Source organism: Haemaphysalis longicornis, unplaced genomic scaffold (assembly GCF_048455015.1).
Source record: "Haemaphysalis longicornis isolate Haplotype H1 unplaced genomic scaffold, Haemaphysalis longicornis Haplotype H1 scaffold_5, whole genome shotgun sequence".
NCBI classification, from domain to species: Eukaryota; Metazoa; Arthropoda; class Arachnida; order Ixodida; family Ixodidae; genus Haemaphysalis; species Haemaphysalis longicornis.
Window position 1 is genome coordinate 211,062,531 of NW_027526385.1, and position 72,089 is coordinate 211,134,619.

Genomic DNA, 72,089 nt, shown 5'->3' on the forward strand with positions numbered 1-72,089 from the left:
TAAAAGCCAGAAACATAAAATAAAAGGTATACAAAAATTGCACAGTGAAAACATTACGGTGCGTAATGATCAGATAAATGGCGTCGAAAGGTTTCGTGGCATGAAACAGATGCGATAACGTCAGGGAGATCGTTCCAAAGGCGTATTGCACGTGGGAGGGCAGATGAATTAAAGGCATGCGTGGAACCATAAATGCGTGAGAAGCTGAACTGGTTGTGCAGTCTATGTGACATGGTAATTGGGTGGTGAAGATTAAACTCAGATGATCTCGAGGAATAAATATATTTATGAAATAGGCATAAAAGTGCTAAGGAGCGACGTGTGTGTAACGGTTGAAGGGAGCATTCATGTTTAATCTGGGTGATGCTAGCGTATCGGTCGTAATTAGATGATATGAAACGAGCAGCTCGATTCTAAATAGACTCAATCATGTCAATTAGATAATTTTGATGAGGAGACCAAATAGAAGAAGCAAATTCTAGCTGTGGAAGGACGAATGTAAGAAAAGCAAGTTTACGAACACTAGACGGGGAATTGCGTAAGTTGCGTCGTAGGTAACCAAGTGATCGAGAAGCTTTTGCGCATATGCTAGAGATGTGGTCCGACCAATACAAATTGGGAGTGAGAATGATGCCAAGATATTTATACGACGACGTCCGTGTTAGCAAGTTACTGTTTATGCAATACGGAAAATCAGAGTTAATACGTTTACGGCTAAAAATCATTACTTTGCATTTATTTAAATTTAGTGACATCAGCCAGGTGTCACACCAGCTTGAAATCAGATTAAGGTCATTTTGAAGGGCTAGATGATCATCAGAATTATTTTTTTTACGGTATATAATGCAATCATCAACAAAGAGCCGAACGCATGATGTTAAATTTGAACCCAAGTCGTTGATGTAAATTAAAAAGAGTAAAGGGCCTAAAACGCTGCCCTGCGGTACACCCGAAGTTACGTCCGAAAGAGTGGAAGAAAAATTGTTGACTACAGTGAACTGCTGACGGAATGTAATAAAGTTGCGAAGCCATGACAATGTTAGTGAATCTAGCCGAAGAGCTGATAATTTTGCTATGAGACGACAATGGGCTACACGGTCGAATGCTTTCGAGAAGTCCAGAAAGACACAATCAGTTTGTAAGCCACTGTCCATGTTAAGGTGCAGATCGGTAGTGAATTCGAATAGCTGGGTGTCACACGACAAACCTTTTCGGAAGCCATGCTGATTTCCTACGAAAAACTGATTAGATTCAAGATGGCTGAAAATGTGTGACGCAATGATGTGTTCGAGCATTTTGCAGCATACGCACGTTAAGGAAATGGGGCGATGGTTGTTGGGTAAGCCTTTGTCGCCAGTTTTATGAACTGGTCAATCTTACCTATTTTCCAATCAGATGGTAACTGACCCGATGCTAATGACTGGCGGAAGATGTGGTATAAGAATTTGCTCGAACTAGTAACGGTGCTTTTTAGTATTTTTGAGTTGATATTATCAATACCTGCGGAAGTTGAAATTTTAAGGTTGTCTATAAGGCGTTCAATGCCAGCGATAGTTATTTCAATGGATTCCATATATGCCCAATTGTACTCACGAAATTCTGGGATGCTACCAGGGCTTTCCAGGGTGAATACGGAGGTGAAAAATCGGTTAATTACAGTGGGGCACTCTGAATCGGGAACCGAAGCTAGGTCGATATTTTTCAGCAATATCTTGTTCGTATCGCGTGACGGGGATATTTCTTTCCAGAATTTTTTTGGGTGTGACTTTAGTAAAGAACGAAGGTCATGCGAGTAGTATTTACTTTTAGCGGCATCTATTTCTGCGCAGTATGTATCCAGGAAACATTTGTATTTCTGCCACGCCTCGCCAGTACCAATACGCTTCGTTCGCTTGTAAAGGCGTTTTTTCTTGCTGCGTTGCTGCCGAAGGGACTTCGTGAACCAAGGGTTTGATTTGTCATTTTTAATCGTAATTAATGGAATATGCTCGTCTACTAAATCCGTTATTTTATTTTTGAAGATTAGCCAGTTTTCCTCAATATTTGGAGAATCAAAAGATGGTAGAAATGTTTGATCGAAGAATAATTCGAGTTCTGCATTGATGAGGTCGAAATTCGCTCTATTGTAATCCCGAATTTGTTTTGTGGAAAGACCAGTAAACGATGACGTCATTTTTAATTCAAATTGGAGTATGTTGTGGTCAGAGAGACCTTCTAGGTTAGATATTGGGTTAATGGTTTCCGGGGCCGACGTAAAAACTAAATCTAAAATGTTTGGTCCACGGGTAGGTTCGTTGACTATTTGTGAGAAGTTGAAATCTAAAGAAAGGTTAATGAATTCGACGGAGGTTTGGCAGGAGGACGAGAGCGTAGCCCAATCAATGTTCGGAAAATTGAAATCGCCAAGAATTTAAATGTAATCAGAAGGACACAGCATGACGGCTTCAGAAATGCTATCTCTCAAGTTCTCTACGAATGAATTTTTACAATCAGGGGGACGTTAGCAAACTCCAATCAGTATGTTACCAGAACGTGTACGACACGTGGCCCAAAGGATTTCAATTGATGATTCAACTGGGATGGCCTTGGACGAAAGGCTGTTCTTAATTGCCAGCAGCACACCCCCTCCTTTACGGTTGATTGGATCTTTGCGATAAATGGTATACGTATTGTTATCTATTTGAGTTTCAGCGTCAAGAACATCCGGGCAAAGCCAAGTTTCTGTGAGTGCGAGAATGTCAGTATTACTATCTTCTAAAAAAGAGCTAATATGGCTGCGTTTTGCTAGTAGGCTACGAATATTAGTGTAAGCTAGCGAGATAAAAGGTGCTGTGCGACAATGCGCATCAGTGTGCTGCGGATGCCATGACGCGGCACTATTTAGCTATGCATGGGGTGAGGTGATGGATGACGTAGCAGGAGGAACGACAGAAGGGCCCGTGGATGTGACAGACGGAATAACAGGGGAAGCAACTAAAGCAACAACCGAATCTGTGGCTTTGTCGTAAACGTATGTATCGTTGTCTACTCGAAGCTTGTCGAATGACAATTTCCATGATTTTGTAAGAGATTTGCTAAAGTCAAGCAACTTTTTCCTTGCTTACCTTGTCGGTAATGAAAAGTCTTCGGTGATAGAAAACGTTGTTCCTTTTAGTTTGCGAGCGGAAGAAAGGATGGTTTGTTTATCTTTGAAAAAAGTCATTTTAGCAATGATGGGTCTATTTTTATCTGCGTTAAACCGACCTAATCGGTGTACTCGCTCAAACTTTGCTTCAGTCATTGCAATTTTTAGTTTTTCTTTGCAGAAACCAATATTCTTCTGTTCGGACGCCGCCCAGTCTTCTTTATCGTCATCCTTAAGTCCGAAAAAAAGCAAGTTACACCGCCTTAGCCTATTTTCTGCATCTTCACACCGGGAAGTGATTTTTTGTAGTTGGTCTGCGACATCAAGAATGGTTGTGTTTTCTGGTGGGACAGAGCAACTACCTAAAGAAGAGCAGTTTGACTCCAATTTTGCGACCCTTTCAGATATGCACTTGACATCACTGTTAATCGTTTCCTGGCTTTCTTTGAGCGTCACAGTGTCGGCCAAAACAGAAATCAGACCTCTTTCCAATTTTTGGATTGCTTCCAAAGCACAATCGAATGCTTCTGATTCAGCTTTGCTCATCTGACCAGGGTTCGCTTCAACGTCACCGCAAAGCAACAACAAAATGCTTAACAATCGGGAGCCAAGGCTAGATGAGACAAACATCAGTGTTTTTTTCGCCGCAACCAATTCGCGAGGGCACGACACCGCTAGAAGGAAGTAATTGCTACTGCGAACGCATGTAGCACCGACCTTGTAACTAACCTGTAAAAACAGCCTCTTAGAGTCGTCCATTCGCGTAGTGGTGGCGTGCCCAACGTGGACGCTTGCTGGCCGATGTTTATATGCCGCGACGGTCCTGTCAAGGGTGGTAGTGCATGATCCACGTTGCCAGACGAACGTGGCGGAATCCTCCAATGTTGGCGAAAGTGGCTGCGGAATATGCCACGGCCGAAAGCTGCCCACGGTGACGGGCAGCCAGAAGCCGGGCTCCCAGAAACTGGCCGCCAACAGCAGGGTAGCCTGTAAAAACAGCCTCTTAGAGTCGTCAATTCGCGTAGCGGTGGCGTGCCCAACGTGGACGCTTGCTGGCCGATGTTTATATGCCGCGCCGGTCCTGTCAAGGGTGGTAGTGCACGATCCACGTTGCCAGACGAACGTGGCGGAATCCTCCATTGTTGGCGAAAGTGGCTGCGGAATATGCCACGGCCGAAAGCTGCCCACGGTGACGGGCAGCCAGAAGCCGGGCTCCCAGAAACTGGCCGCCGACAGCAGGGTACCCTGTAAAAACAGCCTCTTAGAGTCGTCCATTCGCGTAGCGGTGTCGTGCCCAACCTGCAGGTAGCTGATCCCATGGGAGCGCAAGCGAGCCCTGATAAAATTGATTTCGTTGGCTGAGCCTCAGCCGTCACGTCCAAATAGAAAAGCTAGCTGATGATTTTATTCAGCGCAACTGCCTCATGAACGAAGTTCAAAAATTCACAGATATTGCTCTAATGAGAGTGCCTGAAAAATTATTGCGCTTTTGCGCGTCCGCTGGCCTGGTGTGAGAACTTCAGCCGTTATTTTCTTTGCTTTCTAGATTTGATTCATGCGACAAAATCACAACGTGTTGTACTTTTGGGGTTTTAATTTCTTTTTTTCAGCATGCAGTGAATAGTCCACCTTTGCGTTACAGTTGTGGTCACGTGGCAGTCCAGTAAATACCACACGAATATGTAACGAGGAATACACATGCTAAAAGCGCATTCTTCAGCTTAGAAAACTAAACGCTAGATGTACTAAAAGAATAATGCCACCTCGGATCCATATTTAGTGCTGCCTCAACCACGAGACAGATATCTTGCGTAGAATAGTTATGGGCTGGGGAGCTTTCAGCCGGCACTTCCAAATGATGAAATCTGAGCTACTGCTATCATTCAAAAGAAAGCTATTTAAGCAGTGCGTAATGTCGGTGATGAGATAAGGCGCCCAAGCACGGGGATGTATTGAACCCCTGGAAAGTAATGTAGAAGGTCACAGCAGGCCACGGAAGAAATAATGAAAGAACTAACACTCGTAACAGGAAACGAGCTTCCTGTTCCTGAAATAAAAAGCTATCGTAGATGATATATTCTAATCACACAAAAACTGACTTGGGCTGGCCATCGATTCAGACGAACGGACAACCAGGGGATAATTATGGTAAAAGACCGGATACAAAGACGTGTGTCTGAAAGAAAAGGAAGGTCCTTAGCATGGTGGAAGGATGAAAAAGGGAACTTCGGTTGCCAACAACATACGCGAGCAGTGGAGGACAGGAGGGCTTCGGAAGTCCACTTGAGAGGTCTTTGCCCTGCCGCTGACTGCTACAGGCTGTGAGGGGTGATGATGATGACAATTATGATGACGGTGATAGACCCCTGTGATAAATGAATCATGAAGCTAAACATTAACATGTACAAACAATATGGGTAACTTGAAGCACCAAAGAACGAATTTCAAGCCTGTACTATCTTTAAAAGTCAGCTTTGTGTCACGTTAACGTACATGCACCTCAGATTAGAATATATCAAAGTTCTACGCGCCGCAATGTTGCCAAAGCTCAATTGTTCACCTTAAAAAACTTTGTAAGAAACACTAGTTCATTCAATGCTCGAATGCGTGTCGACCGTAAGGGACGCATATCGACCCTCCCTCATCATTAGCTTGGGATAAGTGCAAAAGCAATGAGGCAACATATACCCCCAAATTAGTCTCGAGAAGTCAGCATCTTTTATCTCCACAGTGCTGCTATGTGATTGCGCTGGAAATGTTGTCACCTCTGTTTAAATTGTAAAATGTTCTACCATAACCATATATGGAAGAAGTACCTTTCACTCGTTCATTGTACGTATCTCGTCAATATGACAACGTGGAAAACGAAGGCATACCGTCAAGCCGTGCCTACAGGTATCATGATTATTTTATTTTCGCTACCTGCAGTGAGTAGAACTATGTTTCTGCCGGCATCGTTTATACACCTAATCTTGCTTCATTTATGATTGATGTACAAAATTTTTTCAATTGACAACATGGTCTTTTTCCTTACATTTTGTGTCCGCAACACTGTTTTCTCTTAACCCTCCTTGCCTTGACAGGAATTTACATGAGCAAAGAAACAAACAAACAAACAAACAAACAAACAAATAAATAAATAAATAAAATGTGGTGACGTTTATTGACACCTGGGAACGGTTACGTCGTCAAGCCAGGCAGAGTTCGAGCGGACGTAGGAAACCGGGGCTGGGGTTCGAGCTGTGCGAGGACACACTTCGTCTCCTTCCAAAAAGCGCTGCATGGCACATAACCTTATCAGAAGATTGTCCACCAACAGGACCTGACAGGACATAGCCACTGGAAAAGTGTCCATCTGCTAATGTTCAGGTTCTTCGCTACAATCACCCCCGGCGGGAAGAGGGAGCCATCCTGGCGACTCATGGTGACGACGGAACCAGCGGATCATAGTAGGGCTTGAGTCGCTGAACATGCACAGTCTCACGGCCGCGGCGCCGAAGATCCGATGAGGGTATAGCTGGTTCGACGATATAATTCACCGGCGAAATGCTTTTGATAACACGGGAAGGACCGTGGTATTTCGATGTAAGCTTCGGAGAGAGACCTGGAGTGGAACATGGCACCCAAAGCCAAACAAGAGAGCCGGGAGAGAAATCGCGTGGTGCACTGGACGCGTCATGGCGAGATTTCTGTAGCTGCTGGTGTTCAGAAGTGAATGAACGAGCGACCTGGCGGAATTCCTCAGCAAACTGCGAAATCTGGGAAATCGGTGTACACTCGGAGGGATCAGGGTGGTATGGAAGTACCGTGTCCAGCGTGCAGGTCGGCTCCCGTCCGTAGAGGAGGAAGAACGGTGAAAATCCGGTAGTCGACTGCGTCGCGGTATTGTACGCGTACGTGATGAACGGAAGGACCTGATCCCAGTTTGAATGGTCTGATGAAATATACATAGACAGCATGTCTCCCAGAGTGCGGTTGAATCGTTCGGTTAGGCCGTTGGTTTGCGGATGGTACGCTGTGGTAGTGCGGTGAACGATGTTACACTCGGCCAAGAGCGCTTTGATAACTTCCGATAAAAATACGCGACCTCTGTCACTCAGCAGCTCTCGGGGCGCTCCGTGTCGAATGATGAAACGACGGAGGAGGAAGGACGCCACGTCCCGGGCTGTGGCTGCGGAAAGTGCTGCTGTCTCAGCATATCGCGTGAGATGATCTACCGCAACGATAATCCAGCGGTGCTCTCTGGAGATGCACGGCAACGGCCCGTAGAGGTCGATACCCACTCTATCGAAGGGGCGGGCAGGGCACGGCAGAGGCTGGAGTTCGCTCGCTGTTGATCGCGGGGGAGACTTACGGCGCTGGCAGTCTGTGCAGGAACGAACATATTTTGTGACGAAGGTGTACATGCCTCGCCAGTAAAAGCGGAGGCGAAGTCTTCGGTATGTCCTCAGGACACCTCCGTGGGCACACTGCGCGTCACCGTGGAACGAAGAACAGATGTGCACGCGTAAATGACGAGGGATGATCAGGAGGCATTTGCGACCTTCGGACGAATAGTTTCGGCGGTAAAGGAGTTGGTCACGGACAGAGAAATGGGCAGCTTGGCGACGGAGAGAGCGAGGTGCGGCTGCTGGCGATGGACGGGACAAAAATTCCACAATGGAAGCGATCCACGGATCCTTTCGCTGTTCAGCAGCCATGTCGGTGATATCAAGGGGGCCCAGAGTGCACTCCACAGAAGATAAATCTTCAGCGTCGGATGGTAGAGGAGACCTAGAAAGGGCATCTGCGTCTGTGTGCTTGCGGCCGGACCGGTATACCACTCGTATGTCATGCTCTTGCAGCCGGAGGGCCCATCGACCGAGGCGGCCAGACGGATCCTTTAGCGACGAGAGCCCACAAAGGGCGTGGTGGTCGGTCACCACGTCGAATGGGCGCCCGTAGAGGTACGGGCGAAATTTCGTAATAGCCCAAACGATCGCTAAGCATTCCTTTTCAGTCACGGAGTAGTTGACTTCGGCTTTTGTAAGGGTACGGCTGGCGTAAGCGACGACGTAGTCCTCGAATCCGGTCTTGCGTTGTGCGAGTACTGCGCCCAGGCCCACACCGCTGGCATCGGTATGGATTTCCGTGGGAGCGCTGGGGTCAAAATGTCGCAGTACCGGTGGGGAAACAAGAAGGCGGCGCAACATATTGAAGGCGTCCTCGCAGACGGGTGACCAATCGCCGATCTCGTTGTTACCACCAAGGAGCTTCGTCAAAGGCGCAATGATGGTGGCGAAATTGCGAACAAAGCGCCGGAAGTAGGAGCAAAGTCCTATAAAGCTGCGAAGTTGTTTCATTGTCGTCGGTTTGGGAAATGCCGCCACGGCGCGAAGTTTTGCTGGGTCAGGAAGGACACCATCTTTTGACACCACGTGGCCTATAATAGTAAGTTTTCGAGCTGCAAAGGGGCATTTCTTCAAGTTTAACTGCAGGCCGGCTGTGGCAAGGCAGGTTAACACTTGTTCCAGGCGGGTAAGATGCGTCGCAAAATCAGGGGAAAACACGACTATGTCATCTAAGTAACACAAGCATGTTTTCCACTTCAGGCCGCGCAATATGTTGTCCATCATCCTTTCAAAGGTTGCTGGCGCATTGCAAAGCCCGAAGGGCATGACGTTGAATTCGTACAGCCCGTCAGGTGTGACAAAGGCTGTTTTGTGACGATCCGCTTCTGCCATAGGAATTTGCCAATAGCCGGACCGTAAATCCAGAGAAGAGAAGAACTCGGCTCCTTGCAAGCAATCCAGGGCGTCCTCTATGCGAGGAAGCGGATAGACGTCTTTCCGCGTGATCTTGTTTAGGCGCCGGTAGTCCACGCAGAAGCGAATTGAGCTATCTTTTTTCGTTACAGGTACTACGGGAGAGGCCCAGGGGCTTGTCGAAGGGCGTACAACGTCGCGCTTGAGCATGTCCGCGACGTGCTCATCAATGACTTGGCGCTCAGTGGGCGACACACGGTATGGCCGCTGTCTGAGGGGTGCGTGGGAACCGGTGTCAATATGGTGCGAAACACTGGATGCCCGGTCCAATTCGACGCGTTGGGCATCGAAAGAGTCTCGGAAACGATGCAGAAGAGCCAGAAGCTCGTCTCGTTGTACAGGAGCTAAAGCGTCGTCGAGGGAACGTAAAAAGACATCGGAGTCACAATTCACACTAGGCCCAAGCGCAGCGAGGTGCAGTGATGCAGCGTTCTCGGATGCGTCGACGATGAGATGATCGTCAACTGGCTCGACGTGGCCAAGACATTCACTGCGAACCAATGTGGTGGGGCATGACGACGGGCTTGAAACGAGGATTGTACCGAGACCAGAGCGAATTTCAAGGACCGCGAAAGGTAGCGGCAAACAGCCTCAGCGCGAGCACACCGAATGATCGCATGATGTCGTGACAAAAAGTCCCAACCGAGGATGATATCGTGCGAACAGGAGGCCAAAACGATGAACTGGATGATATAGACATTTTGCTGGATTGTAACTCGGGCGGTGCACGTGGCCAATGGTTTCACGTCTTGAGCATTCGCGGTCCGGAGGGTGAGGCCAGAAAGCGGAGTGGTGACTTTCCTCAAGGAACGACAAAGACTTTCACGTATCAGAGACACAGCGGCACCAGTATCGATAAGAGCGCAAGCGAAAACACCTTCTACGGTAATGTCAATCACATTGTTAGGCGAAAACGGAGGACTTGAGTAGTTCGACGTGGGCGCAGTTGTTGCCTCCGGAACTGCGGCCGCTAGTTTCCCTCAGCTGCGGGGTTGGCACGTGGGCGCATCGGGGAAACGGAGCGGCGACGCGGAGAAAAGGAACGGCTGCTTGAAGGCGTCGAGGTCGACTGGTCAGCTGAGTACGAAGGTGGGGTTGCGCTAGAAGTAGCGGGAGCGAAAAGTGGTGGAAATTCATAGGCTGGGAACTGGTAGGCGTCAACGAGAGATTGGGGTCGACGGCGACATAAACGTGCCACATGTCCCGGAAGTCGACAAGCGAAACAGATTGGGCGGTTGTCTGGGGTGCGCCATGGATTCGGGGTCCGAGGCGCCATTCGAGGAAGCGGCGCTACTGACTGCTCCGCGGGACATACACACTAAACTTTTTAACACCCTTAAAGGTGCTAAAAGGGTGCACTCAACATTTTGCACCCTTCTTGCACCTTTTAAGGACTAAAACATTGCTCCGGCACCCAATCATGAGGGTGCCACATATTAAGGGGTGTAAATCTTAACATTTTTACACCCTTTAAGGTGCAAGGAGGGTGTACTGAACATTTTGCACCCTTTTTGCACCTTTCAAGCACCCAAATATTGCTCGGGCACCCCACCTCGAGGGTGCCAAAATTCAGGGGTGTAATCAACAGTTTCATAGGGTGCTACGACCGTTAAAGGGGTGCTAAAAAGTATTTCTTCTCGATTGGGGTGTTACCACGGCACCTTATCGTTAGGGTGCCTAAAAGAACGGTGTGTGAATGCAAGCATGCAAAATTGCACAAAAACAGGCTGAATGTTTAAACCGCACATTGCACTATTTCACCGCCCGTTGAGAGAATAAATATGAACTCTCCACATAGACCAGGGGAAAGGCTCTAAAATTGCTGTTCGTAAATTGAACAAAACGTGCTGAATGTTTAAATTCCACTCTGCACTAATCTACTGCTTCGAGTGTATCACAAGGTTCGTTTCGATGTCTGGGTGCACGGGAAGGAAAGGCTACAAAATGCCTCTTGTAGTCCTATAAATAAAACTTTTACGCGAGGCATCGGTGTCCTCAACGAAATCGAATTTACCTAAGAATTTGTTCCCGTATTATTATGCCCCGGGCAAAAATTCCAACAAGACTTTCTTGTTGGGCTCACAGCACGCCTGTGGGGCCAATACGAAGCTCTGTCGGCACTCTATCGTCCCAACAGCGTAGTCTTCCAACAGGGAGTTTAACCGTGATGGCGTTTACCGGCTCGCCAACACGATAAGTCAACGCCAACAGACGCCTCGTTCGTAATCAGCGGCGCGAGCGCGCCATCAGACAGAACCGACAGACGCCCTGAAGGTGGTTTTTAGGACCTAAACAGCAGCGTCTATGTCTGGCATAGACGCTAGACGTCAACGTTTGTGTTCTGAATTGTCCCTTCAGTAAGTAACAGTCAGACGGACGATAACATAACTATGTGAAGATATGCTTTGGCTCATACCACGGCAAGCGCAATCGTTTGTGGCTGCAGCCTCGGTTGCTCTTCGTCCACAACAAACTGAATCGGCTGTACAGCTTTCTTCGAGGGCGTGTATGCAGGGGTTCTATCTTCCTTTTTTGCGCAGGCCGACGGGGGCGGTCGTGTAAAATCATTTTCGCTCGTCTCTGCCGTAGGGTTGCCACCTTCCTGGTTTTGGACCGGCCCGACCGATTTTTTAAACAGCGGGCCGGTTGCCGGTCCATATCTAAAACCAGCCGTCATCAGCCGGTTTTTTGGCTTTTGTGCCGTGATTATGCCCGTTTTGGCGTTTTATAAGCGTCAATTCAACAACTAAGACGATAAATACGTGTCGACAAGCATAGGCGTGCGCACAGGGGGGGCAGGGGGGGCGGCCGCCCCCCCTAATCATCTGAAGGGGGCGCCAAATTTGCCCCATGCCTTGCCGATGTAACACATGAAAGTAAAATTTCTGCTCAGAAATATTTTGTGTGTGTTGCAATTCCATCACATTGAAATAAAAATTTTATAGCCATCCCTCTTTACACTGCGTTCGCACCGCAAGGCCTTCAGTGAGAAGAGGTCGGGAGTTGCTCGGGGGGGGGGGGGGGGGGGGGGGGGGGCGCAGCGGTAAGACTTTGCCCCCCCAAATTGAGAACTCTGCGCACGCCTATGTCGACAAGCTGCGCAAAGACACGCGAGCAGAGAAAATACGCGGCGAGCGCGCTGCCTCAGATGGAGGGGGACCTAATGGAAGAACAAAATAACGTAATTCTACCGCCGCGGTCAGCAATTGCGGTTACTTTTCAGTGAAGCACATGCAGAGCGATTAACCAAGCTCTCAATCACTTTCAGTACAAATGTTATAAAACACTACAATAAATGGCACTGCATGTTAAAAAACATGGCGTCTTTTTTCAACACAATCCCCCCTCCCCCCCCCCCCCCCCCCGGAAGGCCCGTTTTTTTTTTCGGGGAAAGGTTGTAACCCTACGCTGCTGTTCTGCCTACCTGCTTGCTGCACCTATTACGTCGCCGCCACCGCAAATCCCCACTTGTTGCAAACTCAGAGGTTTTCGCACTGTTAGCAGTCGTTTTACACGATGGGTTTGATGCGCCTGCCATGCCAGGAGTGACATCGCTTGTAGTATTAGAGCGACGTTGCTTGTCTGCAAGACGGTGCCGGTCAAACAAGCGTTATCAACGCCATAATTCTAACGGCACATTCCATTTATTTCGTAGCTGCCGTGGCTTGCGCAGAAAAGGTCGGGTTGACTGCGATAGCTTTTCTTGAGTCAAATAATGGAGCTTTGGCTCAATCGCTTGCAGCGCTAGCAATGCGGCCTCGTCTGCAAGACCGGTGCGTGAGAAACAAGTGTTAGGACAGCCAAAATTTCAAAAATGCAGCATAAACTAGACCATCGTTAAAGGAGGCGATGACTAGACACAAGCGACTATATTCGTTGACAACTTACGTAAGTATAGAGTTATTTTAGGCGCCACGAACACCGCCCGCCGGCATAGCTGTTTGTTAACGCGTCCGTTTACTGTTTGTAGGTCGATGGTTCGATTCCGCGTCGAACGTGTTTTTTTTTTTTTTTACGTGAGGGTTTCATTAGCTCCTTTTTTAACGACCAGGGTAAGCACCTGTTCCTTGCTTTCTATCACGCCGACATTTACCGCTCTCTTCCGAAACCCAAAGTAGCTCGTTTTCTCGCACGTTCTCTCTTAAGAAGCCAGCCGTGAAAACAAAACCAAAACAAACGTCAAACCTCTTTACAATATCAGTATATATGTCAATTACTTTATGTGTATTCACTTTTTGTGTTTAAAAACCTTAAATGTAAGTTATAAACACATTTCAGACTTTGAAAGCAGAAAGATAATTACCAACATTACAGTAGTAACACAATTTTCGTCAAACATAGAGGTGCTGCATTTGAAGTCTGGCAACTATCTCTCACTTTTGTGTGTGTTTTTTTATGGCGTTTTGTGCCGAGTGGTTGGTGGCGTGATTTAATCTGCTTTATCTATTTCAAGCTTAAATCATAGTTATAGAAGCTTTATGGGTGATGTCTACCCTTCCAACCTACGCGTGTGTTGTACATGGGGACCCCGGAAGAACGATCATCGCCGGATAAAATACTGCGCGTCAAAAGTGGATGACATTGCATCAGAACAAAGCGTGTTCGTGTGTCCGCGAGATGAAGACGACAGTGAAGGAGAATTGTACGTTGGAAACATCGTTTCTGCTCGGGTAAGTACGCATTTTTTATTATTCTGTATTTGGTTGGAACGAGTTCTGGTGTTTATGGGTCAGTAATTCGCTAGACCCCCATCTCGTTTGCTCTGAGAGCCTACGTGAGTTAGTATACTTGTTTGGCGCCCAGTCCACCGTTTCCGCAGAAGTCAGCATCAATTTACGCTGAAGCTAGACCTTGGCTACGATGCTCGCGCTATGGTACACGGCTCCTAATAATTTCACATCACGCAAGGCTCTTAAACACCGGGGCGTTTGTTTGTGTCTCTCAAACAGTGCCTTTGCGGTTGCAGATCGCAGTCGCAATTTCGCGTGAGTGGCACAACGCTGTGATTAGTCCTCCCTCGTGAATACCCGCGGTATACCAAGAAATAACATGAACAGGAGGTTCCCTGGAAGTGCATGTGAAAACGCGTACACGTGATTCCATGGCTGGCGTCTCGTAGGTGTTGTGAAATCTCTCCCCCCACGAATTCCGTGCAGTGCGCTTCGCAGCTATTGCGCTCGCGAGACCGGCGACCGTACGCCTCGCGGTCTTCGGGCCGCGATATGTGTGCTGTTCTCGTGAAGCTCGACAACAGCGAAATTGCCGTACTCGCTCGCCAACGCGCCCCGACAGCGTACGCGTCGACCGGGTGCTGACGGAGTTGTGCTGGAAGAAAAGCAGGCAAGAGATGAGGGCGCACGAGGTGTAGTTAAACATGAGAATTTACAAAGTGCAAGGTGGAGAAAATAGTATGCAAGGGCCGGAAACGGTGAGAGAGTTCGGGCCGCGCGCCAGCGAGCGAGTGCGATAATTTACGTTGCTGAGCTTCACGAGTCCGGCACGAATATGACGACGCCCGTCTGAGAGTTCATAGAGGTATAGAATTCACATACGTGCAAATTGAAGGTGAAATGCGCGCATGTGGCCTCGCAGGGAGTTAGCATAGTCTCGGGGTAGTGGGGGAAATTTCACAACGCCTACGAGGCGCCTGCCGATTATGTCAGAGTAGCTCTCGGGAAGTCTGGGGCTTGATATCAGAGTCATATGTATTGTTTAAATTAGTGCAGAAAATTGAGCCAATTCGCAAGTTCTCATTTTCGCAAAACCGCAGGCCATACAGAGACTAACAAGAAAGCTGTAGGCACTCACTCAACTCGATTTATATTGGAGAATTGAACGTGCAGATACAAGTCAGACATTGAAATGGAGGAGCCTCAACTATCACACACCAGTTCCGATTGAAAGCAAGGGATACAGATGAGCTGCTAGCATGCGTTCCATGCAAATTAGCTCAGTAGCTAGCTTTGCATATATCATGCATACCCCACTCACAGTACCTGCGGGTCTAATGAATACATTCTTACTGTGACCTAAATTTCACTTGGGGTGTTCCGGGAATGTTCTTATTAGTGCCTTGGAGGTTACTGTCTTTAAACGATTAAAAATCTACTTGATGTAAGCATTCGTGCTTTGTGTGTGCTCTTCTTGTATTTCAACAAGTGTCAGCACACTCACAGATTATGCACCTGCAGGTGCTGCTGCTGGCTGTCCTGGGTCAGCTGCCTTCCAGTCCAGTTTCAAAGGCTTTGCCAGGGCCTCCCTTGGCCAACCGACACTGCACCTGCTGTACCCAAGTACTGCCTGGCCTTTCGTTGGTGCTCCGTACGCTTTGCCGCCAGGAATGGTCATTCATCCATCATCTGGCCGCTTGGACCACCCGTTCAGAAGTCAGCGCATTTGCTCGACACATCGGTCCAGGCACTGCTGCCATATCGGTGCACCCACCGATTATGTACTTTCAGGTTAGTTATTGCATGTTGTGGAACTTGCCATGATGTATACCTGTTAGCAGTGCTGTGGCCTCTGATTATTTGAAACATTTTCATGAAGCAGTGCTGTGCGTATGGAGCGTGTCATTGCTTAGCAGAGATATTGAAGAGAATCTGGGGCTGACGACTAAAGGGCAAGAAGAGAAATTGAACTGACTTTGAAGCAAGTATTCGTATGTAATCAAGCCAAGCAAACATTTAGGATCTTTCGATATGGTTTTAAACTTGCAATACAAACTGGTCTACTTCAGATCATACTGGTAATAATCATACTATACCGAAAAGTACATCCCGCAGTCTGTAGAATTCTGACAGCGCTTTTTTCGCAGTCTCTCATGACAGGCACTAATCTCAATGGTTGGAAGATAGTCGAGGTAGCACCAGTCTTTAAATCAGGAGACGGTACTTCACCATTAAATTTCCTTAACAAGCACCATATGCAAGGTCAGGAAACATTTCATCCACTCTCAGGTCGCTAATTATTTATAAAATCACAATATTACATTCGAGTATCACCACGGTTTTCACAAGGGTTACTTGAGAAACACAACTTTCAGGATTTGTTCACGATCTACATTGATCCATTGACACAGGCTTACAAACTGCGGTAGTTTTTCTCGATTTTTCTAAAGCATTCAATCGCATTGCACACCACAGACTACTTCTCAAACTTCACCCCTAATGTCCTCACTTGAGCAAAAGATTTTCATTCTTCTCAAATGCAGTTTACTTCTAATAACTATATACTTCTTTTGCTCGTGCCACTTTGTTGTCCCCCCAGGCAGGTTGCTTGGTCTACCATGTTGCATATCCTCCCATGTAGGTCTATTTGCAGATGATGTTGTAATTTATCACACAATTTCTTTCAACTACTACCGCCAATGCTTTCAATCTGATCTTAACACAATTAACTCCTGGTGCTGCAAATGGCTAATGTCGCTTATCTCTAAAACAAAGTGCATGACTTTAACGGTGGCAAGTCTCGGATTGTAAATACTTACTTCATTAACAACAGCCTGATTACCTCTTGAGACAAAGGTGTTTTGGTAGGCCGGTAGGGGAGGGGGGATTGCATGGTGGATTTCAAAAGGTACATCGATTGGGAAAATAAGACGTGTGATTAATATTTTCATTTGCACTCCAAAACTCGCTTTATATGTTTAACCCACTGCCGTGGCTAGGGTGGTGTGCTGTGGAGGCGAATGTCGGTTAGATACCGCTTGGTGTAGCCGCTTTTCAGATGGAGGCAACACGTAAAGACGCCCGTGTTTGGAAATTTCGATGCGCACAAAAAATACCCAGATGGTCAAAATTAATGCGAAGCCTTCCCCTACAGTGCTCCCCATATCCCAAGTGTAGCTTTGGCGTGTTAAACCACCGTTTTTTTTTTCATGTTTTTGGTATAGTACCAGCTGCTGTAGCAGGTGCAACTTAAAGGTAAAATTATACATAATGTTTCCAAGAGCTAAATATAAAGGCCATATTGAAGTGCGTTTATGGGTCTATCTCATAGCAGTAGTGAAAGGTTATATACTCTGGTGCAGGTTAAGAACGCCAATGGCTCATGTGGTGTAGTCCAGTGTTTGACGGAATGCCGTGTAGGCAGGTAAAAGCATTATTGCAGTGATGAAACGTAGGTCACTGACCAAGTCAAGAAAGCCATTTAACGGTTTGTTGCTTGTTCACGGTGAGCATGTGTCGTGGAAAACGAAGCTATATATTGGGCATTACGCGGCGCAATGAGTTTGCATAGATATGGTGCAGATTGCCATCCATTATGTTGATAATGTTGGGCGTCGTCTGAACAATGAGGGACTCGAGCAGTAATCGAGTAGATTGCACTCAGTTGTCAGTAATTTTGTCTTGTTCCAGTCGACCACGTGTCCCGTCCTCTCACGGTGCTCTGCCAGTGGACTTGTTTATGCATGGCCCTTGTTCACTTCGTTCCAGTGCTGCATTAATCTTCTGTGCAGATTGCCCGTTTCGCCAATGTACACTGATTTGCATTCAGCGCATGGAATCTAATAAACAATACCCGGAAGCTTGGAGCGTGAGAGGGGGTCTCTCACGCTGACAATGTCAGAACGCAGCTTGCTAGTGGGCACATGCACAATGTATGCACTGCGTGTCTTGAAAATGTGTGCGAGAGTTTCACCGATGTGTGGGACGTAGGTAATTGCTGCACGTTTTGATGCAGTCGTTGTCCTGAATATAATGCCTAAAGCATTATATTCAGAAAGAAGCGAAGAGGGCGACTAGCAAGAATCCACATTGACATTAGCAGGCAGAAGCGTCCACAAGGCCTGTGTCAAAACGTGCTGCAATTCTCGTCCTACACATCAATCAAACTTTCGCACGCATTTTCAAGAAACACATTGTGCACATCGTGCAGGTGCCCACTAGCAAGCTATATTCTGACATTGTCAGCGTGAAAGACCCCCTCTCACGCTTCAAGCTTCCAGGTGTTGCTTATGTTTTGAACAAAAAAAGTGCCATTTAAACGTGACACCTCCTTCCTTGCCGATTTCTGATGCCTGATTGTTCAGTTTGTGGGGATACGTTTTGCAGATTGCTCACATGTCTAACCTGTATTTGTGCTTGAGCAGTCAAACGCTGATGTTAGCAGTGAAGTAGGTGAAAATTGTAGTTTGATTGTAGTTGTGTGCAGATTACCTACATTGTGTTAATTCGTAGAAAAGCAAAATTGAGGTAACCCTGCTAACTGTTCCGCATTGCAGCATTTTATTATGCGAACGTTAAGGAGTTCAGCTGCTTGTTAAAGGTGAAATAAACAGTGGTACAAAAAAAAGAGCATCTACTAAACAGAAATATCTTCACAATCGCAGGATGCCAACGGTCCGCCTACCAACTTGTGTCCTGCATCGTTTCTGCTGGCTGGAGCGGTTCATGGAGCATTTTCCAGCTTCTCAAAGTTTGTGGTCAAGCGCTCCTCCAAGTGAAAGATGCCGCAGAGGGATCTTTTGTTTTAATGCCACAATTTCACGTGCTCAGCAGCAAATTTACTCGTAAGGCTTTTTAAATATTCATCACCCAAGAGGGCATGTTACCTTCGTCTTCGGTGGAATGTGTCTGCACTCAGGTTATTTGTGACAGAAACAAGTGGACCACGTCATGAGAGTCATTGAGGCCTTGTTGATTGTGCATGCTTCTGAAATGACATTTTCATTAAGCTGAATACTTTCCACATATTACGATTTGTGAACAAATTATGGTAAAAGTCATGATTAGTTGTACTACACGGCAGGAAGGAAATGCCAACATACGTTTTAAGCGCCTCTGATATTTCAGATCGTTGGCTGGTGAGCAATAAAACAAAACTGAAATTTTTTAAAAGTAAAATCAAATATTCGTTGTCACCAGTGCATGACCATAGTAAAAGCTATCTAGTCACCAAATTTAGAATTAGACACGAAATGCCAAGAAAAATAGGGAAATAAACTAGACAGCTGGCTACAATAAACCAATTCGTAAAATTCCTCAATGTCTGTCAAGTGATGATTCAGGCGGGTTAGTTAAGATGTCAGTGGGTTTACACACCCAACTTGCAGGGAAGCACATGAGCTCCCAATATTAACATGTTTTTAGTGAAGTCCGTCTTCCTTCATTAAGCTGCTTTGCACATTGATGCCAGTCTGATAAATGTCCTGAATTTTTGTTATGACCAATCTTTGTATGGGAACCATATATTTTTATATGATGTCGCTGTGTATTTCTGAAACTGTATCTAGTCACTAATTCCAATTTGTCGTGGTCAGGTTTTTTCAACTAATTCGTAGCTTTTTTAACAATTATGGTATATTTTGTGTGCCTAAAGGAATGCCTCATTGCATGTTTAGCCTATGTAGTGTTGAAAGCGGACATTTTGCTTCAAAGTGGAATGTCGGGCTAGCAACAAGGTACTTCGCGTGCTGCTCACTTTCATTCATGCCATTATTTTTTATATTATCATTTAAAATTAAAAGCCAACCAATTTGCTGTCGTTTTAATTTTGTCACCTACTTTATACTTTCTTTTTTTTTCAACTTTGTGTAAGGATTGACTATCCATATTTTTATGATACCAAGGCGTTGGACTGGGCTAGCTGGTACATGTTTGAATGGATGAAAAACCATAGGAAAACCCAGGACACAGAACAGAACGACGGGACAAACTTGTGCCGTCATTCTGTTTTAACTGTTTCCTGTGTTTACCACTGGTTTTTTATGCATTCAAACATTTTTTATGAGTTTGTTAAACAGTGATTAGTTTAGGTGTGTTCAAACAATTGTTGGCTGCGAAGGCTCCCTGTAGCATTTGTATAAGTGCTCTCTGCTTTTTTTTTTGAGCCAATACCCCACCACCAGTCTTCATGAGGTGGTCTTTTGTAGAAATAAGTTGAAATAAATATTTGTTTGCATTGCTTTACATGTTTTGAAAAAATTTCTTGTTCATTCTTGTTTCATTGAACCCCGTTTCAGAATCCTGCTTAAGGCATTTCCTCTGTTATTTTTTTTCAGAACCAGGAAGGGTGCTCATCCTCGGTTCTTGCTGAAGCAGCAGTATCCATACTTCACACGTGAGCTCTGAACACACAGTAATTATGGTATGAAACATTCTACCAGTATAAGCCTGCTTTGTAGACGTCATTGTAGATGTCAAAGCTCTTGACAGTGTAGTCCAATGTCTGGTGTAACGGGCAATGTCTACAACTTGTAAAAATTAATTTTGTGGCTATAATGTTTGTGATTATGTTAAAATGCACGTCAACTACTATTTAGAATCGCTGTCTAAATTGGCAGCCATTTTCCTGGTGGATACAGAAAGTGAAAAAGCACATGTGTAGAGATTTCAGTGCACCTTAAATGTCCCAAATTTGCTAAAGCTAATCCAAAGCCCTCCTTGTGGTGCACTTCATATCCCATGTACAGTTTTGCGTAAAAACAGGTAAAAATTTATGATCAATTTAAACTTATTTTAATGTTTTTAAATGCAAATATTCTCAGTTTAAGCTGCCATATTTAGAGTAAAATATTTTGTAACAATTATATAGCTACCAAAGGTTTACAGAAAAGCTTTTTGCTTTTGGTTGTGCACCTTCTTATCAAAAGAAAAATGTTGTTAAGAAAGGCAGAAGAAACCCAACTATGGAAATTAGCAAACCCTAAAGCTGCGGATAGAATGAATGTTTTGTAGAGAATCTTTTGCTGATTTCCGTTCTAGTCAACTCTAAAAAAGTCTATCGACGTAGAATGCTTGCCGTGAGGCACCTCGTAATACTAGCCAAAACTAATGGGCCCTGGCTGTTGGCTTTTCATTTGCAACAGTGACAAATGACCCCACATCCACCGGCAGGGACATAATGATAGGCACCATGTACAAGCTAGCCTCATGATAAAATAATGTTTTCTGAACAATGGCATTACATTTCAACCATGGGCTTCACCAGGGAACTTGTATGCATTGTTCTGTGATGTTTGCAGTTCTTGTTATTGCTATGTGGGGTCATTTAGTCTAAAGGTATGTTTATAAAACTCCAAATACCACCAAACCTTGCAAGTGCAGTACCATATGAATATTTTTCCGTAAAGCAAAAAGAATAATGCAAAGGAAAATAAATGGCTTGGGTACCCAACTTTTATAAGTAGATTATGAGCCGCAGTACGGAGGGAACTATATTAGCCGCATTACGGAGGAAACTATACATTTTGCATTTGGTCTTCCTTGATATTGAACCTTCCTGCTCAGCTCAAGAATAAGGCACTAAACATTGCAGGTAGCTACCTTGGTTGGAAGTTTGATGCAATACTAAGAAGCCAAGGGTTTTAAGGTTCAAGGAAGTTTTGTGTGGTTGAAGTGTTGCACACCTAATTGCTTTCACTGCACAGCATGGTTAGGCTCTGCAGTGAATCTCGAAGGATGTGTACTGCAGTTCGGCAAAGTGAACATATAATTGGTTTTTTGCGAAGTTTTGGGTAATCAACTACCTCTAAAGTTATAACTGTACTGAGATGTGGCTCCTGACTTTTTAAATTGATGTTTTAACAATCGGTGACACAAGTTCAAGGAAATTATCAGGTGATGTTGAGCTTCAATGGAATGTCTCACAGAACCGAGCTTGGAAAGCACGAATGTTTCATACCATAATCGTGTGTGATATTGTGCAATATGTGGTCTCACACCTGCTGCACCTGTGAACCGAGGATGACGCACCCGTTTTGTACCCCTTTAGGTGGGTGCTTTTGCAGAAGATGCTCCTACAGATTGGGGTGCTAAGTAGCACCCTAGGATACTTTTAGGCGGAAAAGGGTGTTATAAGGCACCTGTCTTCTGGGGTGCTTCACAGAGGGTGCTCCTGCGGCGACAAAATCCAAGCACCCTAAAGGGCGTAAAATATTCAGTTTTTAGGGTGCTCCTGCGGCGACAAGCTGAAGCACCCTTTTGGGCGTAAAAATTTTTAGTGTGTACAAAGGAAGGGAATGGTGCCAGCGGCGGTCTTGTGGCGACGGAAGCGTAGGTGAGCGGGGCTTCGACGTATTGTTCAATAGGCGACACGACAGGAGGTGCGACCGACGCGGCCACTGGTGAAAGGGTGGATGCCGGTGCAACTGACGGCTGGCGTACGGAAGGGATCGTCTCGGCAACACGCTCTCGGATCACCCGTTGGACCGAGTGAGGCAACGTGGAAGGAGGCTGTGGAGCGCAGGGAAGCAGAGACAGCTGACGCGAAACCTCTTCTCGCACGAACTGCTCGATATGTGGTAGAAGAGCCGAGAGGTCAGGAGAAGCAGCCAATGCCGACAGCGACCCACGTTGCGGTTCTTCCCGCGAAGGGCGTTGGCGGGTGAAAATGCGCTGCTTGCGGAGCTCGTCATAGCTCTGGCACCACTTCACGACGTCGCTAATAGTCTGCGGGTTTTTATTCAGCAGCATTTGAAACGCATCGTCCTCAATGCCCTTGAGAATGTGTTTGATCTTATCGCTTTCGGCCATAGCTGGATTTGCACGCCTGCAGAGGTCGACGACGTCCTCTATGTAGCTCGTAAATGTTTCACCGGCCTGCTGCGCTCGCTCACGCAGCTGCTGCTCGGCCTGGAGTTGGCGAAGTGCCGGTCGGCCGAAAACTTTCGTAAATTCAGCTTTGAAGTCTGGCCAAGTAGTGAAGGTAGATCCGTTGTTGTTAAACCATGTCTCAGCCAGCACCGTAAAATAGAATCCGACGTTATTGAGCTTCATCGTGTCATCCCATTTATTATAGGTGCTCACCCGTTCGAAGATTGAAAGCCAGTCTTCCGCATCACGGTCATCGGTGCCGTTAAAGAAATGCGGGTCTCGTTGCCGGAGCGTACCGGAGCAGACGATGGGCTGCTGGGGTGTAGGCGGCACGTCGTCGCTGACCGGGAGCGGACGTAGGAAACCGGGGCTGAGGTTCGAGCTGTGCGAGGACACACTTCGTCTCCTTCCAAAAAGCGCTGCATGGCACATAACCTTATCGGAAGATTGTCCACCAACAGGACCTGACAGGACATAGCCTCTGGAAAAGTGTCCATCTGCTAATGTTCAGGTTCTTCGCTACAAAACAAATAAATAAATAAATAAATAAATAAATAAATAAATAAATAAATAAATAAATAAATAAATAAATAAATAAATAAATACACAAACAAATAAATAAATAAATAAATAAATAAATAAATAAATAAATAATAAACAAATAAAAAATAAATAAAAAAAATAATAAAAGGGGTGCTTGGGGAGGAAGATATCACATGAATCCCGGTTATGTCGCATAGACACACACGCTGTGCCATTCGGTAAAACCCATGGTCTGAAAATCGATTCCTCATCAATTTCATAGGGAGACGTATGCCCAAAGCACAGTTTTGCCTTGAAGTCACAGTGGCATTCGCGGAAATCCGTGTAAACCGGACCAGCTGTAGCTAGCGCGAGAAAGTTTAGAACTCAAATTCTTTTCGAAATAGAGACGTATCGCGGAGCCTATGCGAATATTATGTTCCTGAAGCCTCCTAGCTGGTAGACCAGCAGAGAACTGACAAGCCAGATCTTGACCGTGGCTCTGGCCGTTAATGTTTATACTTCATTTCTTTCACTCCACAATCAACTCCTTGCCACAATTGGTACCAGTGTGGATGTGGTGTATTACGATCTGTGATGATGCAGCTCACCGTCATGAAACCACGTGCAATGGTTTAATTCCCGTAGTCTTAGTCTGCGGGGTCATGCTTCGCTGTGTCCAATTTACTTAAAATATAAGCTCTTCTTTGTTGGAACAGTGCCTGCAGTAACCGCTGCTGGAAAAAGAACTACTAATAAACTGTAACGCCATTGTGAAGGAAGTTGGCATAGTTCCGTTGTATAAGTAAATATTCAACCAAAACGCTTGCTTACTGTGAGTGATACGGCGCGCACAGAAAAAAATGGCCGGACTTTTTTATCGGGAGATAACATATTTTAAGGATCACCTACATCAGGAAAGTTCTGTGATTTCAAATTTAGAAAAATACTTGCCGCCATTGCCTTAAATATAAATAAACGGCATACCGTGATAGTTTGCGTATTGCGGTAGAAATAGCATATCCCTAATCATGAATGTTGAGATAGGCATCTCACCTGCAGTAGTTACACAGCGAAAGGATAGACTTTGCTGTAGAAAACGTTGGGGCAGACCATAAAATCGACCGCGCATTACAAATAAAATGGCACTTATAAGGCAGTATCAGAATACAATGACAATATAAAAATACAAATATTTATGTAAAACATATTTTTGTGGTAAACAGCGTTTGCTGCTATGACTATAAATACCGACTATCCAATGTTATCGTTAGGCACAACTTCGAATGCATTTAAGGGGCATTATTACAAATGACAGAAGGGGGCATCCAACTGTAGATTTGTTAGTGATTGCTTTTGTCGGCGGCCACCGATTCCGCTCTGTTATGCCAGCGGTCATACAGGTTGGACAAAAAAGTACCGTGGGATCACCAAAAAACCACCCCGTTTGCTTTGTTATCCTTATTGAGTAGCCCACTTCGCCAGACGGGACACCTTATATATACAGGTGACGTTAGTGGCTACACCAGGAACCCCGAGGAACCCACTCACACTGCTACCAACTGTGCCATGATAATTGCTGTGTAGGTGTAGAAGCCTGCAAGTGTGGCCACCCGAGCTCTCTTCATGGTCTGACAGATGGGGTCCCTGTAAGTCAACTAGGAAAGGAGCACTGGGCCTTATTGGTCACCAGGGTGAAATCAACGAAAATGCCCCGGGTCTCCACTTTCGTTTTATGCAATGGTAAGCAACCCCCCCCCCACTAAAAATAGGATCGAGCCCGGAAAGGGCCCGCACGTTAGTGTCTCTACCATGCAGATAACAATCACTCTCAATACCTGACATCGCAATCATCATGAGCACCATCATCATCAGCCTGTGTACGCTCACTGCAGGGAAAAAAGGTCACCCATAAATCCTCAATCACTCCAGTCCTGTGCTAACTACGACCAATTTATCCCAGAAATGTCCTTAATCTCATCTGCCGGCGTTGACTGTCAACATGTGAGGTAGGGTTTCATACGTACGATATGTAACACCAGCGTTGAGAAACGATTGCGCCGTAAACAACCTCGCAGGTAACCTTGCTAAGGTAGCGCAAGACTCTATAAGGAAGAATGTAGCATTTGAGGAGCTTTTCCGAGAGTCTTCGACGTCGAAAAGGAGGACATACCAAGACTCGTTCGACGGGTTTGAAAACTACTCTCCTTTGACGGAGGTTGCAACGATGCTTGTCATAGTGCAGCTGCTGCATTGTTCGTAAGTGCGTCAGCTGACGCTCCTCTTACGCTCGTTCCGTACACTCATTTACTGCATGTTGTCGTTGCTTGTGTCGTGCGGCATCATTGCGCCACCATAGTGGTCCGGGATCAGCTGTAAATGAAGGAAAAACTGCGTCATCCGTGTAGTGTCGTCTTGAGCCGTATATTGAGCGTATTAGACGTATGCCAATACGGCGTTCCAGGTCTAATGCTGGGCATCGAAGTAGATACTCAGCATGTCCACCATTGTCTTGTAAAACGTTCAGTGAACCCGTTTGTCGGCGGGTGGTACGCTGTTGAGGTATGATGTGAATTGCCACTGACTTGCATCACTGCGTCGACAAGCCCAGCAGTAAACGCTATGTCTCTGGGCGTAATACGAATGACCGGTAGAACGTGGCCGAGAACAGTGTCAATAAAAAGCTTGGGTACCTCGAATGCAGTTGCTCTTTGGAGAGCTTTTGTTTCTGCATACCGGGTGATGTAGTCGGTGACGACTGCAATCCACTTGTATCCCACGGACGACGACAAAAATGGTCCCAAGAGGTTCATCCGGACCTCTTCCCGGCTTCCCGGTGATTTGGACAGGCGCTTTCCGTCGTTGACCTTCCGGCACCTGCGTACGTAATGCCGCTCGGCTGCAGAAAATTTCGACCAGTAGTATCACTGCTTGATCATAATCATGGTACGGCTGAAGCCGAGGTTTCCCGCCGTAGGCTCATCGTGGCAAGGCAGCACGACCTCATCACAAATTACCGGGGGAATAGCAAGCATGTAGCTTTGGCCACGCAGAGAAAAGTTCGCTTTACAGAAGACGCCACCGCGGAGACTGAAGGATGACAGCGCTCTTGAAAACACCAGCTGCACAGGGGGGGAACGTCCCTCCTGCAAAAAATAAATCAGCGGCCGTAGCTCGAAGGAGTCTGCCCATTGCTGCTCCGACACGGAGGACGTGTCCAGCACGCCAAGAAAAGCATCGTCATCGGTGTAGTCATTCGCCGACGCAGGGAAAGCTGGTGCTCACGAGAGACAACGGCGTCGGCATGCTCTTGGCCGGACTTTTAACGATTCTAGGCGGAGTCTCCACCTAGGAGATCGTCAAGACGGGTCTTTTAGGCGCATCACCCAGCAGAGTCAGTTATGGACACTGACCATTGTAATTGAACAGCCTTACAGGTATGGTCGAAATTTAAGTATAGCCCAAACAACGGTAGGCCACTCATTTTCGGTGGCCTAGTAGGCTTCTGAAGAGCACAACGTTCGGCTGGCGTTCGCTATAACCCTTTCGGCTTCATCTGGGCACTGCAGAAGAACCGCTCCGAGTCCATTGTTACTGCTGTCGGTATGAAGCATGGGAGTGCCCTTTTCGTCGAAATGGGCTAGAACCGGAGGTGTCTGCCACCGTTGGCGCAGATCGCCCAACGCCCTCTTTTGCTCGTCGTTCAAAAACAAAACGCGACAATATATTCCCCTGGATTACTTCACTGAACGCAGCCTAAGAGAAGAATTTATCATCAGGGAAAGAAAAAGCAGCGTCTAATAAAATAAGAGCAACTTGCCTTGATTCTGTCCTGAAATCAACAGCAGGTCTGTCTGTAATAGGCATAAAACAGGCAAAACATTATCTTCACAATAACAGCGAGAAGCAACTAGCTTTCAAACGGAAACCAGGGGCACCATGGACAAACAAATGCAAAGTGCCACGCTATGGTGTTCTGTTTCGCCTTTTTACCGGTGTCGTTTAGCTCTTACGAAACACGCGCGTAATATATTTCGAGGTAGAGCTCATGTAAAGCGTATTCTGGACGCAAGACATTTGTGGAAATCTTATTGTTAATAAAGCAAGCGTAACGCACGCTCATTGTGGTCACCAAAATTTCACGTAATTATAAAAGTGGAAATTGAGTTTGCCAACATAGGTTAGAAGCAACCACAAATTAACAAAAAACTCTTCCGACGTACCGACCTAGCACCACAAGATATACAATAATTCTGGAAAACTTAAAGCTCTGGAATTAATTTACTTTTAAGAGAGCGCATGAATGCAACAAAACCAAACAAAACGGATGTAGAGCCTAATGTAGCTGTTGAAATACCAAAAACACCAATAAAGCGCACAAAAAGATTGACAAAGCACAACATTATTTATTCAGTGGGACCATTGGTAGAAAAAATTGGCCATAATTACAGACTTCTGGTGATATAAAATAAAATTATCCGCATTTTCTTCGATTTCAGAGATTTTTTTATTAGAACAAATTGTACTGCCGCGAGCAATATAAGGGTGCAGATTTTTTTTCTCCGGGTATAATCCTTATAAATTACCCTGTAGCACCGCAGGGGTCTGTTATTTAGGGTTAGTTGCCGTGTGGGCGGAGTTGCCGTGTGGGCGGCAGCTATGAGGTTTCACCACAATATTTGCAGCGGACGCCACACTGGGCAAAGTGCGAAAGGTAATACTGCGGTATGCGTCTCAATTGCAATGCGATGTTATATTATTGCTCGGAAGAAACGTCAGTTTTTTGCAGATTCCGGTACAGATTAGGCATAACGACATAGCTGTCTGCTTTCACCCATCTTCCTTGTGTCATTGTGTTTTAGAGCACGAAATATTTTTTTTAATGTGTTGTACCTACACCACGTGTTATAATGCATATGTGACAGATGCTTATGAAGAGAAGCGCAGGACTCACTGACTGACTACCTTACGGATTCTTTAACGTCCTGGCAAAACTGCTACACCTAGACACTTACAAGCCAAGGAGTACGTTTGTGTGATGACGTGGGGGTTTACTAGGAAGAGATTCTCTGAAAGTGTGCTCTTAAGCCAAAAAAAATCTGAAAGTGTGTTTTCGTAACCTAATGTACCTCCGTCACCCTTGGACGTATCCAAGGGCTTTTTAAGAATATGGGTGGCCCATACTAACATCTAAGAAGCAGTGTAATCGTTTTCCCTAGAGGCAAATCTTGGACAAATTCTTCGGCCATTGAAGGGTTTTCTCTTTTTGGATGTAATGCGACTTTACCACCAGTGATTGCTGTTGCTTCTAGTGTCCCATACGTGGGCTTCGCGATCTGCCACGCATGAAGTCAGAACTGCTGTGGCGACTCAGAGATCCGAATGGGTAAGGCGATAACAAACGATTGAAATGCGTGGGACCACGGTTTGTGTGAAACATGTATCCATTTTTTTTCAGACGTGCGTTGTCCTGGCTATGGTCGTGGAGTTTAAACAGGAAAATCTCTCAGTCCGAGTGGCTTGTATGGGCGTCGTGGATAGCTGTGACCCGCATCCCCTCAGGGATACCACAACACACTCCGTTCAGGCGGTGGCCCAACGTTGGTCATCACCGGAGTGGTGTGTGGAACCGCAGGCGGTCGGGCCGGTGGCATTTGCACCGGTGCGGCAAGCCCCCGGGCAGCGAACACCATGACAGATGGCATGGCGAAAGGCTGTAGCCTGAGTCATAGGTTGGTGCTCATGAATTTTCGATGACATAGAAACGCCTAGTGCATGTTGCACTTCCTCTCGAGTCATGTCAGTGAGAGAATATGCACGAGGGCGCGTCATCGGTAGAAAGATTGCTCAGCTCTTTCTGACCTACTATGAATTGTGTCGCGGAGGCTATCAGATGCACTTGCCAATCTGTTGATGCCATTGGTCACAACTGAGCTGAGATTACCCGCATACTTTCGCTAGTGCATGTCAAAGAGCCTTTTCATATTAGCTGCATAAGGCAGGACTTTCATAACAGTATAAGTTGGTCTGGCAAACGAGGCCAGCCAAAAACCTTTGCCTAGCTCAGCACATCAGAAACTTCAAAGCCTTGTCTTCGCTCATCTCCGGTTTAACACCGCGAAAACTCCCATCATCCCTTCAAAAAAATAGCGACACCTTGTTTGTTGTGTTGGGTAGACGTTTTCTGCAAAAATTTGGCCCGACCCTTCCGCGTCACCGTAGTGACGGCTTACAGGAACTACTGTTTAAAGAGTTCAGGACAACAGTCAGCTCTTATGGTTGTCTGATTACATTCCAGCCGGATGAACCTAATAGAAAGATAAAAATTGAGAGTTTCTTGTAATCGTACCTGCTACAAACATGAATGGCCTCCACCTTGTTCATACAGCCCTCAGGGTGTTCACCTTAAGATATACAGGACGATAGTGCTTCCCAGGCTGTGGCGAGACGATGGGATGAGTAGGTTGTTGCCCTGTGTTCTTGAATGCGGCGGTGGGAGGAGACCAAACTTGAGTGCCAAACATTTCAATCGTCTGCTGGCTTGGTTTGGGATGGCTTGTCCGCTTCCAGAGGGCTAAGTTTGTATAAAGAGTGCGTGCCCAGCAGCTGCAGTAGATGTCAGATTGCTAAAGACGTGGCAATTATTTTTTCGCGCAAACGTCCATTGGAGTGAACTTGCACCCCGCAAAAAATCGGAAACATTTCAAGCTGCTTAGAAGCAGTGAAACAATTGGCGTGTGGAGACTGGCGTCAGCGAATGAAATGCGGCCGTGTCTGCCCTGCGTGCATATATCATTTGTAGGGATTACTCCTCGAACCATCGATTGACATTGCACTCATTGCAGAAAAAGGAAGACTATTCTTCTTTTGTGATGGCAATCGAAAAGCTTTCTTTATCAAAAGTATTATAACGTACGGCAAAAAAAAGATCTTGAAACTGTAATCTGTCTTGGAAAACAAAACCAGCCTGTAGCGATATGATGGTAAGAACAAAACACGTAAGCAAACAAACGGAATCATGGTTTTTGTCAATATGGGAGTTACGTGTGTTAGAATGTGCCGCTTTTTGCATGTGTGGAAGATCCTTAAAGCTGCGGCCGCCCTACGGTAAATTAGAAAATGTTACATTCGATAACGCTGCAAAAAGCTATCATTCGTTATTAGCGCATAGCTTCCTGCGCTACAGAAAACTGTGCGACCAGTGATCAATGTTGGTTTAGTCGATGTTTAATAAAAACCGTATCACCGGCGTAAAACGACACTCAGCAAGACAAAAGCTGACAGCAGAATTTTTTCTTGGTCCTGTCTTATGCGATCAATTTTAAAAAGTTCGCGTAAAGTACGGTTTTAAAATTAGGTTGGGCATTTTTAAACTGCCGTATCGGTAGCTTTTGATAAAATTTTTAGTGGTCGTGAGAAAATTACTGGGGAGTGATGTATTCAAGCCGCCGCAACTACCTGTTTGTTTGTTAGGACGAAGAGACGATTACTATTTACCGCGATGTCAACTACATAAGGTATAAAGTATAACGTTCTTTTCTGCTTAAGCAAGCTGCCCCCCAGTATTTTTGAAGAAAAAATGCATAGCATATACACGACGTGTCAGAATATCAATTTCTTTCTAGCTTGTAACGTTCTTAAAATTTTGTTCATTGTTTAGTTCTTCTTTAGTGTACCAAGCACTGCCGTGTATTTTCGGTCCGCACAGTTTGTATTTACATTGGAAAAACTAGTTTTCGTCAACTGTGAGCTCTACACTCTTATTCAAAACATTTCGTGTGGTGAGTGTAGAGTGTTTCAGAATCGTGTCGCGATTGGAAGTCCATGTGTCTGGTATGCTTGATTTCTTCTGGGAGAGCAAAGATGTACTAATCCCAGTTACAAATTTCGCCGTTTCGGTGGCTTTGACCTTCGTCTGAACTTAGTTACGCCGTATTCTGACAACCTATCATGTTATGTGTCAGTCTGCGCTCCACCGACGAGTGCGTTGGCTCGCCACGGTCACCGCTGCTAACGTCTTCCCGCGTACGCTCTGTGCAAACGTATTATGCCGGCCACGTGGCTTGCCCACTCTATGCGAGTTTGGCTATGGGCCAGAGCGAGGCTGCGATATCTTCCATCACCATTGCGGCGCAGATGGAGGCTTTGAACCGTATACGGACCGCAACGTTTTACTACCCCGCGGTTATATCCCGGCAAACCGTCTGCCTTGGAAAGTGCCTGAAGCAAAGGCACAACCATTTACCTAGGACGGTTTTGGACTTAAAGTGTAATGCATACACCAAAAATCGAAGCCCATCTAATTCTAACAAAGACCTGCCGGCCTAGCCGAAGGTCTTGCTTTGCATATCCAGGGTTAGCTGAGCTTAAGGGCAGCCGTTTTTTGTGTACCTAGACGTTCCGCAGTGAGTGTCTTTTTTCTCGACAGTGTTTTTCACCTCGGAAATTATACTTGTCTGCTTGTCGCTTTTCTTCAAGCGCATTCCAGCTGCGGCAGGTCTGCATGCATGTATCGACTTAGCTTTTTATCAAGTAAGGGGTTATTGTTATTATTCATAAAAATACCAGAAACACATCGTCAACGATGAAACATTGTACCACAGGTGCAGGAATCGAGAACCGGAAACTGAAATACATAAAGGATGCATTTATTTGGGGCGCTACCTCCCTGAGATGTCCCAGCTGGAAGACAATTTTTATGAACGTGCGATTAACTGGTGATAAGGAAGATGATTTTGTGCTTGTATTACGTTGGGCTCCCCATTGCACTGGAATATATATTTGACTTCAATAAACAACAACAAAGAGCACTACACTTGGGCGGGCTTTGGTCATGCCAAGGCTCCAATGGGTCCCCACTTCATAAAAACTGTTCCGAGTGTCATGGATGTAGCAACGACGGGAAACAGTTACCAAATTTGTACTTCAGAATTGAGACCAAATCATCAATTACTTCAACTTGGAACAAATATATGTAAAAAAATTTTTCATCTATCATACAATTATAACATTGGACATGTTCCATGAGTAAGTAATAATAGGTAGGAGGTTCGTGTCACTGAGGCTTTGAAGTACTATCGGCGGCCGTCGACGGAACGAAGAATGCTTCAATCCCTCAAAAAGCACCTGAAGGAACCGTGCACTCCACATACCACTGAGGGCTTTATTAATTATTCGTTTTTCCAAGATACCATGCCCTGAAAATATGCTTCTCCGCGAGCTCGCGGTACTGCAATTAATACAACATAAGTAAAAGATCAGTGGTAATTAGGGCTTAGTTGGAGCAACATTTATCAAAATGCTACAGAGGCGCACTGTGAAAGCACCAGGATTAGACGACAACCGTTGTGAAAGCCTCAACCTAGAGAGAGGGCACCCATGCGACATCTAATTTCCACAACACATAAAAGGTGCTCAGAAACAAACATTGCACACCGTGTAAAACCTGCTAAACACTTTGGTTCTGGCCCAATTCCACAAACGCCATTTCGAACTACGTAGACCACCACCCCTAGTTATGTCGTAAACATTCGCCAGTGTTTAAAATGCAAATGTTGTCCTCATAGAGAAAATGGTTGCCATTTTTGCAGGAATGAGTTTTTCTACTAGCTGGTGCAAGCGCACGTCTGGCAGTTGAAAGAGGCCATAAGGGTTCTGGCTTATTTTAATTTCTTTAAACTGGGAGAAACCGCCTTCAGAATCTTTTGCCGATTTATTTTGAGGGGATGATTGTGGTTGTTCCAGTAGATAGGCATAATTTCTCGCTTTGCTTCAACACCTTGTGTTCGAATAAACCGCAAATGCATAGAGTTAGCCCCCTTACGGAGTATATATTAGCTATGCCTTTAAAATATATAAAAATACATCTTGCTGCATGATTGGAACGTTATTTTTTCCCCCGAATATTCCCAATGGGTCCCCAAGTTCGCATAGAGTTTCTTTGCATTTACATTTTTTTCACGAGCATGGGGTACTACTACAATGTCCGTAAAATTTGCCTTGGGGCTTTCTTTCAAAATCCTTTTATGGTTGTCAGAGGATATCTTATACCAGTTGCATCTAAAAATCTCCTATACAGTCGGTACATGAACTCTTGATTGGGTGGACTTCGAAGTATATCTATGTATGTAAATATAAAATATATATATATATATGTATATATATATATATATATATATATATATATATATATATATATATATATATATATATATATATATATATATATATATATATATATATATATATATATATATATATATATATATATATATATATATATATATATATATATATATATATATATATATATATATATATAAGAGAGAGAGAGATGCAGCTTGAATTAGCTCCGTTCTACAAACGGCGTTCTTGACTTTCGCAGGTTCGTACTCCAAACTTGCACAGCTGATTGTACGAAACGTCAACACCGCAAGCCCACGAGGAACGCTTTGCCTGACCGAACCCCGTCGTCATAATTTGTGCGGTGGACTGAACTTTTCCTGCCGAAAGACGACGAGCAAGAAGGCTGCACCGGAACTGCGTTCTGCGCACCTTATACGGCGCATCTCAGCTGGCGGGCAACCACCCACCGTCGTTATCATTCTGTGAACGGGGCAGCAGAGACAGGCAGCTTGAATCGCCTCCGTTCTTCAAACGGCGTTCTTGACTTTTGCAAGTTGGTGTTCCTTTTTTTTTCTATTGAGCGAGTACTCTTAATGGGATTCCGGCCGTCTCTGCTGCTTCCGTAGTCGTAGTGCTCCATGTTCTTAGTCGTAGTGCTCGTAGTGCTCTATACTAGGTTGCTCTATATCTGGATCTAAAACGAGGAACGGGTCACCTGAAGCCTGTTTGTCTCGGAACAAAGCGATCCCAGCTAATGGGAACTTCTTAATATGCTCTGACTGTCAACTCTATTGTCATGTGGGAGGTTGTTCTGGCGCTACTGGTAAGGTGTTCAAGAATATGCCTCGCGAGAAGAAAGCCGCGTGGAGGTGCTGGACCTGTGTGTGCTCTTATAGCGATGCATCAACTCAAAATACGGAGTGTAGAAGGCCCAGCAATACTGAACTGTCCAACATCAGTGAAAAACTTGAACTACTACTTCCTCTCACCTTATAAGTGGATGCCCTCCTTGGCATGAAGGTAACAGTTGATGCCATTGAAAAGTCGGTAGAAATGCTGGCCAACAAGTATGATGAGTTTGTTGATAAGTTAGACAAGAAGGACAAAGTCATTGCCAACCTTGAAGGATGACTCGGAAAGGTAGAGGAGGCCAACTCTCCCAACAAAATTAAACATCTGAGACATGAATTGAATCAGTTGGAACAATATGGAAGGAGTTTGAATTTAGAAATTCGTGGACTTCTCGTGAATCCAATGAGGACATTCTACCTCTAGTGAATGAGGTTTGGGCGTCACTGCAGCTTCACGAGATAACAGAGGGGGAGATTCAGGGCATCCATCGACTGCCAGTAAGTTCTGGGAAGGTGCCTCCAATAATTGTTGGGTTCACGTCCAAATCGACGAAAGACAGTTGGAAGGCAAAAGCGAAGAAACTGAGTAAGGGCGAGTCACCTGTCCGGTTTTTTGAGAACCTCACGCCTTACAACAAAAGGCTCCTGTGGATCCCGCGTACAAAAGCTGCTGGGATGAACTGCCAGTTCGCTTGGGAAATAAATGGAAAGATTCTGGTCAAGAAGCAGCCCGGCGCACCAAATACCAGAATTCTTTCGCATGACGATCTAGAAAAAATCAAATGAAGGACTCGTGTTCGTTAACGGAAATAAGTCACTAGAATGAATGGTTGAGTTTACTCGACTGTGTACTTTAAAGAGTATATATCAGCCAACGAATGGACTCATAAGGCAATGTCATTGTTTCATTTGAATGCTTGTAGTCTAAGAAACAAGACGGAACAACTTGAACTATTTTTCAGTGAACTTTCACTAGAATTCAGTGTTTTGTGCTTTACTGAGACGTGGTTTTCTTGTAGGAGCGATGCCTGGCGTTTTGAGGGTTACGAGCACTTCGGTTTATTTAGAACAGAAAGAAAAGGTGCCGGTGTTTCTCTTTATATGAAGGCTGGTGTGAAGTGCTCGCTTGTGCCAGAATTTTCGTCAGTTACGCGAGATTATGAAATATTAACAGCTAACTGCGTAGGCACTTCAAAAACAGTTGTGTGCAGGCCTCCCGATGGAAGAATAAAAACGTCTTCGACTGCTTGGAAAAAACTTCTTATTTATGTGTCCCTTCCAAAACTAAAATCAGTTTTTGTAGGAGATATAAATATTCATTTCATGTCGACCGAGAGTGCACAGAGCGAATTTCTGACCACTATGTTGTTACATGGTTATGACAACCCTATAAACTGTGCAACACGAATTACCCTCATACTGAATCTTCTAGTGATGTGTCCGTCGCTAATGCTGTACAAAAAAAAAGTGCCTCTGGTGCATTGAGTGTAAATATTAGCGATCATTTATCTTTATCTTATGTTTTAAATTACTATATCTCCGTAGAAATACCCAACTGTTTGCAGAAATTGAGGAAAATAATGATGAAACTGTAGCTGCATTTCGGTCTTTGTTATCTCGATTAGACTGGTCTGATGTTTTAAATGAAAATTACCCAAACTCGGCGTTTTCAACTTTTTATCTTAAAGTTATTGATGCCTACCACAAGGCTTTTCCAGCATATATTTTGAAGAGGCATAAAAAGGCTGAAAAACCGTGGATATCGGTTTTTATTTATAGTAGTATTAGAAGAAAAATGAATTACTTGCAGAATTTATCCAGATAAACAAGTTGAAATATTTAAGGAGTTTAAAAAGCTTCGTTCTGAAGTAAATACGGAAATTAGGAAAGCCAAAGACTCCTACTACAGAGATAAGTTTGAAAATATTGATCAACAACACAATTTTGGAACGCGTTTAATGAGCTGAACAATGCACAACGTAACGCAGTACCTACGGAAATAAATGTGAATGGTGTAAAGATTTCTGGTACACAATTGTCTGACAACTATAAAGAACAGTTCTTGCTTGTCGTGTGGTCTCGCCCAAAGATCGGCAAGAAAACGTGATCCTGAAACCTGCATTAACTCCCATGTTCAAGGTAGTATCATTTTAAGGCAGTCGCATGAGTTAAAAGTACAAAATATTATCGGTTCCTTGAATAATAACAGCGCAGTAGGCCCTGACGAAATCGAGGCTGGACCAATAAGAGCCGTAGCTTCGCCTATTGCAGCACCATTTAGTCATGTATGCAACTGTATACTTCGCGACGGAGTGTTTCCAGAAGAACTCAAGGTTGCCCGTGTGACGGCTCTTCATAAAGGTGGTCCAAAAGATGATTTAAATAACTATCGTCCAATTTGGATTCTTAACCTTTCTTTCAAAATTATAGAACGAGTAATTTTTATCCGAATAAGTAAATACTTTGAAAATTTGCGAGGAATAGCTCCTCAAAAATTTTGTTTCCGAAAGATAAAGTCGACTAAGCGTTATTAGGAGTTGAGGAAAAGCTGATAGAAAACATTTAGAAGAAACTGTATACGGCGGGACTTTTCCTTGATATACGGAAGCGTTCGACTCCGTGAAACACGACACCTTATTGGACAGATAGATCCATACGGCATTAGAGGAGTTGCAGACAAAATTGTTAAAAGCTGTTTGACAGATCGTAAGCAGTTTGTATTGCTAGGTGCCACGTCGTCCAATTTTCGTTCGATACAAGTGGGAGTACCTCAAGGATCGATACTCAGTCCGCTCCTTTTCTTGCTTTATAACTATGATATTCCCAATATTCCTGACACGCAAGGAATAGTTTTGTACGCAGATGACACAAATGTTTTCTTTTCTGGAAGTGACGTAATGAAACTACAAATAGATGCGTATTGTTGGCTAGGGGAACTCTCTGATTGGCTTCACGCTAATGAATTGCAGTACCTATAAACAAAACAAAGTACGTTATGTTCAGAGCCCGAAATACACCCCTGTCAGAAAATTTTCAACTTTGCTTCCCCAATAACCTAATTCAATCTACTAACACTATTTAATTTTAAGAGTGTTTTTAACTAATATTTATCCTGGAATGAACATATCGATCATGTAAAAATAAAATATTCACGCATATTCGGCGCATTGTGGAAGGTAAGGAACAAATTCCTGCAAGGTTTAGAACCAGTATATATTCTGCCATCATTCAGTCACGTTTCCTGTATTGCATACTAATTTGGGGCAAACAACAAATTCCAATTAGCGTGCACTGTTTCAACTTCAAAAAAGATCTAGTAGAGCATTAGATATATTATAGCACTTAATGGACATAATTGATAAGTTCCCATCTCTTAGTTGCTTCAAAAAATCATTGACTTCGTTTGTATTTTCTGTGTGATGCTGTCTGCTTACGTTTTTGTTTTGCAATGTAACCGTGGTTTTGTATGTCATTACGTTTTTTTTCTATATATAATCCCTAGTACCTATTCATACTGTGTGTACTTTTTCTGTGTTTCAATTGTAGTGTAGCTTGTTTCTGTTTCCCTGTTAGGCAGAATGCATGGAGTCAGGAACCCAAACAGGTGCAGCTTGGGACCTTTTGTTCCTGTTCCTTTAGCTTGCGGTAAGTAAGAAAGTGAGAATTCTAATAAAAAAACAGCAGAGGGGAAAATCTTCCCGCCGGTGGCATAGTGGTTATGGCACCAGACCGTTCTTCTGGAGGTCGCGGGTTCAGATCCGACCTGGTGGGCATTTTTTTTCCACTTTCTTTCTTTCCAAATTCTTTATCCGTTTTAATGACCCGCCACATCCTCCCCTTTGCTTTATGAGGTTTTATTGACTACCAACCCTTATTTCTCTCTTGTTCAACCCGCCCCTCATTTCCTGTTCTGATTTGCTACATGCATAGCGAGAGCCTCTGTTCTGGCAGTGTTGGTGCCATAGGGAGCTTAAGAGGGTTCAACGCTGGTCGACCTTCTCGACATGTCGTATATACTCGAGTCACGGCTCGGTTGTTAAAAAAAAAGGTCCCATTCACCCCTAGTAGCCCGAGTGGCCTTAGCTACCACCCACAAGCAGAGGAAACAAAAATACCTTAACATATATACCCAGAAGGTGGAGGGGAAAATCGCCCCGCCAGTATTATGGTAGTTAGTGCACCAGACTGGTATTCTGGAGGTCGTGGGTTCGGATTCTACCTGGCGGAGATTTTTTCTCCACTTTCTTTCTTTCCAAATTCTTCATATCATTCAATGACCCACCACATCCTCCCCTTTGGTTTTCCAGGTTTTCTGACCGCCAACCCTTATTTCTGTAATATATATATATATATATATATATTGCCGCGAACCATGCAGTGGGTTTGTTTATTTGTGTTTTGCGAGGGGGACTGCACAAGAAGTCGCCAAGTTTTTCATAAGACAAGTTGTGGTGCGACATGGAGCCCCTGAAGTCCTCATCACGGACCACGGAACGGCCTTTACTGCGGAGCTCATGCAAGGAATCCTACGCTACAGCAACACGGATCACCGAAGAATCACGGCGTACCACCCACAAACGAACGGACTAACGGAACGTTTGAACAGGACGATTGCGGATATGCTGTCCATGTACGTCGACGTTGAACATAAGACTTGGGACGAAGTGCTCCCGTATGTCACGTTTGCGTTCAACACGGCTATCCAAAAAACCACGCAGATGACACCGTTCGAGCTCGTCTACGGAAGACGGCCGACTACAATGCTTGACGCCATGTGGCCGCACGTAGAAGACGACGACCTGAACGCCGACGTCCACGGATGCCTTCAGCGTGCGGAGGAGGCCCGCCAGCTCGCTCGAGTTTGTATAAGGGACCAGCAGGTGGTGGATGCCGGCCGCTACAACCTCCGACGCCGAGCCGCCGAGTACCACCCAGGGGGTCGTGTGTGGGTTTGGACTCGCATTCGATGACGCGGACTGAGTGAAAAACTTCTGCGACGGTATTTCGGACCCTACAAGATTCTACGACGTGTTGGCCAACTCACCTACGAAGTGATCCCCGATGGTGACTCCGGCACATCACGACGACACACGCGGCCCGAAGTCGTCCACGTGGTTCGCTTAAAACCTTTCTACGGACGATGACGAAATTTAATTTTTATTTGTTCGGACGGTCGCCTATGTTAGCATCGGGTCGATGCACTCTTAGAGGGGGGGTAATGCCGCGAACCATGCATTGGGTTTGTTTTTTTGTGTTTTGCTATTACCACCCGGCTACGCCGGTCTGTGTTATCTCTGTGCCAAGGAAACCGCGTGTTCCATTCTTTCTTTCTTTGCCGCATGTGGTATCTGTTCTGATAGGGAGAGCATTCCGTTCTAAGTTGAACAGCCTGGAATAATCTTCTTGGATTTACAATGTTCTCGATGCGAAACGACGGTTCGAGAACCACGCGCGCCGAAAGATCTAAAGCCTGCAGAGCAGACGCCGTGGCATTCGATTCGACGACACTCGCCTGTGCAAGTCACTTTGTTGACCGCTGCTTTGCCGCCTCTGTATACTTTTGATTTGTTAGGGGAGCACAAGTTCGCTCCAATAAACGTGTTTCTCATTCAAGACAACTGCATCGTCCTTGTCTTCGTGACATCTGGTGAAGGTGCTGGGTACGCACACTTCACGCTCACTACAACCTCGGGAAGCCGCCAAGCCAGTCCAACAAGAAGCAGCCTCCGCCTGCAAGATTTACCACCCGAGTCCGGTCTACTACCGGAGCAGACGAAAAAGAAAGGCGTCGCAACCAGCACCATGCTCAACCAAGCCAATCCTCCTGTCTTTCTGCAGCAGCCACGGGAACCGCCATCATTCCGAGGAGCCCCCCCAGATGACCCAGAAGAATGGCTGGAGAAACTGGAGCGCGTCCGGAAATTCAACAGGTGGGACGACGCAGAAACGTTCCGGCACGTTTTTTTTTATTTGGAAGATTCGGCTCGCACTTGGTTCGAGAACCACGACAGCTCCTTGACAAACTGGGCTCAGTTCAAAAGCGAGTTTACTAAGACCTTCACTACCGTGGTCAGAAAAGAACGCGCAGCGCTTTTACTTGAAACTCGAACGCAGCACCGCAACGAAGGGGTAGTGATCTTTGCTGGGGAGATGAAGAGCTTGTTTCGACGTGCGGATCCGGAGATGACAGAAGAAAAGAAACTAAGGTTTCTCATGCGAGGGGTAAAGCAGGAGCTTTTTGCTTGCCTTGTCCGCAATCCTCCCAAGACGGTGGCCGAATTTTCGTCTGAGGCGGCCGCGATGGAGAAGACGCTGGAAGTTCGAACGAGGCAGTACGATCGCCCGGTCAACGTGCTGGTTTCCGAGACGATCGGTGCCGGGGCTACAAGCTCCGACACACTGCGTGAGACCATCCGAGCAGTGGTCAGGGAGGAGCTTCGGAAGCTTTTCCCGACGCCGCCGCAACCACAAGTCGCTTCTCTTACCGACGTCATTAGAGAAGAAGTGCAGCAAGCGCTGGGAACTTCAACGACGCCAGTAGCACCTCGCGAGCCGCAAGCCATGACCTACGCGACTGCTGTACATCGCCCTCGCCCACCTGCACCCTATCGTCACGAGGCTCCGTACCGTCGTCCCCTCTCGCCAGCCCGACCACCTGCGGCGCAACCCCCCGCCACAAGGAAGACCGACGTGTGGCGAACGTCCGACAATCGTCCGCTGTGCTACCACTGCGGAGAGGCCGACCACGTCTACCGTCGCTGCCCCTACAGGAGGCTCGGTTTGGGAGGGTTCTCCGCCGACGCACCCCGTCCCCGAACTGGCCAGCGCCCATCGGAGATTGAAGAGTACCTGTCCAACACCAGCCGTCGACCAGCCCGTTTCAACCGTCCGCCGTCACCCTACCCATACCAGTCGCCGTACCGCCGTAGCAATGCTGAGTTCTCGCGTGGAAGGTCCCCCAGCACACGCGGGGGAAACTAAATTAAGCAACTTCTGGAGGTGAAGTTGGTCTACGGCGAAAAACTGGAAACCCTCCAACGAAGCAAATACGCGCCGAAGACACCGATTCACGACATGCCTTCATACCGACGACCCGACCTAACCCTGACGAGACTCCCGAACACGACGACAGCTACACGGCGCGACGCGTACCCGACATGACCGAGGCTGCCGCTGACAAGACAACAATGACGCACAGTGCCCGACCGTCAACACGCACAAGCCGAGACGCGACGCCCCGACACACCCGGAACTCGAGGAAGGCGCCGTCCGACGTCCAGTTGTCCATCGACGGCTTTGACGCAGTCGCCCTCATCGACACGGGAGCCGAGTACTCGGTAATGAGCGGGTCATTCGCGTCTAAGCTGAAAAAAGTCATGACAAGATGGGGCGGTCCACATATACGCACAGCAGGAGGCCACCTCGTGACGCCAAGTGGAACGTGCACATCGCGCGTCACCATAGACGGGACGACGTACCCAGCGGCGTTCGTCATTTTGCCTAACTGCTCCCGCGACGTAATTCTCGGAATGGACTTTTTGACGGACAACGGCGCAATAATCAATCCGCAGACGAAGTCAATAACTCTTTCCTCCGATGGCTCCATGACGCCGGAATCGAACCCCGATCACCGTGTTGCTGTCAGGATCACCGACGATCACGTCACCCTGCCACCCCGCGCAAGCTTGATGATCGCCGTCTACTTTGAGGATGTTGCTCCTGACATCGACGCTATCGTAGAGGGTGACCAAAGGTTTATTCTCAACCGCGGTGTCCCAGTCGCAAGAGGCATTGCGCACTTTAAGCAATGCAAATCCCATGTTTTGGTCACCAATTTCACCCAGGAGTACCAGCATCTAAACAAGGGCGCTGCAATTGCATTCCTCGAAGAAACGCAAGAAGCAAGTCAAGTGATCGCGGTCGCTAACTTTGAATGCGCACGCGCAGATGCTTCCAAGCTGCCGCAACCTTTCGACGTGAACCCGGCGCTGCCGCAAGAAAATCGGGACAGATTGCTGGATTTGCTCCATCGCTACAGCGAGTGTTTTTCGGCAAACTCAAAATTACGTCAGACACCCCTAGTGAAGCACTGAATTATAACCGAAGATGGAGCCCGACCTACCCGACAGTCACCGTACCGCGTCTCTTCACGCGAGCGGGAAGCCATCCGGAATCAAGTCGACGACATGCTCAGCGACGACATAATAGAGCCATCGAAAAGTCCGTGGGCTGCGCCCGTCGTACTCGTGAAGAAAAAGGACGGCACATTAAGGTTCTGTGTTTACTACCGGTGACTGAACAGAATCACCAAAGGACGTGTACCCCCTGCCACGAATCGACGACACCCTCGACCACCTCTGCCATGCGAAGTACTTCTCATCCATGAATTTGAAGACCGGCTACTGGCAAATTGAAATGGACGATATAGACCAAGAGAAGACTGCATTTATAACCCCGGATGGCCTATACGAGTTCAAGGTGATGCCTTTCGGGCTGTGCACGGCGCCAGCAACGTTTCAACGAGTCATGGACACGGTGCTAGCTGGCCTGAAGAGGCACACCTGCCTCGTATACCTGAGACGACGTTGTCGTATTCGCCCGGACTTTCGACGAACACCTCGCAAGGTTGGAGTTTGTACTCGAGGCCATTCGAACGTCGAGGTTAACGCTAAAGCCTGAAAAGTGCCGTTTCGCGTACGAGGAACTCAAGTTCTTGGGCCACGTCGTCAACGCCGCGGGAGTCCTACCTGACCCAGCAAAACTTCAGCCGTTGCGAACTTCCCAAGGGCGAAAGACAAGAAGGGCGTGCGAAGATTTCTCGGACTGTGCGCATACTACCGGCGCTTCGTCGCAAACTTCGCACGCATTGCAGAGCCGCTCACGAGGTTGACGAAAGATAGCACTCCTTTCAGCTGGGACAACGACCAAGAAAAAGCATTCTGCGAGCTGCAAAAACGCCTGCAATGCCCGCCTGTGCTCGCTCATTTCTACGAAAACGCCGAAACGGAAATGCACACGGACGCCAGTGATATAGGCTTGGGTGCCGTCCTCGTCCAAAAACAAAGCGGGTGCGAAAAGGTAATCGCCTATGCCAGCCGTGGTCTGTCGAAGGAGGAGAAAAACTACTCTGTGTCTGAGAAAGAGTGCCTGGCCATTATATGGGCGATTTCAAAATTTCGCCCATACGTGTATGGAAGACCATTCAAGGTTGTGACAGACCACCACGCGCTCTGTTGGCTCGCTAATTTGAAGGACCCCTCTGGCCGTCTTGGGAGCTGGAGCTTGGGCCTGCAGGAGTTCGACGTTACAGTCGTTTATAAATCCGGGAGGAAACACTCCGACGCCGACTGCCTGTCCCACGCCCCCGTCGACCCATCACCACAAGACTGTGATGAAGACAGCGCGTTCTTCGGAATCGTGACGGAGACCGACCTAGCCGCCAAGCAGCGTGCCGACCCTGACTTACGCGTCATAATCGACTACCTCGAGGGATGCAACGTCGCCGTACCTAGGACCTTCAAACGCAGCTTACCAGCATTCAGCCTTTGAAACTCCGTTCTCATGAAGAAGAATTGCAGCCCCAGAACGAGAACGAATTACCTTCTTGTCATCCCCGCAGACCTTCGTGACAAAATTTTGGAAGCGTGCCACGACGACCCGTCTTCCGTACATCTCGGAACAGCCCGCACAATTGGAAAAATCAAGGCGAAGTACTACTGCCCGTGCCTTACATCCGACGTCACCCACTACGTCCGGAGCTGCCGTGATTGTCAGCGACGAAAAACTCCACCGACGAGACCTGCCGGACTTCTGCAGCCGATCGCCGTCCCATCAAGGCCCGTCCAACAGATTGGAATGGACCTTCTGGGCCCGTTCCCTACGTCACGATCGGAGAACAAGTGGATTGTCGTAGCAACAGACTACATAACGCGCTACGCGGAGACCCCCGCTCTTCCGAGGGGGACTGCACAAGAAGTCGCCAAGTTTTTTATAAGACAAGTTGTGGTGCGACATGGAGCCCCTGAAGTCCTCATCACGGACCGCGGAACGGCCATTACTGCGGAGCTCATGCAAGGAATCTTACGCCTCAGCAACACGGATCACCGAAGAACCACGGCGTACCACCCACAAACGAACGGACTAACGGAACGTTTGAACAAGACGATTGCGGATATGCTGTCCATGTACGTCGACGTTGAACATAAGACTTGGGACGAAGTGCTCCCGTATGTCACGTTTGCGTACAACACGGCTATCCAAGAAACCACGCAGATGACACCGTTCGAGCTCGTCTACGGAAGACGGCCGACTACAATGCTTGACGCCATGCTGCCGCACGTAGAAGACGACGACCTGAACGCCGACGTCCACGGATGCCTTCAGCTTGCGGAGGAGGCCCGCCAGCTCGCTCGAGTTCGTATAAGGGACCAGCAGCTGGTGGATGCCGGCCGCTACAACCTCCGACGCCGAGCCGCCGAGTACCACCCAGGGGATCGTGTGTGGGTTTGGACTCCCATCCGATGACGCGGACTGAGTGAAAAACTTCTGCGACGGTATTTCGGACCCTACAAGATTCTACGACGTGTTGGCCAACTCACCTACGAAGTGATCCCCGATGGTGACTCCGGCACATCACGATGACACACGCGGCCCGAAGTCGTCCACGTGGTTCGCTTAAAACCTTTCTACGGACGATGACGAAATTTAATTTTTATTTGTTCGGACTGTCGCCTATGTTAGCATCGGGTCGATGCACTCTTAGAGGGGGGGGGTAATGCCGCGAACCATGCATTGGGTTTGTTTTTTTGTGTTTTGCTTTTACCACCCGGCTGCGCCGGTCTGTGTTATCTCTGTGCCAAGGGAAGCGCGTGTTCCATTCTTTCTTTCTTTGCCACATGTGTTATTTGTTCTGATAGGGAGAGCATTCCGATCTAACGTGAACAGCCTGGAATAATCTTCTTGGATCTACAATGTTCTCGATACGAATCGACGGTTCGAGAACCACGGGCGCCGAAAGATAAAAAGCCTGCAGAGCAGACGCCGGGGCATTCGATTCGACGACACTCGCCTGTGCAAGTCACTTTGTTGACCGCTGCTTCGCCGCCTCTGTATTCTTTTGAGTTGTTAGTAGTGCACAAGTTCACTCCAATAATCGTGTTTCTCATTCAAGACAACTGCATCGTCCTTGTCTTCGTGAGAATATTTCTATATATATATATATATATATAAATATAGTAAAGCTGCTTGTTTTATGATGAGGGGGTTGTTGCGCAGTAGCGGAACGGTAGCGCAGCAGGTGATGTCAGACAAGGACTGTATTATCTTGACAATTACATAAACAAGTACACCAATTACGCGCCCACACTAATCTAATCAATGCACGAAATGTTCCATGCGAAAGCACCCTCAAGATTGTTCTGGCTCACTTATGGAGTCGGTGGCTTCGGATCTCTGGAGCGGTGCGCTAGCCTGGTGCCCTTGCAGTTGGCGCTGCCGTTTCAAGTGATGAGGTTGTGCTGTTGCCTGTTCGCTCGCCTGTCACGGAAGAGCTCTACATTGCAGACGCACGAGGCCTTGCCAGTCTCGATGGTCATGAATCAAGTGTGCTTCCAAGGGGAGGTGCCCTGGGCGTTGGCGTCCAGGCGGCAACTCCCGAACCTGTTGTTGCTTGCCACTCCCGAGCGGCTTCCCTACGCTGCTTCATGCTCCAGAAGACTGGACGGAAACGTACAGGAGAGGACAGGAGGAGGATGGGGCTCGGCCTTGGGGTCTCCTGGATGTTCGCGTTCAGCGAAGAACTCGGCGAACCCCGTTCTTCCTGCCTCCCACATGCCACCTCGCTTCCGCTTGTCTTCTTCTCTTCTTTCTCCACCGCGTGATCCTCAAGAGCCACGGGCGAGCGCTTCTTCTTTCTCACTTCTTAGCGCTGCCACAAGCTCCTCCTCACATGCGCCCCCATTAGGAGAAGGTTTTTGGGAAAACACACTTCCGGTGAAGGATTCACTTGATGGCAACAGTGGTTGATCGTCGTACTCGATTTCCACACGTTTACTGCACCGTGAGGCACTAATATCACCGCTACAAGTCCACTCACTTAAATAGCAGGAACGAGCTGTCAATAGAATAATCAACTCAACAAGCACACAAACCAAACTAAAATACAAGTGCTTCAGAATACAAAAAGTTGCTGACACTGATAAACCGCGTCTTAGACGAAAGAAGCACCTAAACATTATTAGAACCAAGATTGTGCTTATCAAACCAAAGAATACCCCATTTAACTACAGAATACAATAACAATCACCACACCTTTATCAAAATATTCCGAAAGTGAACCACTGTTTTAATTTGTTATATCATCCGTCTCTTCGAGCAAGGTAATAGCAACCACCATGCAGTACTATCTCGCTATAGTACAACTACACCTCCACGTTACACAGCATCGTCCCAGGGGCCCATTTTCTACAAATATTTGGTACGACCACTGTATATACATTTCTCTAACAAGTAATACATCATTAACCCAATATATATGTCTGAAGGAACCCGTTTCAAGCAAAGTCATTTCGCTATTTTCAATCCGCATCATTGATCTGAGGCTTTATGTTTGCCTTTTTCCGCCTCTTCAACTGCGCACCCTTCTCGAGGCTTTTAGCTGGATTCTTAGAACCAGTGGTGCACACATCGGTCACGTAATCAAGGCAAGAAGCTCGGCTAAATGGTTGCATCACAAACCAGTGCCTTCCAGGTTTATCAGTTACTTTTCCCTTGCGAATGATCTTTCTAGCCCATTTGTGCGCTCGCCACCAGAAGGACGCACCGGGTACTTGGCGACTTGCTCTACCCGGATTGCGGCACCTACCCTGGAACTTTATTTTTACTGCTCGCCGTTTGACTTCTTTTGATCCAGTTTCTATATTCTCTTTTTTTCTTGTGCATACCCATTACTCTACGTTTCACCGTAGGTCTACACTCATCAACAGGAGTCATCTTCGATCTTTTTGCTTCTCTCAGTTTTGCGTGCAAAGGAACGGTTGAAACCGTTTTTCTGCGGTATTGCGTTGGCCCTTTCATGAGTTTCCGCATGTTTGTGCGGCAGCCTACTAGCACCTGCACAAACACGTGTCCTTTTTTTGAGTGTCTTGCCCACCGTCGAATAGCTCTTTGCATGGGTGCGTTTCAAGCTGGTCATCCAACTCGGTGCACGGCTGCGCACAGCTGCTCTCACATGGCGCATTTCGATCATCTGCACGCGGTGCGTCTGCAACCGTGCCATGTTTGAGCAGGGGATCAGGTCGCGCTACGCACGCGCCTTTTAGTCTCGGTGGGCAGCGACCGGAAAACGTCTCCTTTGTCTTTTTGTTTGCATGCGAGATCTCATTGATGTTCCTGAAACGCCTGACTTCTCTGTCACGTGAGTCCGACTCGATGTTTTTGCTGCACACGTTTTTATTTATTTATTTATTTATTTATTTATTTATGGGGACGGAACGTATTACAGAGGGGAGTGGTTACAATCTATAATACAAACAAAATAAAAAGCAGTCAGTTACAATACAAACACCAATAAAGCAATCAGTATGTTATATAAAGATACATTCAAGTAAATAAACAATTCAGGTAAATAACAAAAGCAGTCAGATATACTACAAACTCAAGTAAAGCAATCAGTTTGTTATGTAAAGATAAATTCACCTTCATTATACAATTTTTGGAAGGGCATCGCGAAAAAAATGGTTATCAATAATCGATACAACTTCTGCAGGAAGGTGGGTCCAGTCTCGTGATGTACGTGGTATAAATGATTGCGTGAACGTTCTCGTATCACATTATTGAGACCTACTTTGTGAGCGTGATCAATGCGATGGGAACGGTGTGATGGACAGGGAATTAATTTAAGGCGTAAATTATTATGATGGTATAGGTTGTGAAATAAGCTGAGGCGAGAAATTTTACGACGAGTCTGTAGTAACGGCGGGTCAAGACTGGACTTTATTGTAGTTATGCTGGCTTTACGCTTGTAATTGGAAAGAATGAAGCGTGCAGAGTTATTCCGGCCCATTTCAAGACGGTAGGCTAGTTTATCATGTCTGGGGTCGCATACTGATGAGGCATATTCTAATTAAGAGCGCACTAATGTTTTATACAGTAGAATTTTATTGAAGATGGTGCGTTATGGAAGTTTCTACACAATGAGCCCAGCATTCTGTTAGCGGTATTAGCAAGAGTATCCCACGCTACCTTATTAGTAATATGGACACATAAGTATTTGTAAGAGTCAACGGATTTCAAGCATACGTTATTGAGGTAGTAGGAACATCGAGTTATCTTAATTTTAGAAACATGAATGACTTCACATTCATTTGTATTCAGTTCCATTAGCCAGGTATAACACCAGTTATTAATAGCAGAGGGATCAGATTGAAGTATTCGACTATCATTTTCACTGGTTATTTCCCGAAATATCACAGTCATCCGCGACAAGGTGTAAATTAGAAGTTACGGCATTATGAAGGTCGTTATTATAGATAAGAAATAGAAGCGGACCAAGGACGGATCCTTGGGGTACACCAGAATCAACATTACTTAGTTGAGAGTTATGGCAGTTAGCTGAAACAAATTGGGTACGATTAGTTAGAAAATACTCAATCCATCTAAAAACATTCCGATCTATCTTACGTTTTCCTTGTTTATGGAGTAGTAGTTTATGTGATACCTTATCGAATGCTCTTGAAAAATCTAGGCAAATACAGTCGGCGTATGATCAGCGATCTAGGATTTGATGCAGCTTATGAGTAAACAGGGCAAGTTGAATTTCTCATGAGTATGATTTACGAAATCTATGTTGTGCCGATGTGAAAAATGAGTTTGATTCTAAAAATTTTACCAAGTTGGAGTGAAGACGTGTTCTAAAAGCTTGCAACAAGTACTTGTGAGAGAAATAAAGAAGGCGGTAGTCAGTTCGATTAGATTTGTTCCCCGATTTGTAAACTGAAACCACCTTTCCGATTTTACATAATGTGGGAAGACAGGACGTATAGAATGATTGTTGAAAAGTTTGTTAGTCGGATGGCACTGCAGGTGGACGTGTTTTTTAGAAATTTTGTGGTGATGCGGTCATAACCAGGGGAGGAATAATTACAAAGACCAATAATTAATTTATATATACCAGCTATGTCGAAAGATATTTGAGGCATGATGGTGTAGTCATAGTGATTTGTCACTATGACTGTGTTGTGTTTTCCTTACGAAAAAATATTAACAAATACCTCTTGCAATACAGTAGCACTTTGATCTTCAGGGATCGGGTTATTTGATGGGTCAACCAAACTAATTTTGTCTGAATATGAAGGATTATTAGTTCGCCAGAGCTGTCTAGGATTGTTTTTTAGCATGGCTGGTACTGTATTGGTTAAAACGTACAATTTGGCATTTTTGATAGCTGAAACATAGGCATTTGAAGCAATTTTATAGGGTTACCAGCGCGTGTTTGTTGGGTTTCGTCTGGCCTGGCGATAAAGACGCTTCTTTGTGTTAGCTAAACGTTTGATTAATATATTGTACCAAGGAGCACGCGTGTTAGTGGTGAATATACGTCGTGGAATGCGCTTATCGGTTAGTTCTGCGACATGCCGCTCTCTCTTTGCAATTTCGAGGTCTGAGTCAGCAGTCATACGCTTTTTGTCTTGCAACTGGATCTCGTGGTCTAGCTTGTCGCGTTCGATCTCAAGCCCGCGAATTTCGGCTTCTCTAGCGAGCGCTCGATCTTCTAGGGTGGCTTTTGACTCTCTTTGTAACAAGTATTTTAGCCCCGTGCCCGGCAGCCCTACCGTAGTTACCCAACTCTAACGCGCACCTTTTTTGCCCAAAAATAGGTAGAAAAATCGCATGCGTGTTAGAATCGGATACGAAACCGAAACTGCTGAAACAACGGAAATTTCTCCTCACCCATCGCCATCTCAAGATGGCGCCAAAGCTTTTAGCAACAATTTTTCGGACGCAGGAAGCATAGGCGCTGATGCTTTTTTATCGGCGTTCACACAAATCGTCAAATCGTTCCACTTGCCCACTTGATAACAGAAATGGCAGCAGCGGCTCTCACGCGTTCAAAACGAGTGGTCGGCTGAAGCGTGCGCTTCGGGAGAAGCTCGCAGGATGGGCGTGCGAGGCGTGAGCCACGATCCAATCGATCGTGGTTGAACGTTCGTTATGAAGTGTGGCATCGCGAACGCGCTTGACGACACCAAGGACGAGATGTGGTGGTCAGTGAGAGCGACGATGAGGGAGATGAGTGAGATTACTTCGAGAAATAGATCGCCCGTTTATCTCGAATTTGTTTTTCTTGTTCACAAAGTTCCGTGCGCGTGACAATCGGAAGTGCACGTTTTTCGGTTTTTTTGTCAGGAAAATAGGGTGCGCGTTAGAACCATGGGCGCGTTATTATCGGGTAATTACGGTATGTCTTTTCCGATAGCCACCAATTTTTCTTAATGCATGTCGATGTTTGGCGCCAAGTGTTCGCGTCTTTGCCACAAACAGTTTCTCCTCGACTGTCTGTAAAATACATACAAGAGTCCTGTCGCACACGCGATTTGGAAAGCAGGTTATTTTATGATGAGGAGGTTGTTGCGAAGTTGAGGAGCGCAAGCGCAGAAGGTGACATCAGTCAAAAACTATATTTTCGGGACAACTACAAGAAAAAGTACACCAATTACGCACACACACTGCTCTAATCAATAGAAGAAATGTCACATGAGATAGGTCCACTCAAAATAGTTCCCGCTAACTTGTGGAGTTAGTGGATTCGGATCTCTGGAGCGGTGCACTAGCCTGGTGTCCTTGCCGTTGGCGCTGCCGTTTTAAGTGATGACTCGGCGCTGTTGCCTGCTCTCTTTTTGGTCACTGAAGAGCTATAGGTTGCTTACGCACGAGGCCTTGCCAGTCTCGAAGGTCATGAAGGAGATGTGGGTCAAAGCAGAGATACCCTGGGCGTTGGCGTCCAGCCCGTAACTCCCGAACCTGTTGTTCATTGTCACGGCCGAGCTGCTTGTCTACGCTGCTTCATACTCCCAGAAAACAGGATGGAACAAGACAGGATAGGACTAGAGGAGGACGTAGCTCTTCCTTGAGGTCTCCTGGATGTCCGCGACCAACCGAGAACTCGCCGATTACCCCCTTCTTCGTGCCTCTCACATGCAATCTTGCTTCCGCCTGTCTTCCTCTTCGTTCTCGCCCGCGTGAAACGCGTCCGTCATGGCTGAGCGCTTCTTAGCGCCTGTGCAAGTGATTTTAAGCGCTGACCCTACGCCTCCTCACACACATACTCACACACATGACACACACACACACACACACACACACACATATATATATATATATATATATATATATATATATATATATATATATATATATATATATATATATATAAATATATATATATATATATAGAACTTTGAAGATGGTAGAGAACACAAGAGAAGAAAAACTTCGAACAAGGTAAAAGCACAATTGTGGCCTACGTTTCAGCAAAGAGAACTTGCTTTCCTCAGGGCTATATATATATATATATATATATATATATATATATATATATATATCTATATATATATATATATATATATTTATATATATATATATATTTATATATATATATATATATATATATATATATATATATATGTAGGTCAAAACTTGGGTGCAGACACAGAACCTTTCTTCTTCAGGGGTTATTTTAGTATAGACAGAAAAACGTTTATACACACTATGCCTCCGAGGGCTTCCCTTTCTCCTCCCCCTCGTCAATGAGAGCTGTCGGGGAGAGTAAAAGAGGGGGAGAGTAAGAACAAGATGTCTTAAGTATACTACAAAAGGTGGGAAAAAGCAAGAAAAGAGGAAGGGAAAGAGGAAAGTTGTAAATGGGAAGGAGGCACAGTTGCGGCATTGATAGGCAGAAAACAGACGCATAAAGTTCAACCAATGTGTGTCTACAGAGAAAACGGCGTGCTGCGTCTGCCTGCGGAAAAAGAGAGAGAGATTCATAAAATTTGGAGAGTCGAAGTTCGAAAGCCTGAACGAAAAGTCAGTGGATGCCAGATAAGCATGCCAACCTCTGCCTACTGGTGATGAATGGTAAAAAAGAACGAAAAAGAGGCATTTGTTAATGGCGGTTTGAGACCGTCGTTAGACAGAGACAAGAACCACATGGCCGCAGGTGCCCGAAGGAAGCTTATCGGGAAACGAAACATTTGTGGACAGCTTTGAAAAAAAGGATCAGTGAGTCCCCAATCCGCGGAGGCTCGTACGGGTCCGTCTGAGTGAAATGGTCCGGGAAGTTTGCGTAGAAAACGATTTACGCCTTGATAAGAACCACACGCGGAGAAGGATATATCACCTCACCGCCGCCGGAGGGGCAGTCGCCACGCCAGCTTTTATGTTGGCACCTCCACGGCGGCGGTTTGGGGTCTGTGGCAGGAGCAGGGTGATGAAGGTCTTCTCAATGTCCGGGCGCTCACGGCGAAAACTCCAGTACGTCCCGGTACGAGTGAAACAAAAAGTCAAAACAAAAAAGGCAAAAAATTCCAAACGGGACACAATTTCAATTCGCGGGGACGACGGCGCTCTGATGGTGGTTGCCGGGGCGGAGGCCTGGGGAGGACAAGAGATTCTATGCGACTCAAAGAACAGCCCTAAATGCTCTAACGTTTTGAAACTCCCAAATAAACAGCCCTCTCCCGGTGAGCGCAAGCACTCGCATTCTAACGTTGTTAACATCTCAAGTAGGGAGCTCTCTCGAGCGGAAATTAGATTACTGTCAAAGGGCCTAAACTTCTGTCCTTCATCAGGAAACGTTAATGAATTTGAACTTTATCAGGACCTGGACAACTTTGCAAAAAACCTGCGCCTTTGGGAATACTTTCATGGGCGTCCAACTGAAAGCAGAAAACTACTTCCTGCCCCTTCAGACAAAATGTGGTAACCAAATCAGCAACGGGATAAGCACTTGGATATATACATTACGGCCGTGCAAAAAGATATATTCAAAGAGTTCGAAAAACGGTTACCCATCCGCAGCAACCTCGCTAGTGACGAGCGTGAAGCCCTGAAGTGCCTGAGTGAGGACACTGCCATTGTAATAAAACCTGCAGACAAAGGGGGGGGCCCGTGGAAATTATGAACAAGACTGACTATTTAAACGAGGGACAGAGACAGCTAGCTGACGAGACATTCTACCGCAAGCTCCCAGACAACCCAACATTGCGATTTGAAGCTGAAATTGTGCATGCACTAAAGTCCTTGCTGCGTGATGGGAAAATAACCGATCCGATGTAATAAGTGATGCTACCCCAAACTTCTAAGCCAGGACGTTTCTATCTCTTACCTAAAATACACAAAGAAAACAGTCCTGGTCTCCAATTGTATCTAGCAATTGAGCGGCAACGGAAAAAATATCCAGTTTCATTGACCACCTAATTAAAGACATCCCGCAGACTTTCCCCTCATACGGAAAGGATACAGGTCACTTTCTCCGCAAGGTTTCAGGCCTCGAGGTCCCAACGGGCAGTTTTCTCGTCACCATGAATGTTACGTCCCTGTACATTAACATTCCTCACTCTGATGGCATCCTTGCCACAGTCTCATGCTATGGTGACTCTAATTTCTGCTTGGACGTAACCCATGGAACACTGAAAACCCTCCTCCACCTCGTTCTTCAGTACAATCACTTTGAATTCGACAATAGCCACTACCTCCAAATTAACGGCACAGCCATGGGTACGAAAATGGCACCTACATACGCCAGTATCTTTATGGCGTCATGAGAAACAGAGTTCATTGCAAAATGCTGTCCGAAAGCTATCATTTATAAAAGATTTCTCGATGAAATCTTCATTTGGAATAATCGTGAGGCAAGCCTCAGGGAATTTATCTCAGAAATAAACTCTCTGCATCCATCAATCAATCTGACCTATCAAATATCAACTGAAACCAAAAATCTTTTGGATATCACACTCACATTGGACCAAGGGAGAGTCTCCACAACATTGTACAGGAAACCCACTGACCGCCAACGATATCTTCACTTCAACATCAGCCATCCCCGCCATTGTAAAACAAGTATACCCTTCTCACAAGCACACCGGTACCGCAGGATATGCTCTGGACGGGACGATTTCAAAAAACATGCTAAGGAACTAAAGACCGCCCTGATTGGTAAAAATATCCAGAAGAAATTATAGATGATGCGATTAGCCGAGCACGCAATTTACAAAGAGAAGACATTCTGAGTGAAACCCTAAAAGAAACCCACGATGAGACTAACTTACGTACTCGTCTAAAACTTCCCAAGTAAACAACATCCTGAGACGACATTTTAATATCATAAGGCAGAGTGAGCGCTTGTCGTCTATTTTTCAGCGGCCCCCCGTGCTGTGTACAGACGGTCCAGAAACTTGAAGGACCTATTGGTCAGGGCAAAAACAGAAGTACCTGAGGGAACTCTAGGCTGCCGGTCATGCAGCAAACCGCGCTGTAAACTTTGTCCCCCCATGGAGAACACTAACGTTGCCCAGGCCACCAGGTCAACCTTTAAATATGAAATCAAAGACAACCTCAACTGTGACACCCCTAATGTAATCTAAAAACTCCGCTGCCTTGTCTGTGAGGAGGAATACATCGGCCAAACAAAAACATCTTTCCGCAAAATATTTAATTATCACAAGTCACACGTGAAGGGCGTCCCCGACCTTCCGCTGTCCAGGCATCTCCGACTCCCGGGTCACTCGTTTGCGAAAATACAGGCCTTCTTAATACAGTCCGGCTTCCGCAGCACATACGAACGGGAACAAAGAGAATCCTTCTTTATACATAAATTTCGGATTGCAGAAGGAATAAATAAGACCAAAAAGAGATTGAGTTGCTTTCGAAACTGACGTAATAACCCTGAGATGTTTTGAGGGAGGGCGAAACGAATAATGATCACATAGTTTTTTTATTCTTTTTTTCCCCATTTTTTGTCTCTTTTAAGTTCGTAGTGCACATCCTTCGCCCCTTAGGGGAACCGCGTTTTGCCGGCATCTGTGAGAAGAGGGGGTCGGAGGGGTGGGGGGGGGGCGGAAGCGGGAGGGCGGGTGGCGGTGCGGGACGGGTGGCGTTGCGACTGCCCCTGCGGCGGCCGTGAGGTGATAAATCCTTCTCCGCCTGTGGTTCTTTCCAAGGCGTAAATAGTTTTCTACGCAAACGTTCCGGACCATTTCTCTCAGGCGGACCCGTACGAGCCTCCGCACATTGGGGACTCACTGATCGTTTTTTTCAAGGCTGTCCACGAATGTTTCGTTTCCCGATCAGCTTCCTTCGGGCACCTGCGGCCATGTGGTACTTGTCTCTGTCTAACGACGGTCTCAAACCGCCATTAACAAACGCCTCTTTTTCGTTTTTTTTACCATTCATCACCAGTAGGCAGAGGTTGGCATGCTTCTCTGCCATCCACTGACTTTTCATTCAGGCTTTCGAGCTTCGACTCTCCAAATTTTATGTATCTCTCTCTCTCTCTCTTTCCGCACGCAGACGCAGCACGCCTTTTTCTATGTAGACACACATTGGTTGAACTTTATGCGTCTGTTTTCTGTCTATCAATGCCGCAACTGTGCTCCTTCCCATTTACAACTTTCCTCTTTCCCTTCCTCTTTTCTTGCTTTTTCTCACCTTCTGTAGTATAGTTACGACATCTTATTGTTACTCTCCCCCTCTTTTACTCTCCCCGAGAGCTCTCATTGACGAGGGTGAGAAAAAAGGAAAGCCCTCGGAGGCAAAGGGTGCATAAGCGTTTTTCTGTCTATTCTAAAATAACCCCTGAAGAAGAATTGTTCTCCTTTCACAACTGTTGGGAACAATAAAACCCTTGTTCAGTGTTCTCCACGTGTTTGCACCCAAGTTTTGACCTATTGCTACGGTAGTCCGGAACTTCTTACCTGCTATATACCTCACGACTACTGCCCGTACCACGATGGCGAACCTGACCTGGAGATATCCTAAAACACCTACCATATCCGTCGTCATCGGCGACTCCCAAGTCAAGCATTTTTTCACAAATTTTCACCCCCTCCGGCACGGAACACCGGCGTTTGTTTGCCAACTTGATGCAACCGTCGGCGACATTGGGCTCCTCCTGGACTTAGTTCCCCGGATAGCGAACACGTTGGTACTCCACGTCGGCTCAAACGACATTACGAAGCGACACTGATCGGCAGCGAGCACGTTTGACTCGTACCGGGACGTACTAGAGTTTATTCGCCGTAAACGCCCGGACATTGAGAAGACCTTCATCACCCTGCTCCTGCCACATACCCCAAACCGCCTCCGTGGAAGTGCCAACAGAAACACCGTGCAACGCTACAACAACGAGGCCTTCCGGCTCAACGAGTTGCTTCGGGAGTACTGCCGCCGCACCCGGAACGTCCACTTCATCGACCATGGGATGGAGTGGCTGCCATTGGTTCATGTGTTCGTGGCAGACGGAGTCCATCCGAGCTACGAGGGAGTGGCCGTAATGACCAGCCACCTGAATCAACTTCTCCTCAGGAACGCCGCCCGCTTCACACGGGAGTGGTTGGACCACGCCTCAGATTGTGCAGCTACCCCGGCCGTCACCGGACTTTTGCACTTTCCTGTGCTCCCGCAGAGGCCCCCAAAGACCCAAAAGGACGAATTCAGCTTCCAAATCGTGGGCGGCGCTCGCCGAAAATCCCCGCGACGCCCCACGCCAGGTGCTGCGGCGGCTGATGCGCCTGCAGCGCTGCCGGCCGTCCGACTCTGCTACGGCCAGGCGGCTCGCGCGTGGCCATTTGGGGTGACAAATTGACAGTGCGGCGGCTCAGGTGAGGTCCGCTCTGGCGTGAGATGGTCTAAATAATTCGTATGATTACGTAAAACTGTGGAAAAAAAGTACGATTTACCTCACATGCCTCCTATCTAAATTCATACGTCAAGAGTAATTCGGCACCCAATGGTCTCCAGCTCCGCTTGTCACCTTCAATGTCTACGTTTAGTGACACTGAGAGAAAGGAGTGGGAAAAGATCTTAAATGACGCGTCCGTCAGCCTGACGAAATTGGTTATGAAGCACAGCAGTCGGAAGGCCCATTAACTCAGATCAGCTTAACTCAGAAAACGCCAGGAAGCAATTCTCTCTAATCCGGAACAATCTGAATTGGAAAGATACGAAGATAAAAAACAGAAAATTGCGGAAAACAAAAAGTCAAAAAAATGCGAAAGGGACAAAATTTCAATTCGCGGGGACGACGGCGCTCTGATGGTGGGTGCCGGGGTGGATGCCAGGGGAGGACAAGAGAAACTGAGACTCAAAAAACAGCCCTAAATTCTCTAACGTTTTGATCCTCCCAAATAAACAGCCCTCTCCGGCTGAGCGCAAGCACTCGCATTCTAACGTTGTGAACATTTGAAGTAGGGAGCTCTCTTCAGCGAAAATCAAATTGCTGTCAAAGGGCCTAAACTTCTGTCCTTCATCGGGAAACGTTATTGAATTCGAGCTTTATCAGGACCTGGACAAATTTGCGAGAAACCTGCGCCTTCGGGAATACTTTCATGGGCGTCCAACTGAAAGCAAAAAACCACTTCCTGCCCCTTCAGACAAAATGTGGACACCAAATGAGCAACGCCATAAGCACTTGAATCTATACATTTCGGCCGTGCAAAAAGACATAATCAAAGAGTTCGAAAAACGGTTACCCATCCGCAGCAACCTCGCTAGTGACGAGCGTGAAGCCCGGAAGTGCCTGAGTGAGGACACTGCCATTGTAATAAAACCTGCAGACAAAGGGGGGGCTGTGGTAATTATGAACAAGACTGACTATTTAAACGAGGGACAGCGCCAGCTAGCTGATGAGACATTCTACCGCAAGCTCACAGACGACCCAACATTGCGATTTGAAGCTGAAATCGTGGATGCACTAAAGAACCTGCTGCGTGATTGGAAAATAACCGATCCGATGTATGAAGCGATGCTACCCCAAAATTCTAAGCCAGGACGTTTCTATCTCCCACCTAAAATACACAAAGAAAACAATCCTGGTCGTCCAATTGTATCTAGCAATGGAACGGCAACGGAAAAAATATCCAGTTTCATTGACCACCTAATTAAAGACATCCCGCCGACTTTCCCCTCATACGTAAAGGATACAGGTCACTTTCTCCGCGAGGTTTCAGGCCTCGAGGTCCCAACGGGCAGTTTTCTCGTCACCATGGATGTTACGTCCCTGTACACTAACATTCCTCACTCTGATGGCATCCTTGCCACAGTCTCATGCTATGGTGACTCTAATTTCTGCTTGGACGTAACCCATGGAACACTGAAAACCCTCCTCCACCTCGTTCTAGAGTACAATCACTTTGAATTCGACAATAGCCACTACCTCCAAATTAACGGCACAGCCATGGGTACCAAAATGGCACCTACATACGCCAATATCTTTATGGCGTCATTAGAAACAGAGTTCATTGCAACACGCTGTCCAAAACCTATCATTTATAAAAAAATCTTCGATCACATCTTCTTCATTTGGAATAATGATGAAGCAAGCCTCAGGGAATTTATCTCAGAAATCAACTCTCTCCATCCATCAATCAAACTGACCTATCAAATATCAACTGAAACCCTACATTTTTTGGATGTCACGCTCATATTTGACCAATGGAGAGTCTCAACAACATTGTACAGGAAACACACTCACCGCCAACGATATCTTCACTTCTACAGCAGCCATCCCCGCGATTGTAAAACAAGTATACCCTACTCACAAGCACGCCGCTACCGCAGGATATGCTCTGGACGGGACGATTTCGAAAAACATGCTGAGGAACTAAAGACCGCCCTGATTGGTCAAAAATATCCAGAAGAAATTATTGACGATGCTATTAGCCGAGCACGCTATTTACAAAGAGAAGACATTCTGAGTGAAACCCTAAAAGAAACCCACCATGAGACAAACTTAGTCCGTACGTACTCGTCCAAAACTTCTTAAGTAAACAACATCCTGAGACGATATTTTAATATCATAAGGCAGAGTGAGCGCTTGTCGGGTATTTTTCAGCGCCCCCCCCCGTGCTGTGTACAGACGGGCCAGAAACTTGAAGGACCTTTTGGTCAGGGCAAAAACAGAAGTATCTGAGCGAACGCTAGGCTGCCGGCCATGCGGCAAACCGTGCTGTAAACTTTGTCCCCACATGGAGACCATTAACGTTGCCGAGGCCACCAGGTGAACCATAAACATGAAATCAAAGACAACCTCAACTGTGACACCCCTTAATGTAATCTACAAACTCCGCTGCCTTGTCTGTGAGGAGGCATATATCGGCCAAACAAAAACATCTTTCCTCAAAAGATTTAATAATGACAAGTCACACGGGAAGGGCCTCCCCGACCTTCCGCTGTCCAGGCATCTCCGACTCCCGGGTCACTCGTTTGCAAAAATACAGGCCATCTTAATTCAGTCCGGCTTCCGCAGCACATACGAGCAGGAACAAAGAGAATCCTTCTTTATACATAAATTTCGGACGTTTGCAGAAGGAGTAAATGAGACCAAACGGAGATTGAGTTGATTTCGAAACTGACGTAACCATCCTGAGATGTTTTGAGGGAGGGCGAAACGAATAATAATCACTTAGCTTTTTCTTCTTTTTTTTCCAATTTTCTTTTTCTCTCTTTTAAGGTCGTAGGGCACATCCTTCGCCCCTGATGGGAACCGCGTTGTGCGGGCATCTGTGAGACGAGGGGTCGGTGGGGGGGGGGGGGGGGAAGCGGGAGGGCGGGTGGCGGTGCGGGACGGGTGGCGTGGCGACTGCCCCTCCGGCGGCGGTGAGGTGATAAATCCTTCTCCGCCTGTGGTTCTTTCCAAGGCGTAAATCGTTTTCTACGCAAACGTTCCGGACCAATTCACTCAGATGGACCCGTAAGAGCCTCCGCGCATTGGGGACTCACTGATCGTTTATTTCAAGTCTGTCCACGAATGTTTCGTTTCCCGATCAGCTTCCTTCGGGCACCTGCGGCAATGTGGTTCTTGTCTCTGTCTAACGACGGTCTCAAACCGCCATTAACAAATGCCTCTTTTTCGTTGTTTTTTTACCATTCATCACCAGTAGGCAGAGGTTGGCATGCTTCTCTGCCATCCACTGACTTTTCGTTCAGGCTTTCGAGCTTCGACTCTCCAAATATAATGTATCTCTCTCTCTCTCTTTCCGCACGCAGACGCAGCACGCCGTTTTCTCAGTAGACACACCTTGCTTGAACTTTATGCGTCTGTTTTTTGTCTATCAATGCTGCAACTGTGCCTCCTTCCCATTTACAACTTTCCTCTTTCCCTTCCTCTTTTCTTGCGTTTTCCCACCTTCTGTAGTATAGTTACGACATCTTATTCTTACTCTCCCCCTCTTTTACTCTCCTCGAGAGCTCTCATTGACGAGGGTGAGGAGAAAGGGAAGCGCTCGGAGGCAAAGTGTGCATAAGCGTTTTTCGGTTATATTCTAAAATAACCCCTGAAGAAGAAAGGTTCTCCTTTCGCAACTGTTGGGAACAATAAAACCCTTGTTCAGTGTTCTCCAATTGTCTGCACCCAAGTTTTGACCGATTGCTACGGTAGTCCGGAACTTCTTCCCTGATATATATATATATATATATATATATACATATAAATAATGTATATATATATATATATATATATATATATATATATATATATATATATATATATATATATATATATATATATATATATATATATTTATATATATATATACATTATTTATATGTATATATATGTATAGTTATTTATATATAGACAGAATAACGGTTCGCAGTCACGAAAACCTCGGAAAGCTAAGGGGGGGTGCGTTCGGGCATAGACAGATATGAAGAATTTTTTGATTCAGAAAGTAGTGAGAAAACGCCCGCCGTGTGGGATACGAACCCACGACCTCCAGAATGCCGGTCTGGTGCGATAACCACTGCGCTACCGGCGGGGCTCTTTCCCCACCACTTTCTGGGGTATTTATGTCAAGGTATTTTTTGTTTCCTTCAGTGGGTTTTGGTAGCCAGCGCCACTTGGACTACTCGGGGTGAAGGGGACCTTCTTTTTAACATCCGGGCCGTGACTCCAGTGTCTACGACATGTGGAGAGTGGTCGACCAGCATTGAACCCTCTTAAACTACATTTGGCCCCAAGCCTGCCTGAACAGAGGCACTCGGTATGCATGTAGCGCATCAAAAATAGGAAATGAGGGGCTTAGTGAATAGAGACAGAATAAGGTTTGGCAGTCAAGAAAAACTTGGACAGCTAAGGGGGGAATGCGTTGGAATATAGAAAGATATGAAGAATTTTTTGAGTCAGAAAGAAAGTGGTGAAAAAACGCCCGGCGGCCGGGATAAATGTATTTATATATATATATATATATATTTATAATGTAAGATGAGTTGGTGTGTTGCTGCCCGCTAGAGGATATTTGTCTTCATCAGGGACAATTATCATCACGAGTACTTTGCGGCTGACGCATCTGCTTTCAATACTCATAATCACTTGCACAACCTCTTCTTTGGCTGATCCTCATCGGCAAGCACGCTGAGTCGCCATTCTGGATTTTCCGTTTGACGACTCCTATCACAGGAGCCGCGAAAGAAACGGTACCGTCGCATTCTAACTACGGCATCACAAATGGTAAGGTGAAAGTCCACCCCGAGGTGAAGCTCCCCTTCGAAAACTCTCGAGCTCACCTCCGGTCACAGCCTGCCATGAGGGACAATGTCCATGTCGCAAGACACTCCCCAGTTGCACAGTTTCAGCACCTCTGCAATGCATTTGGACCAGTCCCCGGCGCGACCCGCCCACACTTCGCTGGTCTTCAGGACGAACATGTGGAGGAATGGCTGCACAGCGGCAAGCACGTAAGCCGGTATTTGCCAAGATGCCGTTATTGACAATGGTGCCAGTGTTTTAGTGGTAAGTGTGCAATGTGTGCTCATCTAGGCAAGTTGCGAACACAATATACGGGACCTTTTTTTACATGAAGTGAAGGCCAGCCTGATTGATCAATCTGGACAATGCACATTGCAGATTGGCATTGGTTCTCTTCGTCATCATGTTCAGTGTGTGGGGATGTCAGCCTGTGGTCTTCATGTTAATTTGGGTTGGGTTTTTCTGTCATCCGCGTCCGCCGTCACTTGATGCAATCACTCGGAAATTCAGCTCACGGATACAGAGCAGCGTAGCGGCATTTTAGAAGTGACACAGCTACACCTCACTGCAAGTGCATATTGCGTTTTAAACCCCGGCCGCGAGACGCTCTTTTCTGTCTGCTCAAACCGAATTAGTGACGGTGATGTGCTCATAGTTCTCTCTCCACGTTTTATGTCCGACGGCGTCGTCATTTTGCCATGCCTTGGATGCTCCACAGGTGGATCAGCAAAGCTCCTGGCTACAAACACCACTGTCGAATCTCTTTTGGGCCCCGCAAGCACTACTTTCGCTTCTGTTGTGTCCGACGTTTTCTAAGTTGCAATATTTTAAAACACATTTTAGGACACCAATGCAAAATATTGCTAAAATATTATTGTTAGAATCAGTACGTAACGAAGGCAACTGATGTACTCGATAATAATATGGTGGTGTCAGTTGCTCAAAGAAATTATTCACAGCCACAATGCTGGTGGGAAGGTAATTAATGTGGATTAAAAATTAAATTTGTCCAAATAGTGATTCCTATGTGACGCCTTTATTAGTGACTGTGAAAGTTGATGCTAAATGGGACATAAAGAGGCCTGTTTTTTAATCAAAAATAACTACTAATGAAAGTTAGAGCAGCACGAACTATAGCAATGACTCTTAGTTAAGCTAACAGCGCACTTTTTTCAGGAAAATAGACGTTTTAACGCACGGCCATAGCATCCCGAGTTTATCGAGGCTATAATGTAATCATTGAAATAAAGTAGGGCGCAGTCAGTCAAAAATCATCCCTGAATATATCTCGATGAAGTGAAAGAATTTCATTTTTTTATAAATATTGCATCAAGCGGTTTACATAACAATTTTCACGAATCTTGCTGAATAGAAAAGAGGAATCTCATCTTAAATGCCAGACATACTCTGTTTCTTTTTTTTTAAGTCTGGATTTAGGATTTGATTAGCTGCATGAAAAACACAACCGTCAAAAAGAACAAGTGGATTTTATGGTAAAGGGATTCCTGTGACATGCGGTATCATTTTAACAATATTGGGGTAAATAAGGTCGAGGCCTGCACTAGTTAGCTTTACCTCACTTATTAAGACAGTAATGTCGTCCGTGCAGTGGGTAAAAGGATAATGGACTGGGGAAGTCCATATAATGATGGAGTTACACCTGGTAATGTGGGAACTGTAGAGCCGAAGAATTGTTCGCTAAATATATTTGCAATGTCGAAAATGTGTCACTGAGTCCAACGTCTGATGATAATAACTTAGTTACATTAGAGTGATTCCTGTCGTTATACTGGAAACCGTAAACTATTTTCTATTTATGATTTACGACGTAGCCTGCCCAGATTAAACCTATTTTCGTAAAATGTCCTTTTGCTGTCTTTTGATGTTTATTAGGAGTGTTGCTGAATATTTCATTCCGATTTTTTACTTCGTGTGAAAAGGCGGCTTTTTTTCTTTTTCAGAGATCTCTTTTATTCGCATAGGCAATACTAGTGCATTTGTTACCCAAGGGCTGTGTGGAGCGGGAAACTTTCTGTTTCCTTGATGAGCTGAAAACAGCCTCAGAAGCCTTAACCGATCACCCTTTAATATTTAATACCAGCTTATAATGGGCACATCTAGCGTCTATGAACGAAAAACACATCTGACAAATCAGTCTGAAGTGTAGGGCTAGTAAACACTTCCTTTGTGGAACGGTATTATAAAATTCATTCTTCTATTTATGTGAAATCTAGGCGAATAAGCTGTAGGATAGTGTTCAGATGTGCATAATTTAAGAGGGCCGCAATCTTCTTAAGGTATAAAACTGACAAAGTATTGCGAATAAGTGTACCATTTGGGGTAACGATGCATCCCTTTTAATGCTTAACAGTCACTAATAGCCGAAGCTAAAGAAGCAGTTAGTGTAATCGACACACAAAGGGTTACGCTCATAGGACAGATTAATATTCATATAGCCGAATCATACACTTTTCTTTTCTGCAGTAAGTGTGCTAGCTGAGAAGTTTGATTAATTCGGTGTAAAACGGTCAACACGGGTGATGAAGGCCAACGGTATGTGGAGCTCACAACAATTTACACATCTCAGGTGCTTATGGCGGTTCATTGAGTTCTGCCTAAAGTGACTCGCATTTTCTACGGAAAGACGAAGATCATTTCAGCATTTATAGTTAATGTAAGAAGCAACAAAGATGGCGGCGCAACCATGAGTAGTTTTTCTGGAATTGTTGTATTCTGGTGTGAACTAAAGAACGCTAACAATGTGACCACATTCGGGTGATTGCCTGGTCTCGGAAAGGCTGATAAACAAACTATAGGTATTCAAAAAGGGTAACATGGTAAGCATATCATCATACAAATTTCTGAGGCTAGGTGCGTTCAAGTGTATTTCTGATAAACCACTATTTCCAACTAAATTCTTGGGCTCAAGGGGAAAACCATACGATGTCATACTGATGAAAGGGGTTCAGATAAATATGCGCAGGTCTAAAAGAGCGCCGGCCGGTTTGGTTTCGTCTCAATGCGAAAGACACGACTGTCATCACATGGCTGACCTTGGTTCAAACGGTTAATCTTTTGAGGGGAAGGGTTTTGAAAGAGCCACTTGTTTTCTGTTGTCAACTGGTCATAGTCGTAGATAGCGCACCTTGGAATCCACAAAAGCTTAGATCATGTGTCATAAGTGCTTTTCACGATTTACTACGAAATTCGAGTTTTTTCGAGAGAGATAAGAAGCGACGTTTAAGGTAGGTGTAAGTCCCTCCTCTAAGACTGGTTCTTGTTGTCTAGGTCGGTGTGAACAATCGGCCAGCTGATTCTGGCTCCGATAACATTAACTATACCACCAGAGCTTCAACCATGTGTACAATATTGTATGTTGGTAACACGAATGCTGATGCACCTGGCTCAGCTTTTTGTCAACGTTTTGTTTTGGGTCTCGATTGATTTGTTAACAATACCTATAGTTGCGCTTTCAGCTTTTGCCTTTTGTGCAAGGATTTCTAATATTGACAAGCTAGATGCAAATTTCGTCAGATGCACTCCTGGCCTCATTGTTTGACTTACACTCGCGAATTTTGAACTTGAATGCCTCGACAAATTTATCAGCCGTGTTTTTCAGCTATCTTTCAGATGAATCTTCAGCTGTTTGGTTTTCTCAGCCGGGTCATGCCCTGTGCTATCAGAAACAGCCACAAGCTCGTCTGGCCGCTTTGACAATTCTGTATTGGAGCGCATGGCAAACAGTACAAGCCCTACCACAAGAGAGAATCAGCGGTCAGAACGAAATAATATCTAAAGAAAGCCATGGATACTGACACTACCAGGGTTACATGTGAGAGGAACATGTTACAAGGAACATGCGACAAGAACACGGACATGTACACATGTTTCACGGTGACAAGGATTACATGTCACAGTGAAACGCTCCTTCACCTGCGTTTAAAAAATTGTGAGAACGAGCATACCATGGCTGTGGCGCTTGCTAGTGACATAAGTGTCCAATTACCTTTGATCTTCTTTATTCCAAGACTGATAGACCACAAGACTCATTCTTTACGCGTGCCTACAATCTTGTGGGAAATGGCTATTGGGAACGCAACACCCTTCCGCTAGTTGTGCAGTCCATGAAATGGAGAACCATTTCCTCAACACCGTCTACCGATACTTTTTATGACTTGTTTATTCGTTCGAATAATGGGGGCTGTAATAGTTCATTCCCTTTTGATAGTTAGGCTTAAGCCAAAAAAAACAAAAAAGCCGTAAATTACACTTGAATATTTAACAAGAATAAATGGACGCCATACGTATTTGGTAAACTTAGAAAATCCCGGCACTTATGGTCCTCAAAAATTGTAAGAAAGTTAGAAATAAATTATTACCGGACATAAAGAAAGAAAACCTGAAGTACTACTCAAAGAAATTTGCGAGCATTTAGCTTGATCGCTCGAAAACGTGGGTGCTACTGAGAAATTTGCTTCAAAAATGAAAGGTTTCAGTGCGATATGAACTAAAATTATAAGAACATTTTTTTAATAAAAAGGCCCCGCTAATCTGTAAAAACAATGCTTCCTGACTTTCGCGGTGGCCAATTCAGATAGCCTAGATCCAGCGCTTATTTACTTTAAAACATGTGCAGCCGAATGTTTCTATATCATGAAACTACAACTGCAATTGTCAAAGTGCTAAATACCCTAACAAATATTTGTTCGGCTGGTTTTGATACAATTGACCCAAGAGCAATCAATGCTGCGATAGACCTGCTTGGGGACGCCTTTTGTCACCAAGCATATTTATTTCTGTCCAGCGGAATCTTGTCTGTTAACATTAGAGTACCAAAAGTCATTATTTTACATAAAGGTGGTGCCATGGATGAAATAACTAATAGGCCTCCAATTTAGGACATCTTTTCTTTAAAGTCAGAAAGAAAATAAAAAGTTTAGACTATTCAGTTGCCTTCAAAAGTTAAATGATTTTCTGAAGTCAGCATGTATTCCATAAAGAAATATCTACTGAACTTGCTATATTAACATCAAGGATAGCCTTATTCACTATTGAATAAGCGTTTTTGTGTAAACAAACGTAATATTCTCTTTCTTAAACTCTCTTATGGTATTACGGGAACTTCAGTACAGCTTTTCTGAAGCGATTTATTAGACCGTGAGCAATTCGCCTCTGTTTATCAAGTTCAATCGGACCGCCAATTTTTTTGGTATGGTGTACCATAGGGAGGTACATTGGGGCCATTCTGTTTTTCATTCGTTATTTCCACTGATTCATTTATATTTACCCAGAAAATTGTTCTCCACAATCGCGATGCGAATGTGTTTTTTCGTCTACTGGTTTGGATGTCATCATTGATGCAAAAGTTTGACTACAGCCGCTTTGCCTCTGGCCGTAAGCTAATGTATTAGCGCTTGATGTTAAGAAAACCAAATTTATCATTTTGGGGTCCAAGCAGAGACCTACTAGAATTACTTGCCCTCTAACCTCTAATCCTTTCTTTTGGAAAGTTTGTATGCAAACATTGTAAGCTTTTTCTATCACGAAAATGTTTTTTGAAATTATACATGAATTTTGTTGAACGCGAGATTGCACAATCGTCTCAGTTTTTTGTATATAAGACATGTAAAGCGCAAATGTATTCCTCCTTGTTTATTCTCGATTGCAAAACTGTATGTTGGTTTGGCGTGTTTTGATTCAGAAAGAAGTATTCGCTTTAAGTTACCGACGATTAGGTTACCAAACACCTAAGCTATGTGAGCGACCCCGAATCCTTTCTCTTAGAGTACACAGACACTCATCCACAGTACAGCTTTCGGCACACTGTTTTCAAGAAAAACGAGATCAGGACGATTAACGGTACCTACATGTTAGAATTCAGGTTACCAAATCTTCTAAACTATCATCCCGACATAAGTCTTTTTGTTGGTTGAGGTGGTTTATATTCATTTAAAACGCGAATTAAGGTTTACTCTATGACGTTATTATGACGCACAGTATCCCGAAGTATTACATTTATGCTCCCTTGGGATCTGTTTATTTACAATCGATTCTAATTGTAAACAACGTAACACCTTTTCTTTTCTGGTAACAATGTATGTAATCCTGCTATTTCTCGTGTCAAGTGTTAGCTATTTTATAATTCGGTGTTGCTATCTCCTTATCCCATTGTGTTTTAATTTTGTGAAAGGTTTTTATGTTTAAAACGATACGTGTTTTGCCAGTGTTTCTAGGAGCCAGAGGTCGAGTCAGGCTACATTACGTTGCCTTTAGCCTCGGCACCACGCGCACCGTTCTGTCAAAATAAACCTCAAACCGGCAAGAATAAGCAGTTTCCTAAACTCAGTGCTCATTTAAACGAGGCCGCTGCTGGCGAGTGGTGCCAACACCCTCCGTTGTTCATTATATAGCGGCGGGAGTCCCACGTAGCCAGCGCCAGCAGTGGATTGGTAACTTCGAACAAAAATTGTAGAGGCGTTTCCAGATGTGGCCATCCGCAGTCTTCAACAGGGCAACCAGCAATCACGTCGTACGTGAACAATCACGCGAGTAGCCGATCTGTGGTACGGGGATGACGGTTTCTCCTTGAAGAATAAGCAGTGTGCCTTACTTCGATGTTCTTTCAGCTGCGACCACTGCTGCTAAGAGAAAATGTAAAGCAGCTACCAAGGTCTATATGAACGGCTAGAATTTTTACATTTACGGGCAATAATTGAAATGACTTATCTGCTTTGGTGCGAAATTTTGCAAATAAAAGAATCAAAATTCCACTTTTCCAGATGTACGTTCCAAGGGGAATATTTATTATTCCTTAAAATGAAAGGACCGACATGGTGCCACTCGGTTTTTCGGCATCACAATAAAATTTGGTGGCGTTTTAGCGACTATCAAGTTCAAATTGGCGAGCAGTTTAAGGACAATAAACAATTCAGTAGAAATTCATGGCCTCCACAACGCCTCCGCAATGCCGTCAATCTTGGTATTGCCTTCACCACTTTTTGTGTGGAGAGGATACTCGTGAACCCGGAAAACTGACGTCATTGTTCATATCCAGAAGTTGGATACTTTCACAATGCACAGAATTGTCGCTAGATTTGTTAGTACCACGAATATGGGAATATTGGGGGAATTTTTGAGGAAGCATATGTACGTCGACTGCAGGACTGAGGGGAATGTTGCCTACAAGGGCAGATCATGCTGTGTGTGGGCACTAAAGTAACTTGGGTGTTCCTGAGATTTAGGCGCTCAAGAGATAAAACGGGGTACGATTCCGCGAGATCAGCCTCTCGCTAAGGCTGCTGGTTGATTCACCCAACCGTTGTAAAAACGGAACCATCGGTTTATAAGCGAACAGTCTGACTTTAGGGGGCAGTATGCACTGCCAGGAGCTTTGTCGTGGCTCTATGGTCTCTAAAGACACGCAGTGAAATTTTTCTCACGCGGAAAAGGCAGCTACTATGACAGTCAAGTGAAGTCATGACAACATATTTTACCAGATATACAAACGTGAAGCGGTAGATTGTCTCCTGGGCTAGATCAGCATTAGGCAGCTTGGCATGGGCCCAGGAACCTTTGTACGTGATGGCCCACAATATTAACAAAATTGATTGAAACAAATAGAAAAAATACTGTAGGCTTACAGGGGGCTGAAAGCAAGGAGCAGAAAACAAATAATTTACTGGTCTACGTGAGGCCTATACTAATAATGTAAACTCATTCCTTTTTTTAAAATTACTGACAGTGCAATAAAACATACACGCGTAACAAGCACACATTACCAAGAACAATCCATTTTTTAGGACACAGATACTAAGTTATATACGGCACTTTATAAAGTCTTAGCGCAGACGCTTAACAATACCTGAACTTGAATACTTGAATATTTAGGTAGCAGAGTTTGGTTGTGTTTTAAGCATAACGTTTTGTATTGTGCATGAAAGCAGACGTGAAAACAAGTTTAAGGACCTACAGTGTTGACAGCTGTGTTGTGTGTCTGCAGGGGGATAAAAGTATTAGGAAATCATTTACACTACCTTGGGAGAAGAAGAACCACTGCATTAGTTGGTGGATTTAAGGATGTTAATATTCGAATAAGAGGATTTTCTTTTCCAAATTGTTCTGGAGTGGTTGATGTTTGGCCAACACATGCTATATACTGTAAAGCTCCTTCTCAAGTGCAGCCATTTTATTCATATTTCTTCTCGTAGTCGTACTCCAAACAAGGCTGCAGTTGCTACGTTTAGATGCAAAAAGAAGACAGTACATTTGAATTTCGACATTAACCGGCTTCAGTTCTCCAATGCAGGACAATTTGGCCACCCCAACGGACAGGCATTGACACAGATTTTACATGACTATTCCTAATTTTATTGCAATTCAAAGAACCTAATGTAATGCAAAGGACCTCGGGTTTGTCAAAAAGTTCAATGTCTTTTAGTAGCGTGATATTTTGTGGTTTGAGGTGAACTTGTTATTTTTATGCTTCAATAGGGCAGTTGTCGATTTTAGTTGAATTGGTTGGGTTTATTTGATTTCACTGGCTTTTACTGAGTTTGGCAAATTTGTCAGTTACCAAAATTGTTAGTTGATTTTACTGCAGTAATCTTCATGTTGCAGAAAAAAAAATGTCGCGTGCTCGTGAGTGCGTGCCCAGAGGCAACCGCCGACAGTTCCCGCCGCCTGCACTGGTTTTATCAAAATGTGATCTCAAAAGAACCCGGAGGTGGGTGAAAATACCCAGAACTAGTGAGGTGGCGCCCGGAAGTGACTGAGTGTCCTTGCTTTCTCGCAGTCGACTTAGTAAGAATTAACTCATGGGTGGTAGTCAATTGCTAACAGGCATTTAAAAGGCGACACTGGTAATTATAAATTTAAAATTACGCCCTTCTTGAGAAAGGTCACCGCCACCGCCTTATTAACTAGAGCCGTTATAGATAATTGCAGACATGGGTAATGTGTACGCCACTCCTTCCCAACATGACTTGCAAATTACGCCACCACTACTTCAAGTTCATGATGAGGAGGTGATGTATTTAGGCAACGGTGGGAATGACGTTGCTTCGCCAGTCGCAGTGGAGATGATGGCGACCTCTTCGATGCTAATCAGCCCGAGTTCTAACGCTGAAACTGTGCTTAGAACCAAACAATTTGTAAGGAGATCCTCACCGACTACAGCTCCACTAATGAAGTCTCTCGCGGGAATTTTTCGCGGTAATCCTTCGCTTCAGTGAATTTATATCGCCCAACTACCAGGCCTGAAATAATTAGGGCGTCGACCAGAACATCTTCGCGCATTAGTAGGCAGTTAGAAACAATTTATAGTAAAACAGCAGTGAATTTGGAATGAATGACTGCTTTTTCCCAAAGAAATTTTAAGTATAAAAGAACGTCACGGACTACCTTATTGTTATATATGTGCCGGCACATAATTTTATGCAAACCTCGAACCATCTGCTAATTGATTTCAATCACAAAAATATGTAGCGAAATCGTTACATATTAAAAGTATAGTGAAAGTGCGACAGTTAAAACTTCAATGATTCGGATTTCTAGTAACTCGAACAGTACACTTTGATACAGGCAAGCTAGCATAGAAGCGCATGTATACAAAAGCCAATTTATTCGAACGCGAATAGCCCCTGGAACAGATCTTTCAAACTACACGCAAGAGCGTCCTTTTGTTGGTTCAACACAAATGGCCAGAAATACGCTCCCGTGGCCTGCGCGCGAAGCATTGCGCCGTAGAGAACGAGAATAGAAGAGACAATGTAAAATGGGTTTAAACCCTACAGAAACCCTAATGAGGCACTTTATATAAGACGTATTTTTCGCGACTACGACACTGTGTAAGCAACTGCAGTGGAGTAAGGTGCTGTGACAATTGAGGCCACCAACTCTAACTTAATATGCGCAGAACCTTGTGCTGGCAGTGACGAAGTGGAGAAACTGGACGAAGGGCCGGTGAAGTTGTCGAGACAAAACTGATTTCCTGATGAAACGCCGGTCGTCTTCGCTTTAGTTTAAACAAGGTGAAGTTGCGGAGTTTACTTCATTTTCTCTCTGCACCAACACGTTTCGGCTGTTGTCTTCAAGAACAAAAGTAAGAGTGCCATACGAAAACTTTTTCAAGAATTAAGTTGGCGGCATGCCTACCAATTCCACAACGCCGTGTGATGTTCACATTACTCACCTTCAATATTTAGAGAACTTTCTTTTTATCTAAATAAAATAGCGTCCCCTTGCATCCAAAATTAAGGAACGCTTACTCAACATGTTTTCACAAAATAGATTCAGGTGTTGAACTCCATGTCTAACAACAGGCGTTCAGGTCTTTCTTGCTGTTGACCAAATTACCTTGGGTGGGGTTATGCTTGAAAACGTGTATTG

At 45.4% G+C, this 72,089-nt stretch overlaps 1 protein-coding gene and 1 non-coding gene across 2 annotated transcripts; one reads left to right on the plus strand and one right to left on the minus strand.

Annotated features, from left to right (window-relative positions):
* The first annotated feature begins 13,359 nt into the window (after positions 1–13,359).
* Positions 13,360–19,841, plus strand: LOC144138932 (uncharacterized). The gene is made up of 3 exons (XM_077671448.1): positions 13,360–13,598; positions 15,120–15,389; positions 18,263–19,841. The coding sequence occupies exons 1-3, from the start codon at positions 13,407–13,409 to the stop codon at positions 18,374–18,376; spliced, it is 576 nt and encodes a 191-aa protein (XP_077527574.1). The 5' UTR covers positions 13,360–13,406; the 3' UTR covers positions 18,377–19,841.
* Positions 19,842–60,920: 41,079 nt separating this feature from the next.
* On the minus strand, positions 60,921–60,993 carry Trnaa-ggc (transfer RNA alanine (anticodon GGC)). The gene has a single exon. It is a non-coding gene; the product is annotated as a tRNA-Ala (tRNA).
* Positions 60,994–72,089: the final 11,096 nt, after the last annotated feature.

Bases quoted from the DNA above. Each gene is read 5' to 3' on its own strand.
- LOC144138932 (XM_077671448.1), top strand. From the start codon at position 13,407: ATGGGTGATGTCTACCCTTCCAACCTACGCGTGTGTTGTACATGGGGA. The intron at 13,599-15,119 runs GTAAGTACGCAT...ATGCACCTGCAG, and splicing joins GAAACATCGTTTCTGCTCGG to GTGCTGCTGCTGGCTGTCCT. The intron at 15,390-18,262 runs GTTAGTTATTGC...TCACAATCGCAG, and splicing joins CACCGATTATGTACTTTCAG to GATGCCAACGGTCCGCCTAC.